We start from the raw sequence: 72,089 nt of genomic DNA on the forward strand, positions 1-72,089 counted from the left end.
TTTTCCCTCAATTTTCATCTAGCAGGCCAGGCAATGATTGTTCCTAGGGTTCATGCTTTTTTGATATCTGTGCATATATATCATCATAATGACCTTCATATTCCTTCATAGTCTATGCCCTCTCCTCCTTCTGTTTTTTCTGACATGTGGTTACTAACCCTACAAATTGGCCTTTAACAGAAAATGAAACCTATCCCCTTTGAGCAAAAACCCTTGTCTCTTCTCCACATTTTCTGAAACAGAATCTCCTTTTGTGTATATGTAAATAGCTAACTCATATAAAAATGCAGAAAATGTCATAGCTAACATTTATATACCTTTTTAAGATTCTCAAGGCATTTTACCTATATTATCTAATTTGATCCTCATATTAATCCTATGAGATATTTTAGGCAGGGTTCAAAATCAGATCATCCTTCCTCCACTACACCACCTGGGTTATAAGCAAAAGTAACTTAAAAAAATAGATCAATTTTGATATCCTTTGTCTTTATGATTATCTAGCTTTCCATCTATAATCTTCCTTGAAGCAGAATCTTTTTTTTAGGTTTTTTGCAAGGCAATGGGGTTAAGTGGCTTGCCAAGGCCACACAGCTAGGTAATTATTAAGTGTCTGAGGCTGTATTTGAACTCAGGTACTCCTGACTCCAGGACTGGTGCTCTATATACTGCAACACCTAGCTGCCCCAATAAATATTTGTTGTTAAAAGCTATCAAATCCCTTTAAAAGGTCTCATATGAACTGATGAAAAGGGAAATGACTAGAACAAAACAGTATTGTCCACAGTATGAGAAATATTGTATGATAATTAGCTATGAATGGTTATGCTACTTTCAGCAATATAAATATAAAAGACAACTGTAAAGGACTTACGATGAAAAACATTATCCATCCCGAGAGGAAAAAATTGAATACACATTAAATTTCTTTGTTTTTTTTTTCTTTTATTTTTTTGCTAGGCAATGGGATTAAGTGGCTTGCCCAAGGCTACACAGCTTGGCAATTATTAAGTATCTGAAGACAGATTTAAACTCAGGCACTCCTGACTCCAGGACTTCGTTTCTGGAGGAGAGATTTCGGACTTAGTCTCTGGAGGAGGAATTTCGGACTTAGTCTCTGGAGGAGAGTTTTCGGACTTAGTCTCTGGAGGAGCCGCGTCGGAAGGGACGCCGTAACGTCCCCCCTTCCGGGGCTCCTGGCGGGTTGTGGGCGCGGGAGGGACTCGGTGCCGGGGTGGGGGACTCGCGGCCGGACCCCCGTGGCGGCCGAAGCGGTGGCTCCGTTTTTTCCCGCGGAGCTGCTGGGAGTCTGGAAGTCCTATGGGTTCAACATCGCTGAGGAGACGACGGGAGGACTTCCACGACATCGGCGCCACATTCTGATCTTACCCCGTTCTCTTGGCGCGGATTTATTTCTTGCGTCCGAGGCCCGCTGGCTCCTGCAGATTATTAGGGAACAGCGCTCTTGGCCACTGTTGGCGATGGGAAGACCAAGCCGGAGGATACCATGGGATTAGTAGGCCGCCTGGTGACCCCTGACGTCGCTGGCACTGGCAGGTATCTTTCCCGCTCTGATCCCGGTCTTTGCCCGGAGCCTTGGCCTGTTTGAAATTCGCTGCTTTCCCCGGTCGCGGTCGCGGTTTTGCGGTGTTGGCTGTCTCTCCCCGGCTGGCGTTCCGTGCTTTGGGGTTGCCTCCCGCTCCGTGGGCGCTTCCCTTTGATCGATGTGGTAATCTTGGTCCCGCGTGGGAGGGCCGTCGGGCAGTCGGTGACGACTTGTCCGGGGCTTTGTCCCCCCACCCGGGGGGGGCGAGTGGCGGTTCCTGCCCTGTTCTAACGGACCGGGTCCTGCTCAGGGACGACTCTGGCGGTGGCCCCTGCCGGGGCGGCGGAGTTTGCGTGTCGCCGTTGCTGACTCGCTCTCCCCCCCACCTGCCGCCGCCTTCCTGCCATACCTCTGTGGTGTTCGCCCCGGAAAGACACTAGGTGCCCGTTGTCGATGGGCGTTCGGCTCCCCGGCCTCCCTTGCTCCTCTCGCCGTGTGTGTGCTGTCGTTCCTTCCGAGTTCTTGCCGGGTCGCCCCGCTGCTGCGTCCGTGCGGTGTGGGTCTGTGCCGAGTCCCTGGCCCTCCTTCTCGGATCCCTTCCCCGCTGAGGTCAGCAGGCTTCTGCGTCTTGCCTGTCTGCCTCGGCCGGCGTTCCGGAGCCTTTGGGGTTGCTGCCCGGGTCCGAGCGTCCTCGGAGCCGCGTGCCTTCTCTAGCAGACTTTGGTCCCCTCCTTTTCCCCCCCCTCTGAGGCGGGAGGGGGGCGAGAAGCCGCCCAGAAGGGAAGCCAGGCGGGGCCGAGGTGGTGTCGGTGGTCGGTGGCGCTGCACTCTCCGGGGTTTCCCTAGCCCCCGCCTCGTCGCAGCGCCCGCCACCGTCCTCCTTCCCCGTCTTCCCGTGTCGACCCGATTGGGGGGTCGCGGACCTCCGCGACGTCGGTCGTTTTGAGAACCCCCACCCCCGCGGGTGGGCTTTCTCTCCCGTTGTGGGCTCGCGGTCCTGACGCCCTCCCTCTCCGTGCTGTCTCGAGTTTTGATCGGTGGGACCCGGCCTGTGAGGGGAGCCGGGCAGCGGCGTCTGTGACCTTCTCTCGGAGAAAAGAGAGAGAGCCGAGGCCGTTGAGGAGGCCCCCGGACGCGTGTCCAGGGCCCCGCGGGGGGGAAGAACCGACACCGGAAGGCGGTTTTCGGTGGGCCCCACCACCCGCTCCGTGGCGGGGGGGCGGCTTCTTCTTCCTCTCCCCCCACCCGGTGTTGTCGGCCCCAGCGCGCGCGGGCGCGACTGGTCTCGGTCTCTCTCTCCTCGTCCCGAGGCGTCTTTACCTGGTCGATCCCGCCAGTCAGTAGCGTATGCCCGTCTCGAAGATGAAGGCGTGCCCGTGGGAGGTACCGCGCGGCCGGTACAGCGAAAGTGCGAAACGGCTCATTTGAAACCTTGGATGGTGGTTCCCTTGGGCGGCTCGCTCTCTCCTACTTGGAGAACCGTGGTAATTCTAGAGCTGATACATCCCGAGGGGCGCTGACCCTGGCCTCTTTCCCGCCCCCGCGGGTGGGGGCCCCGGGGATGCGTGCATTTATCAGCCGGAAACCGAGCCGGCCAGCTTCGGGGACTCTAGATAACCACGGGCTTGTGCGCACGCCCCGCCACCCGCCACCCGTGGCGGCGATGGCCCATTAGAACGTCTGCCCTCTCAACTTTCCATGGTCCTTGCCGTGCCTACCATGGTGACCACGGGCGACGGGGAATCAGGGTTCGATTCCGGAGAAGGGAGCCTGAGAAAGGGCTCAACCACATCCAAGGAAGGGCAGCAGGCGTGCCCAATGACTGACTTCCCTACCCGGGGAGGTAAAGACGGAAGGTTAACAACCACTACAGGTTTACCGGGGGTGAACCTGCCGAAGGATCGTTACCGAGAAAAAGCACACAGCAGCACAACGCGCCCGCGGTGTGTGTGTGTGTGTGGCGGCGGCGCGCGCGCGTGCGCGCGTCGGCATCCCGATCCCGAGTTGGTTGGCCGGGAGCGGCGATCTTCTCCCGGCCAGGCTCGGGTGTCTGCGGTCCCCCCGGCGTCGGGTGTAGGCGGAGAAAGAAGGCCTCTGGGGCCGTCAGGCGCCAGGGGCCGTGTCCGTTCTCCGAGCGGTGGCCGCTCTTTCCGTCAGTGCGCGGTGCGAGCCCGCGCGGGGGAAGGTGCTCTCTGGCCTCCACCAACCCCCGGCCCCCCAGGTACCTGGCGCGTTCCGTCGCGGAGGTTTAAAGATCCGGGGGTTGGCCTTTCCCGCTCGCGTTTGGGGGTCGGCTGCGCCGTTCCGTTCCTCCCTCCGCCGTGTCTGCCGGCAAGCCTCGGCCGAGAGGCAGGCCGGGGTCGGCGGCCCCCGAGGCCGGAAGGGGGGCTGCGGTCGTCGGGGAGGGAGGCGGGCGGTCGTCCGGCCCCTGCTTCCCGAGCCGCGGGTCGGGCCTGAGGGAGAGGAGGAGACGCCTGGCTCCGACTCGTCCCGTCTTCCGGTGCGGTCGCTTGGGTCGGTTCCGAACGCGACGGGGTCGGGGCGCTGGGGGACCCCGCCCGTCCCGCGGTGGTCGAGCCTTGCCCGCGGAAGCCCGGCGGTGGCGGTTCTCGTGCTTCTCCCCGGTCTGAGGGTGGGGCGATCCCGGCCGGCGGGGCGCCGGCCTCGGGGCCGGGTCGGGCCGGCGTTGGCGGCGCTCCGGAGGAGTCCCCGCGGCCGCGGGGGAGGTCCGGCGTCGGTGGGTCGCCGCCGGGCGGGCGCGGCGGTCGGCTCCGCGTCGGGGTCGGAGAGCAACGAGTCTCGTGGGCGCGGCGAGAGGGGGAGAGTGTCTCCTTCCCCGCGCGTGGGGGTGGCGCGACGCGGATGCGCCCGGCGCCGCGCCTGGGAGTCGTCAGAGGGGGGAGATCCGGTGGAGGCCCGTGTGAGGGGAGAGGTTGCGGTGCGGGGTCCGATCCCCCGTCCCTGCCTCCCTCCGGGGGCCGGCCGAGGGGTCCGCCGCCCCTGGGCTTGCCCCGTGGCCCCCCTCCGTCGGGTCCGCCGCCCTCCTCGCGGTTCCGGCGCTGCGCCGCGTCGGTTGTCTCGGGCGCGGCCGCCTCCCCTCTCCCCGCGCGGCGGCGGGTTGGGACTCTGCCTCCTCCCCGCCGGCCGACGGGCTCGCCCTGCTCCCGTGCGCCCCTTCGTCGGCGTCCGTGCCCGCCGCGTCCTCGTCCGCGCGCGCGTCCTCCCCGAGGTCCGGGCCTCCGTCGCCCGTCAGGGGTCCCCCCGGGCGCGCGCTCGTCGGCCGTCCGGTCCCGGTCCCGGTTCGGCGGCGCGCCGGCGGGTCGCCCGACCCTCCCGGGCCGGCCGAGTTCCGCGTCGCCCCTGCCGCGGGCGCCTCTCCACCTTCGGGGTCGCGGCGGGTGTGTGGCGGTCGGGGCGCGGGCCCCCGCCTCCCCCCGCCTCCCCGCGTGTCGTTCCGCCCTTCGGGCCGTTCCGCGGAGCCCCCGGGCGCCTGTGGAGCCCGTGTCCCCCTCATCGGCGAAGGGAACGTGTGAGCTTGGGTGTGGACCGTGCCGGAGACAGGTCCGTGGGACCCTAGCGATGAGGGGGGCCTGCGGTGGCGGCCGCGATCGGTCGCCGAGCGCGAGAGGAAGCGCCGCAGGCGGCCGGGTTGGAAGAGCAGGCAGGCACTTTGGGGGTCGTATGTGCTCGGCCGAGGAAGGCCCACGGGGCCGCGAGCACGACCGACTTGACGACTTCCCTCGGGTTCGGGGGTCGTGTGGAGACGCGCGTGTGTCTCCGTCCGCGTCCGCTCGGCGGTGGGGAGGGGAGAGTCTTCCGTGAGGCAGGCTCTCCCGTCCGCCGGAGCGGGAATGTCGTCCATCCTCCGCGCGAGCAGGGGCCGGGCCGTCTCTCCGGTCGGGCCGCCGGGAGAGGGGTGCAACGGGCCCGGCGTGTGGGAGTCGCGGGCCGCGGCGGCCGGGCTCCCTCACGCGCACCCCCTTCTCCCGCCCCGCCGCCGACTTGGGCGCTCCACCGCGGGGGTGTGGGGCGAGCTTGGAAGGCGTCGGTGGTCGCGGGTTGGCCATTCCGGGTCGGCGAGTCGGGCACGCCGGAGGCCCTGGGTCTCCCCCCCGGGGTGGGTGGGCTCCGTCCCACCTGCCGCCTCCCGGCCGCTCCGAGGTAGACCAGCAAGCCCGATGGGCGCGCTTCTGGCGTGGGGCTGCGGGCGGGTCCGTCCGCTCGCGGGCCCGGCGCGTATCGGCGCCAACGCCTCTGTTCGCTCCGTCATCCGTCCATCCGTCTGTGTCTTTCCTCGCTCGTCCTTTTCGCTTTTTTCAAATTTTGTTTCGTTTCTTCGTGCCACACGCACCCCCCCCCCCATTACCTTTTGTTTCCCTTTGCTGGTGCTGGTGCTGGTGCTGGTGCTGGTGCTGGCGTTGGTCGTCTTTCGTTCCTTGCTCCCTTCTTTCCCCTCCTCCCCAGCGATGCTAAGTTTTTACCATTCGATTTTTGAAAGCCCACCTCGTCAAATCCCTTCCCGTGTCCCGATGGCACCCACCCCCAGTAAAACGCAAACGTTCTCTGTCTGTCTGTCTGTCTGTCTGTCTGTCTGTCTCGTTCGCTCGCTCGCTCTCGCTCTCCCTCCCTCCCCCCTTTTCTTTCTCTTTCTGCAGATCTCCAGTACTGTGTGGCCCAGGTGCGGTTTCTCACTGCTCTTCTTTGGCTGGGAGCATCCACATCCTGGAGGAAAGGAAGAGACAGGACTTAGAAGACGAAAGAGAAACATAGGACTGGATCCTAGCCGGGATCCAATCGTGTTGGATTCCTCTCCGACGCAAATTCTAATCGACAAAGGGCAAGGGGAGAGATCTGAACTCAGCTGAACGAAGACAAGACCTCTGGAGGACAATCATTCCGGGAGGGAGGGGGAGAGAGAAACGGAGACAGGGAATAGGAATTGGAGAGAAGAAGAGACAACTGAAATTCCTAACTTCAAAACCAAATAAAGTCCATCCATCCCGAACTGAAAACATGGCCTCTCTTTTCCAAACGTGGTAGGTCCCTCGCTTTAGGCTTTGGGCTGTGGGTGAGGAAAGGAAAAAAAGATATGTACTCATTCATTCCATTCTTCAGTCGTTCCTTAGATCAGGTCAGTGATACGTAAGGTCAGTTGGAAGTTGGAAGAGGAGGAGGCAAGCGACCGATCAACCAACCAACCCCCCCCCCCCCGCCCCCCGCATCTCATCACCCGGGGACTCCCGGACGCTGAGATGCTCCCTACCTTGTTTCGGCGTCCTTCCCCTGATATTTCGCCCAAGGTCAACCGTGCCTCCGTCCCCGTCCCCGTGCCTGTGCTTTGGCGGCCTCTCCCTAGCCATCCCACTCTTGCAAGAACGCGCGCGCACTAGTTGGCTCCTCGAAGCTCTCCGTTGCCAATTTTCCCCGGATTGGGCACTGGGTGGAACTCCTGTGTATGGGCACTTGGCCCTCGCTTTGGATTTTTTTTTTGACTTTTTGCAAGGCGATGGTGTTAAGCGGCTTGTCCGAGGCCACACGGCTAGGTGATGATTAAGTGTCTGAGGTCGGATTTGAACTCCTGACTCCAGGGCCAGTATTCTATCTGCTGAGCCACCTAGCTGCCCCTCAAAGAGAAAGGTCTTCAAGCAGCCAGAAAGAAACAATTCAAATGCTAAAGAAAAAAAATTGATTCAAGTGTTAAGAGGAGAAAGGAGGAGGGGGGACAGGAAAAGAGGAAATGATTGAAGGAAGGGAAGGGAGAAGGGGCAAAGAGAAAGGGGAAAGAAAGGGGAAGCGTATTGGATATAAGGGGGCAAACAGTGAAGAATTGATATTCAGAAGCAAAATACTGAGAAATAGGAATAAGGGGGAAAAAAGGGAGAAAAATACAGATGGAGGGAAGATAGCATGGAAGGCAAAAAAGAGTTGGTAATTATAACTTTGAATGTGAATGGGATGAACTCTTCCACAAAACATACAAAACAAAATGGATTAAAAAACAGAACCCTACAACATGTTGCTTACAAGAAACTCATTTGAAGCAGAGAGAGATACAGAGTAAAGGCAAAAAGTTGGAGCAGAATATATTATGCTTCAGCTAAAGTGAAAAAGGCAGGTGTTACAACCCTTATCTCAGACAAAACAGCTGCAAAAATAGATCTCAATAAAAGAGATAAGGAAGGAATATATGTCTTCCTAAAAGGTAACATAAACAATGAAGCAATTTCAATATTAAATATGTGTGCACCAAGTGGTGTAGCATCCAGATTCCTAGAGGAGAAGCTGAGTGAGTCTCAGGAAGACAGAAAGCAAAACTCTACTAGTGGGAGACCTCAACCTCCTTCTCTCAGAATTAGATAAATCTAAGTATAAAATAAACATGAAGGAACTTAAGGAATAGTATGAATGGTAGAAAACTTGGACATGATAGAACTTCGGAGAAAATTGAATGGGGGTAGAAAAAAACATACCTGTTTTGTCTTCAGTACATGGCATTTCCACAAAAATATGATTGTGTACTAGGGCATAAAAACCTCATAATCAAATGCAGAAATATAGAAATAGTGAATACTTCCTTTTCAGACTATAATGCAATAAAAATAATGTAAGATAAAGGGCCATGGACAGATAGAATTAAAACCAATTGGAAACTAAATAACCTCATTTTAAAGAATGAGTAAATCAAACAACAAACTATAGATAGAATTAATGATTTCACCCTAGATAATGACAGTGACAAGGCAACATACCAAAACTTATGGGATATAGCCAAGGCAGTTATTAGGGGTTTATATTATATCTCTAAATACATACATGAATAAAATAGAGAAAGAAGAAATCAATGCAGCTAAGAAAATTAGGGAAAGAACAAATTAAAAACCCTCAATTAAGTACCAAGTTGGAAATTCTAAAAATTAAAGGAGAAATTAATAAAATCAAAAGCAAGAAAACTATTGATCTAATAAATAAAACCATGATTTGGTTTTATGAAAAAAGTCAATAAAATAGATAAACTTTTGGTTAATTTGACTAAAAAAAGAAATCAAAAACAAATTACTTAGTATTAAAAATGAAATAATTCAGAACTATTTTGCCCATCTGTATGCCAATAAATTTGATCATCTAAATGAAATGGATGAATATTTATAAAAATATGTTTCCCAGGTTAAATGAAGAGGAAATTAAATACCTAAATAATCCCTACCTCAGAAAAAGAAATTCATCAAGCCATCATTGAACTCCCTAAGAAAAAATTTCCAGGGCCAGATGAATTCCCAAGTGAATTCTATCAAATATTTAAGGAGCAATTGGTTCCAATTCTATGTAAACTCTTTGGAAAAATAGATGAAGACCAACTCTGCCAAATTCCTTCTATGAAAACAATATGATGCTGAAACCTAAACCAGGAAGAGTCAAAACCGAGAAAGAAAATTATAGATCAATTTCCCAAATGAATATGGACACAAAAATCTTAAATAAAATCTTAGCAAAGTAATTATAGGAAGTTATTACTAGCATATACTATGTTCAAGCAGGATTTATTCCAGGAATGCAGGGTTGGCTCAATAATAGGAAAACTGCCAGCATTGATATATCAATATATCAATTGGTATATCAATATATTAATTGATATATCAATAACGGACCTAACAGAAATCATTTGATTCATTCAACAGCTTAACCTTACCAGATATAAAATTATATTATAAAGCATCAGTCATCAAAACTGTCTGGTCCTAGCTATGAATTAGAGTGGTAGATCAGTGGAATAGATTAGGTACAAAATAGACAGCAGGAAATGATTATAGTAACCTTCTCTTCAGTAAACACAAAGAGTTCAACTTCTGGTTTAAGAACTCACTCTTTAATTAAAAAAAACTGTTGGGGAAAACTAGAAGATAATATGACAGGAAATAGGATTAAATCAATATCTTGCACCCTATACAAAGACAAGCTCAAAATGGGTACAGATAATATTATTAGCAAACTAAGAGAACAAGGAATACTTTACCTGTCAGAGTCTATGACCACAGAAGAGTTAGAGAATATCATAAAAAACAAAGTGGATAATTTTGATTACTAGATTAAAAAGCTTGTGTAGAAACAAAACCACTATCAAAAGACATAGTAAGTTGGGAAACAATTTTTACAGCTAGTGTTTCTAATATATATAGTGAACTAAGTCAAGTTTATAAAAAAATGCCATTACCCAATTGACAAATGGTCAAAGGATATACAAAGGCAATTTGCAGACAAGCAAATCAAAGCTATGTATAATCATATGAAAAACTGCTCTAAATCATTACTTGATCAGAGAAATGCAAATTAAAGTATCTCTGAGGTACCACTTCTCAGATTGGCCACTGACAATGATCAATGTTGGAAGGGATGTGGAAAATCTGGGACACTAATGCATTAATATTGGAGCTATGAACTGATCCAACATTTCTGGAGGGCAATTTGCAATTATGCCCAAAGGGCATCAAAATTTTGCATACCCTTTGATCCAGCAATACCACTACTGGGTCTATATCTTGAAGAAATCATTATAAAGAGTAAATACATCACTTGTACAAAAATAATCATAGCAGCTCTACTTGTGTTGGCAAAGAATTGGAAATCAAGTGGATGTCCAGCAATTTGGGAATGACTAAGCAAATTGTGGTATATGTATGTGATAGAACACTATTGTTCTACTAGAAATCAGGAGGGATGGAATTTCAGAGAAGCTTGGAAAAACTTGTATAAATTGATCCTGAGTGAAATGAGCAAAACCAAAAAGAATATTGTAATATCCTAACCACAACATAGAGGTGATGATCAATCCTAATGGACTTGTTCAGCCAATCAGTGCAATAATCGGGGACAATTCTAAGGTATTTGTGATAAGTTGTCTTATGTGCTACATAGATTTGCTATCTCTAATATTTTATTTCTTCCTCAATGATTTGTATTTTTTCTTAACACATTCAATTTTGATCAATGCATATACATGGAAACATGTAAAGATTATCCAAATAGGGAAGGGGTGAGGGAGGGGCAAAATTGTAAAATTCAAAACATTTCAAAAAATGATTGATAGAAACTACTATTGTACATAATTGGAAAACAAATAAAATATTTATATAACTTTAAAAAAGAGAGCCAAGGAAAGCGAACACAGTGGTACAATGGAAAGACTGACAAACCCAAAATAATCTAAATAAATGTTACAAAATTACAAAGAACTATATAGCCCCAAGAAAAACATGAGAAGATAGAATGTCCATGGCTGTGGAACCTTATTTATATTTTCAGATCGATTGATTTTGCTGGTTGTTTTTTCTTCTCTTTTCAAAAATATTTTTTGTTATACAAGATGGTTTTCTGGAATAAGACATGGAAAATCATAAGAGGAAACTTGAGTGATATCAAAACCAAAAATATCAATAAATATTTATTTTAAAAAAGAATTCCAAATTCCAATTGATTTTATTTTATATGTTATAAAACATAATATATTACATATAATTTTAATTTTAAAGTACTAGTAATATTAATTTCTGGAATTATTATTACTATTTTATATTTGTGATTTGACCTACCACACTTGTTATCAGGTATACTGAAAGCACCTCATCCTATTAAGATTCTAGCTGTTAAATCAGTGTGGTCCCCAATTTAGAGGTTACAAATCATATGACTGCACTCTTCTATTTGCTCTTGTCTGTTCTAGCTCTCCTGAGACTCTACCACATCCTTCTTCTTCTGTATTGCCTCCCATTAGTGTTTAAGTCTACTTTCCAGTTTAAAACTTGGAACATTTTTATTTGGCTCACCACACACTTCTATGCTTTAAAGTGGGTCATAATCCAAGCATTAGGTGACTGCTACACTAGACTTGAATGTCTATAAAAACTTACTGTGTTATACCAGGTCCCATGAGGTAGAAGTTAATATGGAAAACATATTTCTGGAATTATTAACAAATTTTAGAAGATGCAAAATGAACATGTAGCTACCTTTTATTTCTAGTCTTATTTTCTCTGTCTCCTTTCCCTTCGCTGATCGTTCCCCTTTTCTAATAGTTCAAATTTAGAAGATGAGAATCTTAATAGATGCAACTTCATAAGGTTATTTTCTTCAACTTCCTCTACTTAGCAAGGTAGTATCATGTAAAGAGTACTAGGAGATGGCAGAGTAGAGACAGATGATGTGGAAAAGGGACAGTAAATCACCTCAATCCCTCCAAATCCAAATAACTTTAAAAATAAGGTCTCACATTGATTTCTGGAGCAGCAGAACTAACATACAGTTGGAATGAAACTATTTTCCTGTCCAAAATAATGTAGGAGATGGGCATGAAAGGTCTAATACAATGACTTTGTCCCAGACTGCAATGATGGCAGCAGATCTTGGAGACAATTACAACAGCTGCAGCAGCAGCTTCAAGAACTTTCAGTCAACAGGCAGTAAGAAGGGTCTGACAACTGCTCAGAAAGATATTACTTTGTTGCCACTAGATTCAGAACCCTGATCATTGTATATTTGTAATTCTGCATCACAGTTCCAGGGTGAGGAGGAGCACTAGTACTCCCTTGTCACCACAGGAGAGTGAAAACCCTGTTTACAGTTCTTGAGTAGAGAAGAATGCTTGTGGGAATAGGGACCCTGATGGCAGAAAGGAGTCCTTACCCAGGAAGGAATGGTGTTCTTCTATAGCCACAAATGGTGCTTCTGTTGTCCCTTAAACTATGAACAGATCCTCTGCTCTCCTGCAGCCAGAGCACCAACCAGGACAGTAGGGTCCTCACTTTTCATTTATGCAAAACATTGCAGATCACCAGAAGTATTCTGAAAATATTAGTGAGAGAAACCGGAGCTTGGGTCAATGTCTTTACATGCTGAGTGGGATTTATAGTAAGAATGCAGGGCTGGGTCCATATTAGCAAAGTTATTAGCATAATTGACCACATCATGACAAAAACAATAAAAATCAGATGATTATCGCAATGGATTCAGAAAAAGCTTTTGACAAATTATAATGCTTATTCCTTTTAAAAACAATAGAAATTGTAAGAAATAGATGGAAATTTTCTTAAAGTTTTGTATTGTAGCTATCTAAAAATATCAGCAAGCATTTTTTGTTATGATGATTAGCTAGAAACCTTTCCAGTAAGATCAGGTGAAGATCCTCATTAATACCACTATTATTCAATATTTACTAAAAATGATAGAAATAGCAATAAGGCAAGAAAAATAAATGGAAGGAATTAGAGGATAAGGAAGCAGTTATTGTTCTTTGTAGATGAAATGATTGTATACTTAGGGAAAATTACCAACAAAGTCCAGTAGCAACAGAAAGAAACAAGATTCATTTAAAATAACTGTAGACTATATAAATATTTTGGAGTTTAACACCCAAGGCAAACCCAGGAACCTTATGTACACAATTACAAAAGATTTTTCACACTAATAAAGCTTCATCTAAACAGAGAAATATTGATTGCTCATGGGTAGGGTGATCCAAAATAATAAAAATGATAATTCTATCAAATTATTTTGCTTATTTTAGGTCATGCTAATTGAACCACTAAAATATTTTTCTAGCTAAAAAAACCCAAAATTCATCTAGAAGAATAATAGGTCAAAAATAGCAAAGGAATCAATTTTTTAAAAGTGAAGAAAAGTGGCCTAGAAGTACTTGATTTCAAATTGTATTACAAAGAAGTAATCATCAAAAGAATTAGATTAGGTCCACGATACATGATAAACTCCAAGACTCAAGCTTTGGGGAAGGGGGGGCAAAAACTCATTATTTAACAAAAATTACTGAGAAAATTGGAAAGTAATTTGGCAAAAAAACTATATATATATATATATATATATATATATATATATATATATAGACCAACATCTCATTCCATATACCAAGATATGATCAAAATGTAAATGACCTTTAAGTGACATTATATAAAAGATGACAATATAAAGAAATGAGAGGAGCATGTAATATTTTAATCATCAGAACAATGTATAAGAGAAGAATTTAAAGACAATGAGTGAAATTTATAAGAATACAGTTGATAAATGATCAAGTCAGATGAAAAGGCAGTTTTCAGAAGAAGAAAGCATAGCTATCCATAGTCATAAAAACATTCTAAATCACTATTGATTAGAGAAATGTAAAAATCAAATAACTTTCAGGGACCAAATCATACCTATCATATTTACTAATATATTAGAAATGGTAAATGATAAATTTTGGAGGGGATATGAAAATACTGGAATACTACTGCATTTTAGCTGGAGTTGTAAACTGATATAACACCTGGAGAATAATATGGGACTAAGTCCAAAGATGTTATAAAACTATGCATACTCTTTGACACAGTGGTATCACTACTAGTTCTGTGTCCCAAAAAAATCATAGAAAAAGAAAAAGGTATTATATAACAAAAAATATTTATGGTAGTTCTTTTTGTCATGGCAAATTATTGGAAATTGAGGGAATGCCTATCAATTAGGAAATAAGTGAATAACCTATGGTATATGATAGTGAGGGAATGCCATTGTTCTCTAAGAAAAAAATTGGCAGAATTTTAAAAAATTTTATTTATTTATTTTTATTTACTACTCTCATTTTTCCCAATTATATGTAGAAACATTTTCAACATTAGTTTTTTTAATTGAGTTTCAAATTCTCTCCTTTTCACAAGCCCCTCACTTAGAAGACAAGCAATTTGATATAGATTAGATGTAGTATTCATACTATATATGTTTATATGAAGTCATACAAAACATATCCATATTAATCATGTTATAAAAGAAAGCAAAGAAAAACAAAACCAAAAAATTAAGAAAAATAAAGCAAAAAAATATACTTCAATCTGTAGTAAGACTCCATCAGTTCTTTCTCTGGGGAAGGATAGCATTTTTCATCATAAGTCCTTTAGAGTTGGTATGGATCTTTATAATCTTGAGAATAGCTTAGTCATTCTGAGTTGATCATCTTACAGTGTTGCTCTTGTTGTATACAATTTTCTTCTGTTTATGTTCATTTCCTTTTACATCAATACATTTATGCCTTTCTTGGTTTTTCTGAGAGTATGTAGCTCTTCATTTTTTATAGCACAATAGTGTTGCATCATAATCATATACCACAACTTGTTCAGTCATTGGTCAATTGATGGGCATTCCCTCTCTTTCCAAATCTTCACCACCAGAAAAGAAGAGTTAAAAATATCTTTTGTTTATAAAGGTTCTTTTCCTTTTCATTTTTTTATTTCTTTTGGAATACAGACCTAGAAGTGATAATGCTAAATCAAAAGGTATGCATTTTTTTAGCCCTTTGACATAGTTCCAAATTGTTCTACTGTATAATTGAATCAGTTTACAATTCTAACAATGGTGAGTTAATGTCTTAATTTTCCCACACACCCTCAGCATCTGTTATTTTCATTTTCTATCCTATTAGCCAATCTAATAAGTATAAATCCTCTAATCAGTAGAGATTTAGAGAAATTTCTCATATAACTATAGAGAGGTTTGATTATTGTATCTGAAAGCTGTTGATATTTTTTGATCATTTATCCTATTGGGGAAAAATGGAATCATTTCTTTATATATTTGAGAGATAAGAGCTTTATCAGAAAAACTTGCTTCTAATTATTTCATAGTTTTAGTTACTAACTGTATTCCCCTCTGTCCTATTCCCCCCATTTATTCTATTTTCTCTCTCCTTTTTCTCTGTAACTCATCAAATTATTTGACTTCTGATTATCATTTTGTCCAATCCACCCTCCCTTCTATAAGCATCCCCTTCTCTTTTCACCTTCCTGCTTACTTTCCTATAGGATAGATTCCTTTATCCAACTGAATTTGTATGTTATCTCATCTTTAAGCTAATTCCAATGAGAGTATGATTCAAGCCCCTGCCACTACCCATCTTCTCCTCCAAAGTAAAAGCATTTTTTTAGCTTTTATGTGTGTATACCTCTCCCATTATGCCCCCAGTTGACTTCTCCCATTATACCCCCCATACCTCTCCCATTCCATTTCTCCCAGTGCATTCCTCTTTCTCAAAATGTAATTTTATTTTTCTAATTGTCATACTGTCATACCATCATATTCAACTCACACCTGTATACTAATTTCCTTGATAATGTGAAAGTTTTATAAGATACAAGTATCACATACCCATGTAGGAATATAAACAATTTAATCTTATGATTTCCCTTTCCTATTTACATTTTTATGGTTCTCTTAAGTCTTGTATTTGCAAGTCAAATTTTCTATTCATCTCTGATCTTTTCATCAGGAATGTTTGAATACCCTCAATTTCAATGAATCCCCTCATTTTTCCCTCTTTTTTTCAGGGTAAGTAATTCTTTGGTTTAATTCCAACTCCTTTGCCCAATGCAATATTGCTTTCCACACACCCTTTTAATGTAGAAGTTGATAAATCTTGTGTCATCTTGACTGTGGTTCCTTGATTCTTGAATTGTTTCTTTTTTTTGCTGCTTGTAATATTTTCTCCTTGACTTGGCAGCTCTTGAATTTGACTATCATATTCCTGGGAATTTTCATTTAGGGATCTCATTCAGAATGCAATTTTTGTAAGAGTTTGAGTTTCAAATTTCATTTCTTATTCCCTTCCCTACAACATTATCTTGGAAAAGAGTATGCGATGTTAGCCTATGCCTAGTTTCTACCATATTGTTTTCCTTGTGTTTTCAAATAGGTTTTGACAAATAGTAAGTTCTTATCTCAGAATCTGTAGTCTTTGACCTTTCAAACAGTAGATCATTTACTGTTGTTTCTTTTTACCTAATCTATTTCATTGATCCACCATTCTATTCTTTAACTAGTAGTTGATGGTTACCATTTTATAATATAGATTTAGATCTGATAAAACTTAGCCTTATTGCTTTTTATTCTTTTTCAGTGATTTTCTTGATATTCTTGACCTCCTGTCCTTCCAGATGAAGTTTGTCATTTTTTATTGGTCTATAAAATATTTTTTGATATTTTGATTGAGATAACATTGAAAAAGTAGATTATTTTATATAGAATTCTCATTTTTGCTATTTCTAACTTGACTAAACCATGAGCAATTGACATTTTCCAATTGTTTAGATAAAACTTTATTTGCATTAAATAGGTTTTATAATTCTGTTGATGTAGTTTTGGGGTTTGTTTTGGCAGGTAGCATCCCAAATATTTTTTGTAGTCTACAGGTAATTTAAATGGAATTTCTTTTTCTATCTCTTTCTGTTGGTTTTTGTTGGCAATATACAGAAATGACAGTCCTAGTAAATAGATCCTGGAGACAAATTATTGGTCTACCTGAAATCCATGATCAGAAAAAGAACCTTGATAATCTTACAGCAAATTATCATGGAAAACTGCCCTAAAATCCTAGAATAAGAAGATTAAATCGACCCTGAAAGACTCCATTGATCACCCCCAGAAAGAAATTTCCAAAATAAAAACTTCAAAGAATATTGTAGTCAAATTTCAGAATTTTCAGGTAAAGGAGAAAATACTGCAAGTAGTCAACAAAAGATGTGATTTAAATATCAGGGAGCTACAGTCAGAATTTTGCAGGAATTATCAGCTTCAATATTAAAGGATTAGAGGGCTTAGAATATGATATTCCAGAGGGCAAAGGAGCTTGGATTATAGCCAAGAATCAATTAAATTAAAAAATAAAGCATATTCTTTCGGGGGGACAAAATGGATTTTCAATGAAATAGAGGACTTTCAGTTTTACTTGTTAAAAAGTTTAGAACTGAACAAAATTTTTTTTCTTCAAATAGACTCAAGAGATGCATAAAAAGGAAAACTGAAAGGTGAAGATGATACTAGTAACTCATGAGAATTGTATTTCTCTTAGGACAGTTGAAAGGAGCATAGTTAGAGGGTGTTATATAAATCAATTATAATGTGATGATACTTTAACTCATGAGGGTTGTATTTTTATTGGGATAGCTGAGGAGAGTGTAGTTGCTAAGAGGTGTGGATATAAAAAGATATAATTTTATTGATGGTTATGGTTTTTGAGAATTGTATTTCTAATGGGACAGTTTAGGGATGAGTACTTGAGCAGAGGTTGAAATAATTATGATATGATGAAGCTTATATATCAATGAGTAAGTCAGGGGAAATATCAAAATAGTCTGTAAATTGGGCTCAAATATAAAAGCTCATTGAAGAGTTTAAAAAAGAATTTAAAAACTAAAGAAGAAAGGAAGAAGAAAAATGGAAAAAAGGAAATGAAAGTCATGCAGGAAAATTGTGAAAAATGGACCAGAGAATTCAACACCTTCAAAAAGGAAACACAAAAAAGTAATTGAATAAAATAAAATCCTAAAAACTAGAATTGAACATTTAGAAACCTACAAGTCTACAAGATTCGATCAAACAAAATAAAAAGGTTGAAAAAAGTGAAGAAAATGTAAAGTATCCTTTACGTAAAATGAATGACCTGGAAAACAGATCCAGAAAAGACAATCTATGAATCACTGGACTACTAAAAGCCTGGACCAATAGAAGAACCTGGAAAACACAATGCAGGAAATTGTATGGGGAAAACTGGAAAGAATCCATAGTACCCCTTCAGAAAGAGACCCCAGGATAAAAACTCCAAGGGTTGTAATAGCCAAATTCCAGAACCCTCAAATAAAAGCATGCAAAAAGAAAACAATTGAAATACAAATGGAACACAATCAGACTAACACAGGACCTATCAGCCTTAACACTGTAGAATTAGAAGAACTGGAATAACATATTTTGGGAGAGCTATAAGGCCCTGGGATTACAACTCTGAATGTATTTCCCTTCAAAATTCAGCATATTCTGTCAGAGAAAAAGATGGATGTTCAATGAAATACAGGATTTCCAGAATTTCCTGAAACAAAGAGCAGAACTGAAAAGAGAATTCAATTGACAAATACACAACTTTAGAGTTACATTGAAAAGCTAAATGAAAAAGGGGACTGAAAAGACAAAACTGGTTTTAAACAAATATTGGCCCCTAAAGGGGAAGGTATAACAATTTTAAGTCATTAGAACTTTACTTCTGTAAGTATAATTGGGGGAGAATATAACTGAAGAGAGTGGGATATAGGTTTAGTTGGGTGTTGTCTCTCAATTGAAAAGATCACTATGTTTGAGATAAAAAGCCCTGAAAAAAAAAAAGCAAGGAGGGTCAACTTTAACTTAAGCATATCATTATACTCTGAATGGCTTTAATCATAAGGTGCTAATCACCTTGTCTAATGAGGGCATCATAAGCTCCTGAGGACCTGAGACAATGTCTCTATAACATACAAATCATTTGTAAAGTTTTCATTGAGTCCTCCAGAGCCTCCCAGGACTTAGAGAGCTTCAAGATACTTTCTGTTAATTAGATCAGGATGCTTCACTTAAGGAGGGGTTAAGTACTCTGGGTGAGGGTGAGGGGTAAAATGGGAGAGACAAATAGCCTTGGTTTGATTAACAAGGTGTTAAGTACCTTGAGTGGGAGGTGGGGAGGTAAAGTGGGAAAGAAAATCAGTGGGGGGAGGGGCACAAATAGTTTAAGAAATGATATAGCTTTGGAGGATACTTTGACTTGTGAACAAGATTGTGTGTACTTGAAAGATCCTTGAATAGGGGGTAAGGTAAAAATGATTATAATTCAGTCAATGCCACTTATCAGACAATCAAGTAAACAATCTGTGATGATATTTTGATAACAATCGGAGCTTATGAAGCCATCAAGAATTGTGATTGATGATACCTGACTAATAATATTAGAGCACCAAGGAAAGAGGCACAAAGATTTATAATTTTAGAGAGAAAGAAGGGAGAATGTGAATGTTGTATAAATTCTGTTCAATAGATTTAGCCCAGTGAGGGAATAGGATGCATTCCCACTTGGGTTTAAAAAATCTAACTCAATCTACAGGGAAGGGGGGGGGGACTGGGAAAAGAGAAAATAAGGAAAGAAGGAACTGATAAAAGGGAAGGAAAGGTATAAGTGAAAATAAACTGAAATTTAAATTTTTAAAAGATAAATAAAAAGGGAAAGGTAGTAAAATTTTGGTGAGGAAGAATGAGAAAAGGAAAGAAATAAATTTAAATGGAGAAAAATAGCAGAAAGGGAAATACAGAATTAGTCATCTTAACTGTAAATGTGAATAGGTTGAACTGTCTCATAAATTGGAAGCAGATAGCAGAATGAATTAAAAACCAGAATCCTACAATATGTTGTTTACAAGAAACACATTTGAATCAGAAAGGTGCACACAGGGTAAAGGTAAAAAGTTGGAGCAAAATATATTATGCCTTAGCTGAAGTATAAAAAAAATCTGGGGGTAGTGATTCTAATCTCAAGGTAAAAGCAAAATTCAATCATATTAAAACAGATAAGGAAGGAAACTACATCTTCTTAAAAGGTACCATTGTAAATGAAGCTATATCATTACTAAACATGTGTGCACCTAGAGGGATAGCTTCCAGATTCCTAGAGGAAAAGTTGAATGAATTACAAGGAGAAATAGACAACAAAACTTTTATGTAGTTATGTACTTTTAAGTAATTAAACTTTATGTAATCAACCCTCTTTCAGAACTAGATAAATCTAACAATAAAATAAACAAGAAGGAAATTAAGAAGGTGAATGAAATCATAGAAATTTTTCTCAGAAGTACATGGCACCTTCACCAAAAGTGACCATGTTCTAGGGCACAAAAATCTTAAAATCAAATGCTGAAAGGGAAAAATAATCAATACACTCTTCACAGATCATGATGCAATAAAAATTACAAGTAATAAAGGGTCAGGGAAAGATAAACCAAGAACTAATTGGAAATTAAATAAATTTATCTTAAATAATGGGTGGATCAAATAGAAAATAATAGAATATTTTATTTATGGAATTCATGGAATACAACCAAGGCAGTTTTGAGGGGAAACTTTATATCTCTAACTGCCTATATGAATAAAATAAAGAAAGAGGAGATGAATGAATTGGGTATGTAACTAAAAAAGCTAGAAAAAGAAGAAATTAAACATCCCCAATTAAATATCAAACTAGAAATTCTGAAAATCAAGGGAGAGATTAGTAAAACAAATCACAAAACCATTGATCTCATAAATAAAATCAAGAGTTGGTTTTATGAAAAAGTCAATAAAATAGACAAAAATCTGATTAATCTGATTTAAAAAGAGAAAGAAGATAATCAAATAACCAGTATCAAAAATGAAAAGGTGTGAACTAACCACTAATAAGGAAGAAATTAAAGAGATAACTCAGAGTTATTTTGTCAAACTGTATGCCAATAAACTGGACAACTTGAGTGAAATGGATGAATATTTACAAAAATAGAACCTGCCCAGATTAACAGAAGAAATAAATTACTTAATATGCCATTTCAGATAAAGAAATTGAAGAAACTATCAATAAACTCCCTAAGAAAAAGTCTCCAGGTTCAGATGGATTTACAAGCGAATTCTACCAAACATTTAAGGAACAATTAATTCCTATTCTACATAAAGTATTTAAAAAAAATAGGAGCGAAAGGAATTCTACCAAACTCCTTTTATGATACCAACATGGTGCTGATACCTAAACCAGGAAGAACCAAAACAAAGAAAATTATACACTAATCTCCCTAATGAATATTGATGCAAAAATCTTAAATAAAATTCTATCGATGGGACTATAGTAAGTTATTACTAGGTTAATAAACCATGATCGAGTTGGATTTATACCAGGGAGGTAGGGATGTTTCAACATTAGGAAAACACTCAACATAATTAAACATATCAACAGTATAACCAACAGAAACCATATCAGTAGATGCTGAAAAAGCCTGTGATAAAATACAACATCCATTCCTACTAAAAACACTAGAAAATATAAGAATAAATAAAATTAATTAATTAAAATAATAAATCGTATCAGTCTAAAACCATCAACAAATGTTATATTTAATGGGAATAAACTCAGAGCATTTCCAATAAATTCAGGGGTGAAACAAGGATGCACTATCACCATTATTATTATTCAATGTAGTTTTAGAAATGCTAGCAGTAGGGGCAGCTAGGTGACACAGTGGATAGAGCACCGGCCCTGCAGTCAGGAGTACCTGAGTTCAAATCTGGCCTCAGACACTTAATAATTGCCTAGCTGTGTGGGCTTGGGCAAGCCACTTAACCCCATTGCCTTGCAAAAACCTAAAAAAATGCTAGCAGTAGCAATAAGAGAAGAAAAAGAAACTGAAGGATCAGAATAGGCAATAAGAAAGCAAAACTTTTACTCTTTGCAGATGATATGGTATTGAGTGGGATAGTCCCCCTCTTAAGAGTTCATATTCCTAGTGAAGTCCTCTCATTATTAAAAATCATTAAAACAAAGCTTATTGGACTATTCTTAAAAGAAAGATAGAGAGAGAAATCTTGCATTTCAAGCCAGGCACCCTCCCAGATCTGTTGGGTGGGGAGCATAGTGGACTATTTCCAGAGAGACCTTGCATTTTTAGTCATCTATTTGATGATGAAACTATCTTAACTGTTCCAATGAGCAAACCCTTGCATTCCAACAAAGCTCAGAAGACTCCTCTTGTTTGATGATAAGTAGACTGTTACTTCAATAAGATAGTTATAATCTTGAAGGTTATTCTCACCATCTGGATGGTGAAATAATATTTTATGAAAACCTTTCATTCATTTCTTTGTTGCTGGGGCAGAGTTTCACAAGTAGAATGTAACTCTGAAGACTAACTATTGAGTAGACAGAGAGGGATGATAGGAAGGAGGAGGGGATCTCAGTTAGGCCATATAATCTTGCTTGACTGTCAATTCGACACAGCTCCTTGATCTTCACTACCTTTGTGAGACTTGGAGTGTGCCCTTTTCTTGAGAAAAGCCAAAATAAACTTTATTTTTTTGCTATATTTTTAAGTTGATTTTTATCCCACACAGTGGTATACCTAGAGAACCTGAGAAAATCACCTAAAAAACATGTTGAAAAAGATAAAAATTCAGCGAAGTAGCAGGATGTTAAAAAAACCACATAAATCATCAGCATATCTATATATAAACAACACAGCCCAAGAGATAGAAAGAGAAATTCTATTTAAAATAACTGTAGATTAGAGGTGGCTAGGTGGTTGGATATGTGGTGCAGTGGATAGAGTAATGGCCCTGGAGTCAGAAGTACCTGAGTTCAAATTCAGCTTCAGACACTTAATAATTACCTATCTGTGTGGCCTTGAGCAAGCCGCTTAACCCCATTGCCTTGCAAAAACCTAACAAAATAAAATAAAATAAAATAAAATACCTGTAGATAACATTAAATACCTGGGAATCTACCTCTCAAGACAAACCCAGAAATTGTTTGAACACAATTATAAAGTTCTCCTCATCCAAATAAAGTCAATTCTAAATAATTGGAAAAATGTCAAATGCTCATGGTTATATCAAGCTAATATAATAAAAATGACAATTCTACCCAAATTAAATTACTTATTCAGTGCCATACCAATCAAATTACCAAATAAATACTTTACTGAGCTAGAAAAAACAGTAACAAAATTCATCCAGAGTAACAAAACAGCAAGAATGACAAGGGAACTGATGAAAAAAAATGTAAAGGAGGGTGGCCTAGCTTTACCAGATCTAAAATATACTATAAAGCATCAGTTATTAAAATTTCCTGGTACTGGTTAAAAAATAGAGAGATGGATGAGTGGATTAGAATAGGATCAAAAGAAAACATAGTATACAACTACAATTTACTATTTGATAAACCCAAAGACATCAGCCTCTGGGATAAGAACTCACTATTTGCCAAAAATCTGGGAAAACTAGAAAAAAAGTATAGCAAAACTAGGCATAGATCCACATCTTACACCCTATACCAATAGGATTTAGACATAAAGAGCGATACCATAGACAAATTAATAGACTAAAAAAATTCTGTCTCTCTGATCTATGGAAAAGAGATAAATTTATGACCAAACAAGAATTAGAGCACATTATAAACTGCAAAATGAATAAATTTGACTGTATTAAATTAAAAAGTTTTTACACTAATAAAATCAATACTGCCAAAATGGGAAGAAAAGTGGAAAGCTGGGAAACAATCTTCACAACCAGGATTGTATCAAATTTATAAGGTCACAAGTCATTCTCCAATTGATAAATGGTCAAAGGATATGAACAGACAGTTTTCAAATGAAGAAATTAAAGCAATATAAAAGCATATAAAAATGCTCCAAATCACTATTGATTAGAAAAATGCAAATTAAAACAACAATGAGATATCATCTCACCCCTATTATATTCTAGGACTATATTCAGAAGAAATTGTAAAAAATGGGAAAAGTTCTACATATTCCAAAATATTCATAGCAACCCTTTTTCTAGGGGCAAAGAATTGGAAATTGAGGGGATGCCCATCATTTGGGGAATAGCTAAATAAATTAAGACACATGAATACTATGGAATAATATTGTTCTATAAGAAACAATAAATGGTCGGACTCTAGAGAAGCATGGAATGACTTATGGGATCTGATGTTGAGTGAAGGGAGTAGAGCCAACAGAACAATTTACACATCAACATTATGAGATGAACAACCTTGATGGAAGCAGCCCTTCTTGGCAGCCCAGAGAGCTAGGACAACTGTTTTTGACAGATTATGGACTAATTATCCCCAATAAGAGGATGAAAAACAAAACAACACACTGAAAGAAAAAAAATTACCCCTATCAAATCTGATGAAGACTTTATAAAAATTATCTCTTTCCCATAATCCTAATTCCTCATGCCAAAAAGTACTAATTTATAAATATGTTTAACAAAATATGCATGTAAAATGCTAACCAGACTTTCTAACTGAGGGTAGGGCTGGTGGGCTGGGAAGGGAGGGTGGAGGGAAACTTTGTAACTTGGAAATATAAATGTACAAATGGATTAAAATAAATAGAAAAATTTTTTATCCAAGACAATGACAATAATTACACATCATACCAAAACCTGTTGGATGCATCAAAATCCATTATTTGGGAAATTTTAAATCTCTAAGGCTTAAGGGTATAAAATAGAGAAAGATTAGATCAATGAATTAAATCATAGAACTAAAAAATCTAGAAAAAGAACAAATGAAAATTCTCAATTAAATATCAAATTATAAATTCTGATAATCAAAAGAGAAACTAACAACAGCAAGAAAACTATTGAAGTAATGAAAAAAATAGCTGGCTTGATGAAAAAAGCCAATAAAATAGATAAATCTTAGTTTAATATGAATTAAAAAAGAAAGAAAAGTATCAGAAATAAAAATAATGAACTCATCACCTCTGAGGAAGAAATTAAAGTAGTAATTTGAAGAACTTTACTCAATATTATGCCAACACATTTGACAATTCAAGTTAAATGGATGAATATTTACAAAAATATAAACTACCCTGATTAAGAGAATAGGAAATAAGATACTTATATGACCCCGTTGAAGAAAAAAGAAATTAAAGAAGCCATCAATAAACTCCCTAAGAAAAAGTTTCCAGGGTCAAATGAATTTAGAAGTAAATTTTGCAAAACATTTAAAGAACAATTAATTCTAATTTTATAAAATAATTTCAAAAATTAGGTGAAGAAGTTCTGCCAATTTCTTTTATGACCAACACAGTTTTAAAATCTAAAATCTAAATCAAGAAGAGCCAAAACAGACAAATAAAATTATAGTCTAACATCCTTAATGTATCTTAAGGCAAAATTTAAAAAAACATTAGCAAAGAGATTATAGCAAGTTATTACTGGGAAAACACAACATTATCAAGTAGAATTTATACAGATAGAAATAGCTCAATATTAGGAATGCAATCAGCATAATTGACCATATCAATAACAAATCTAACAGAAATCAGATTGTTATTTCCTTAGATACTGTTAAAGGCTTTAGCAAACTATAGCACCCATTCCTATAAAAAAACTAGAGAGCATAGGAAAAAATGTGGTTTTCATTAAAATGATAAACAATAACTATCTAAAGCCATCAAGCTTTAAATGTAATTGTCATAAAGTAGCCACGTTTTCAAAAATGGAATATTGACATAATTATCTGTTTTTGATAAAGGACTCATTTCAAAAATATATAAAGAACTGAATCAAATTTATGGGTGAATACATTCTCCAACTGAAAAATGATCAAAGGATATGAATATACAGTTTTCAGATAAAGAAATTAAAACTATCTTTTGCAATAAAAATTGCTCCAAATCTTTATAGATTGGAAAATGCAAATTAAAACAATTCTGAGTACCACTTCACATATATCAAATTGACTAAAGCAACAAAAAAGGTAAATAATTTATGTTGGAGAGGATATGGAAAAAATGGAACACTAATGCACTAATGATGGAGTTATAAACTGATCAATCATTCTGGAGAACAATTTGAAACCATGCCTATAGGGCAATAAAACTGTGTATACCCTTTGATCCAGCAAAACCACTACTAAGTCTATGTCCCAAAGAGATCATAAAAAGGGAAAAAGACCCACATGTACAAAAATATTTATAGCATTTCTTTTTTGTTGTGGCAAAGAATTGAAAATTGAGGGAATGCCCTTCATTTGGGGAATGGTTATGGTATAGGGGCAACTAGATGGTGTACTGGATAGAGCACTGATCCTGGAGTTAGGAGGACCTGAGTTCAAATGTGGCCTCAGACACTCAATAAATAATTACCTTGCTGTGTGACCTTGGGCAAGTCACTTAACTCCATTGCCTTAAATAAATAAAATTTGAAGAAAAAGAAGTCATAGTATATGAATGTTATTGAGGTACAATTCTGTAAGAAATCTTGAATGATTAGACTTTAGAAAAGCATGGAATAACTTGTATGAACTGATGCTGAGTGAAGTGAGCAGAACCAGGAGGACATTATACACATTAATGGTAAAATTGTGAGATGAATCAATTATGATGGCTGCAGATCCTTCCAGCAGTACAGTGATCAAAGATGATTCTGAGAGATCTGATGTAAAAAAAATGTGAACATTCAGAAAAAAACCAGCAAAATTATGGGGTCTGAAAGCACACAAAATTTATTTTATGCTTTTTCTTCTTTTTTATGATTTTCCCCCTTAGCCCTAATTCCTCTTTCACTGCATGACTAATATGTAAATATGTTAAACATGATTATATATGTACAACTTGTAATAGAATATTTGCTGCCATTGGGAGGGGGGAGTTTTTAGAAAAATATGGAACTCATAATTTTGCAAAGAGATGAATGTTGAAAACTCACTTTGAATATAATGGAAAAAAATTCTTTAAATTAGTTTCAAAGACCCTGCATTTTAAAAAGGATCATCATATAAGATAAAAATACAATGATGATCAAAAAGTCTTTAAATCTGATATACAAGGTATAATTTAAAATACAATGATTTTGAAATAATTTTCAAATTTTAGTTTCTAAATTTTTTTACTGAGGAAAAAATATAAGGACTAGAACTCTCTTTTCAATGATGAAGAAAATTACCAAGTTAAAATGTTCTTTATGAACATTCATGTTGTCCTAATCTCTTAAATTGACAGTCCTAAAAGATTACTTTGGGTTCTGAGCTATTTAGTGACTTCTGGAAGGTCATAAACCATTTATAACTAGAAGTGGGACTTGGACCCAGGTCCCCACAGTTGTAATGCCAATTCTCTACCTCTCAAATACTATCAAAAAGATGAAAAAGAAAGTTAGTTTAAGTCTGAAACCTAGGTGTCAACAAGTTTCTGTACACCTTCAAGGCCCTCTTTCATATATCCAATTTCTATGAGAAAATCATTATGGACATTAAAGAAGTAAGGTGTTTACTTAACCTACAATCCATCATTAAGGTCCTCTTTTCACTTATGTTAGTATTTTATAATATTCCTTTGAGATCTGGGCAAGATTGTAAATGGAACATTTCACACGCTGAAAAAAAGATTTCCTTTATTGAACAAAGGCATACGTAAGAGATTTCTAAAAAACTTAGTTGTCAGTTTTTAAAGTCTCAGAATAATAACATTATATTTTTTAAAAGTAACATCAATTAAGCTATGCTTTAAATAATAAAAACAACAAACTCTTTTTAGAGAGACTGTGAATTCTTAGGATAGGTTTGAAGGTTGATAAAGAAAAATAATCAATTAAAATGGAAATGGTTTCCACATGCACGTTAATTAATGAACTACCAAGTCACTAGAATGGTTGCTTCCTTTGCTCATTTATATAGTGTTTCCTTTATTGAAATAAGGTCTCAAACTACCAAGTTCCTATTTACAGAAAGAGAGAAAAACCATCACACTTTTTATTCCAAACATTTAAATAACCCTTGTGAGGGGTCAGTTGCTAGCTGACTACTCAGATATCAGTCTGTCCATGCTCCAGTTATGATGTATATAGTACTAGTTTCAAAGGTTTTTGAAGAGTTCATTATGGTATTTATATATGGTAGAGCCCATCTCCCAAGTGTCTTATACTTGTTTTTAATGAAATGAACAATTTTTTTAAAAAAAGATCATTTTTCAAGTTTAGTAACTTTTACCCATTAAATGCATGAATATTTCAACACACTGGCTATGTGTTAGTCTTAGTAGAGGTGCCAGTAAGAGCTACCAAATTACTTCTGAAGATTAGGCAGCTCTCCTAAAGTAACAACTTTAGTGAGCAGGCTCCAAGCCCTGCTAACATTTCATTATGGTCCATTAAATACTATTTCACTTCAATACATTCAACCAAGTTGTCTACAGCCTTTTTCTAGGAAAGATTTTAATGTTTACAGGAGATAATAAACTGGGTGGTATAAAAGGGTACTAAGTTTATAATCAGGAGATATGAATTCAGGACTATAAATTCCTTAAGGGTAGAGACTATGTCCAAACTATTTCTACAGCCATAGAGCCTAAAACAGCATTATGTTTCCAGTAGGACCTCAGTTAATTTCAATAAGTATCCGAGATGTGCCAGAGATGGTATAATGTAGGTATCAGGAGGTACAAAGGTAAAAACAAAGCAATTTTTGTCTTCCAGGCAAAATTACATGTTCATGGAGAATATAGTGGTGGCAGAGAACAAATATGCAATTAAATATGAAACATCTACAAGCAATATGTAGAAAAATGAGAGAGAGCTGACAAATTGGGGTAGGGTTTAGGGATAGCTCTAAACAATGGTAAGAGTCTCCATCTTCTCAAATATTTGGTCTTGCCAAGTTTCAGAATATCTTTCCTCTCTCATCAAGTTTCATTTTTCCTTCTGTGTGTCTGTTGGGTGTTGGCCCTTAGCACATGGTTCCTTGTAGTTATTTATATATATGGCTCTAGTCCTTCTAAAGTCTGAGTCTCCATGTGAAATTTTCCAAATTCATTTGTATATATGTGAATACATGTACATGTGCAAATGTGTGTGAAAGAGACACAGATTAAGGCAGAGAGAAAAAAGAGAAATTTTTATCTTAAAAAACAAACCAAAAGGTCAGTTCAAGTTTGTCAATTTGATCATTGATATCATTTCAACTCAAAGAGAGAGAGGTGGGTTAGGGGGTGTAGGTCAATATAGAAAAATTATAGGACATGAAGCCTTGGATTCAGATTCTTTCATCCATACTTAATGTCTTTGTGATAAACTGTCAAGTCATTTAATTTCTCTGGAATTCCATTTCCTTATCGAAAAAAATTGAAGGAAATAGGTGAGAAAATAAATTGAAAAAGTTGATTTAGGACTCTAGATGACCTTTGAGGTCCTCCTAACTATAATTTTGTGCCCTTTTGATCATATGTGGATCTATACCTTCTTCAAAGAACTCACATATTGACCATGGAAAAAATAAAAAGAACAAGCTCTTCTGGTAACTTAAATAGACATGACTGCTGGAGTTAAAAATGTTTATTTTTGTAGAAATCCTGAGTTTTCCTTGGGCAAATCACTGCACAGTAACCTCAAACCTGAGATGTATATCGTAACTGGGAAACTATTATTATTGTTATTTTGTCAATGTCCAAATGGAAGAAGGTCCTTAAAAAGACCCCCAAGATTATTTTTTTTGCTATTAATTTTGTGCTGAATGGATTAAGCCTCCATACTGCAGAATCTACTATGTGGTATTCATAATAATTCAGCAAAATTTGGCTTAAGTTTCCACATAGTGCAAAAAATATTTGTTATTCTGACTACAGGATATAGTTTAATATAAAATCAATTCAGCTGCTTCATCAGTTTTGTTAATTAGGTCCAGAATTAAGTATTAGAGGGATGAGTTATATTTAGGAAACTATGTACTACTTTAAAGTATTTTCTTGAAAATTTAGATCTGCTTTTTTTTAAATCAACCACATTTTTCCAGAAGATATATGGTATAGTGAAAAGAGCACCAGTTTTGGAAACAGGAAGATTTGAGTTCACATCATTCCCCTGATATTTAGGTGATTTAGGGGAATCCAATCTCAGACACTTGATTCTTGCTAGCTGTGTATGACCGTGTGCAAGTCATTTAACACTGATTTCCACCTTCAGTTGTCCTGATTCATATCTGGCCACTGGACCCAGATGATTCTGGAGGAGAAAGTAAGTCTGGTGACTTATCACAGCACCCCCTCACTCAAATCCAAGTCATGTACTTTCATGGTTTCACCTCGCTGATGTCATGGTCTTTTTCTTCGAGAATGAAGGACAAAAATCATCATCATCATCATCATCATCATCATCATCATCATCATCACAATGGTTGGTACGTAAGAAATGATGAATAAAAGTTTTTTTGACTAGTATGCCGTCAAACAAATCATTTGACTTCTATTGTGATACTAATTTGCAAAATGGGGTTTACTTCATCACAGGTTTTGGTAAGAATCAAATGAAATTTGCATTTAAAATATAAAGTCTGATATTTACAACAACTAACAGTAACAATAAGTTAACCAGGGTTGTGAACCATCCAGTGAGGAATTTAGTATGAGTGGTTTAATATAATGTTATGAATGGGCAGAGAGCAGGGCTTTTCAAGTCAAAGAGAAATAGCATATTTTTCAATGTTAGAAATAAACTTAGAGTGAACAAAATTTCTTCAAACTGATTTTAATTCTTTCCAAGGAGAAATTAGCTATTTTATTACTTTTTTATGTGCCAATTAAACAACTCCATCTTAGTTTTAATATTGGATCTTAAATTTATCATGTTGTATGGAACTCAAAATCCTAGAGTTTTTTAAAAAATGGATTACTTTTATATTACAAAACATATTGCATTAGTGTATCACACATTGATAGTTATTCATGCAGATAAAAAGCAGAGAACTTGGCTATATATTTCCACTTATGGTAAATATAATAGTTATCTAATATTGCAATCACTCACTGGATAGTAGAAAGGATCCAAAAGGCTGTGAGTATACTGCAACATAATGAAGAGCATCATGAGGGATGTGGCAAAAAACCAAATATCATTAGTTACATGAATGATTGAAGAAAGAGGTGGCTGAGATTGCAGAAATTTTTATTGGTTGCAATGTCATGAGATCTTCAGGAAGGATCCCAGCAAATCGGGGCATCTTCTGTGGAGAAATTTTGGGACAATATCAACAATGGTATCTCTGAGTTAGACCGTGTAGATGAGTCTCAAAATATCCCACCAGAAAAAGTACAGACATTGACAAAATAACAGATTTTCTGAATTACCAGAGTAAATATATAAGCAGTTTTCAAATTTCAAAGGTAAGAATAGTTATGATAAATAAACAAAGCTATCTAAAGAAGAAAATTAATTAAAAATACTCAGGATTGCTGGAACTTTCAAATTTATTAACAAATCACTTTGATAAAAGTTACATAAGAAAAAAAAAAGTTTGAGTTGCATTCTTCTCCTTCCATTGAACACTTTCTTCTTTCTGATTAAGACATTCATGTAATACAACAAATAAAATTTTATCTACTATACAAAGTGCTAGAGGAGCTGGCAAGATATAAATAAGACAAAGTCCTTACTCTCAAGGATTTTATAGTCTAGCTGGGGGAATGAGGGTGACACTAACACAGCTAAAGACATACTATTACAAAATAATATAATTAAAGCTTTGACAAAATGGAATGTGAGAATCAAGGTTACAATGACTATTTCCTCTTGGAAATCACATGGTATAACAGAAGGGGAAACACCACAATACTTGCCCCCTGAAAATAGATTGCTTATTTTATCTCAAAGTAGGTCATTTTCCCCATTTTAAAACTTGTCTCCTTAAATAATCCAAATTCTTAAAGGCTTGACCATGTAATGTGGTATGGTCTCTAGTACAAAGTCCTTAATGATGAAAATTGTTGAATGAGCTATGGAAAAACAGAAACATTAAATGACGCAAGGTTTGTAGAACTGTGAGCTTGTGTCACCATTCCAAAAAAAAGAATTTGGAATTATACCTAGAAAGTCATTAAACTGTGCATACCACTTTCTTCTAGGCCTATTCCCCAAGGATATAAGATGACTCGTGTACAAAAATATTTAGAGCAGACATTTTTTTAATTGAAATTAAAGGAGGTATTCATAATTTTGGGAATTGATGGACAAATGAAAGTCTATGAATTCAAAAAATATTATTGGACCATGAGAAATGATGAAAGAGATGGTTTCAGGGAAACCTGATAATACTTGTATGATCTAATGCAGAGTGAAGTGATCAGAAGCAATAGAGCATATAAAATTATAACACTGTAAAGAAAAATAGCTTTCAAAGAATTAAGAACAATGATCAGTCATAATACTAAAGGACTAAAAATGAAGCATGCAACTTACCTCCTCCTGGAGAGGAAATGGACTCACGAAGCAGAATTTTGGGACAAGTGGGAGATGCAGAAGGACTTTTATTTTGCCTACCTTGGCTTGCTTGTTTAATGTTTTTTTCCTTTTCTTTTCCATTTCCAACCCCCACCCCAAAAAATGAGTGAGGTGAATAGGAAAGCTAGGGACAGGGAAGTTTAAAAAAAATACAGTGGACCAATGAAACAATTTTTAAAAAATACACAGAAGGGAACAGAAAGGAAATCAGGAAGACTCCCATTCAAATGGGAATTATATGTTCAAAAAGTAAACTGAATATAGTAGAAATTTACAGTTTTATGGCTTCTATTTATTTTCACTTTAGGTTAGAGATTTCTAGGCTAACATTTAAAAAGATGATTTATTTCTTCCTATGTATTCACTAAGCCTATAACTCAAGTGGCTGCCACCAGGTGAAAAATGATGTCTTATATGTAAATCAATCACCTAGGTTTGCCATAAATATGAATGACTTTAGTCATTCAATGTACACAGTGTACTCAATTCTATTCTTTCAACCAAAATATAGCACTTTATGAAGATATCATAGACTCAAAATCTCTGATTTTGAAGAAATAACTTCTAGATAAGAAAACTCCCTCTACAAGTCAGTGCCTTTTCAGCAATTCATGATCTTAGAGACAAAAGTGTTTGAGTCTTAGATCAATGGAGGATTTAATAACTTGCACGGAGTCACATAGCCAGTATTTGTTAGAGGCAAGACTTTCTCATGTCTTTCTGGCTCCAAGACCAGCTCTTTCTTTTCACTACACCATACTAAATCTATTAGGATAGCACTAAATATTAACTCATCTTGAATAATTGACAAAGTGATTAAAATTTCAAACATTATTTTAAAGAAATGCATCCACTTGAGTATAGCAATGAGTTTATTACTGAATAATTTCCAACTTGCCATAACTACTTTTACTTATTAAATCATTAGAAGAATTACCCTTTAAATGATTTCATTTATATTTTGAATTTGGGCATAGTTTGGAGTCACTATCACTTTAACTTTAGATCAAATTTATCCTCAAAGAAGTATTAATTTTCTGTTTCCAACTTATGAAAAGAAAGGTGTTAATATTTTTATTTAATCAATTACCTCAATTATATTCCAGAGATTTTTCTTTTGTCTTCTTTATATAGAATAGTGTTCAATAGGCACACTGTAATTTGTCAGAGGAAAAAATATATCTCCATGCATATTTTTGGTAGATTGAGCACAGACCTACTTCATACCTCAACAATTGTTTTCATTTATTTTTCTTGAGCTAATGTGCTGAATTCTTTAAAGTCTATGACTAAAGAGTCTAAGAATAGTCCACTTTTCTTTCTTTTTTTAAATAACATTCTGATTATTATTATACAGTCAATTCGTGGTAGAGACTGGAATGGAACTCAGAATGGCTGACGCCCTTTCCTGGACTCAAATCATTAGCCTTTTCTCTCTTTCACGTGCCCTGTATTGAAAATTGTATATATGTGGGAAGCCAGGGATAATCCAAAAAGAAACTTCTGCACAGTGATTATTTACTTTGGGCAGAGCACTATCACCACAGCTGGAGTCATTCTATTTTCTAATTTCCATTCTGGTCTTTGCTGGTAGAAAGCACAGATACAGTAAACCAACATGTAGAAAGTGGTAGAAGATGGGGAACTAACTTCTAGTCCCTATCAAAAGCAAGGAAAACTTCCTTTATTCACTTAATTCTCACAACCCACTCCCTCCCTTTTCAGGGAGGGTCCCTACAAAAGGAATTTTATTTAACTTGGCAGAAAGAATGTCTTTGAGTCTCACTCTTTACACTCTCCTAAGTCTTCCCTTCCTAAAGTATGAACACATCATTCATTTGAACCTCAAAATAGCATTGCTCAAAAGCAAGTAAAAACAGTACTGTTGTTATTCAGTTGTCTCCATGACCCTAAATGGGATTTTCTTGGCAGAGATCTTGAAGTGATGTGCAGTTTCCATCTTCAGCACTTGTACTGATGGGGAAACTGAGGCAAACAGGGTTACGTGACTTGCCCAGGGTCACATAGCTGTATATGTCTGAGGCCACATCTGAATTCAGGTAGATGAGTCTTCTAGATTCCATGGCTGGCACACTACTGCACAGCCTAGTTGTTCCAGTGACTGACAATCAAATAGAAACACTCAAATATCAATAATTAATACAAAGCCTCCAAGTCCAGACACAGTCTCCAAATATTATTTGTCATTGTCTCACAAACAGATGTCTTTTAACTTGTCAATCCAGGAAGTGGGGGGCTCCAGACAGCATAAACTTGCATTATATGACAGCCCTGGTTAAATCTATTTCCAATGCAACGTATGTTTGTGTGGGTGAATAAGTGCTTTTTCTTGTATATATTTTTCCCAAGGGATGACAGATTTAAGACTGATGACTCTGGAGACTACATAGTTCAACCCTCTAATTTTTAGATAAAGAAAAAAGACTTAAAGAAGTTAAATGATTTTTTACAGTATAGGATGTGAAACAAATGACAAAGACTGAATTTAAATGAGGTTCTCCGATTTCAGTCAGTTCATAAACATTTATTAAGAGACTATTATGGGTCTAGAAGTGTGTTGAGAGCTAAGGATATGAAAAAGTTCTCTCTGGAAACTCACAGTCTAATGGAAGATATCATAACATGATAATACCTAATATTTATTTAGTACTTACTATGTGCTTGGTCCTATGGTAAATACTTTATAATTAATATTTCCATTAGATCTTTACTATGTTACCTCTATTATCTTCATTTTACAGATGTGTAAACTGAGGTAGGGGTTATATAACTTGTCCTGCTTCACCTGGTAGTAAATGTTTGAAACTGAATTTGAATTCAGGACTCTCTCGACTCTAGACTCAGCATTCTATACATTGCATTACCTAGTAACCTTAAAAAGCATCTTTGAACAAGTGATACAAAGGATACATTATACTTAATCAAGAGAGGAAAGATTTTGGAATTAAGAGGATTCCAAATTCATTACCCTTTCCGTTTTAGCATGTTTCCTTTCCAAAGAGTTTTAGAACTTTTTAGTAGTTTTAGCTGACTATAATAAACTGTGTTTATGTTAATTTTTTTGTTTTTGGTCTTTAATGCTGCCGTTAAAGTTTTCAACATTTTGTTTAATGATGCAGTGGATTGGCCTGGAGGTTTAGGAAACCTGAGGAGTTGTAAGAAATTCTCAGTTCAATGCACTCCACTAACTGGTCCTCAAGTAAAGTAAAAGAGTTTAGAAAACACAACACAATTCTCAAGGGATGTTTAATTTTATGTCATCCAGGAAAGCCACTCAACTGATAAATATTCAGGAACCTCAACTCTGAGTATTGGCTTCCCCTCACGTTTTGTATATATGAACTCAGACCTCTCCCCAGCTATCTATATGCTTGAGTCTAGTAATTTTCATTTTTATATTCTGGTCCCAGCAGGGATCTCAAAATGTTGCCACTCCACCAAGCTCATTATTTGAAAAAACATGGCTATATGCTAGGGCAGTCAAAATATGGAGTTTAACTCTCTCTGCTCTATTCCCTTTTGTCCTCCTGGGTCCTTCAGATATTGACCTTGAGCCTTTCAATTAAAGTTTGTGGATGCTGAAAGGTGTATCATATGGTTTGAGGGAGCACATTTCTTTTGCCACTCTGACTTGTCATTTTGGCTTATATATTCCCTCCTGAGGGCTTGGAAGCTCAACCACTCTGAAAAAGGTGAGAGTGGTTAAGAATGAAAGAGAGCCACAATTGTGGCCTTGGTCCTTAATTAGGTGTTACTAAGATGGGAAATCCTTCATAGCTGAGACTTCCTATAAATATCTTCTTCCTCTCTCTTTTCTTATTGCCCTTGCCTCTCACATTTTTTTCTCTCCTCATGTGAACCACACACATGCAGACACATACATATATATGTATTTTTAAAATCTCATTTTTCTCTTTCCAAAATAAATGATGTCTGCAGGAAAATATGCATTCCTCTCTTCCCTGACTCCATTCCTCCCATCCCTCAAATTAGGCATGAAACAGCCAGCATTCTGTTGATAGATTTCAATGATTTCAATAAACACATCCCAGTTGCTTTAAACTGTGAATTGGGTAGAAACTAATACAAATCATCTTTAAAGCAAGTAGGGGAGACTCCCAGATTTCAAAACAGTGAAAGATTTATAGTCAGTGTATCTGGATCCTGAATTGGTGATGAGCAGCACCAACAAGCTACAGAGTGACAGTGAGTCTACTCCTGAGCAAACCCTTGTTTGACTAGTGACTAATAAGAATGGTGATAAAGGGGATTAATTTTAGGTAGAAAAATTACTTGGACTTTGTATTGCATCACTGGAGTTGTGTTACATTCCAGAGAGAACTGTTCCTTCTTCCAGAAAAGATCTTACCTCTTTTGGCCAAGATTATAGAAAATGACAGAAAGTTTTAACCAAGAGAACAAAAGGAAAAAATAAGGAAGTTAAGTGATTAAAAGACAAATGTTCAATTAAGGTAAGGAGAGGCATATCCTGAACTTTTTATAGATAGTAGGATGGAACTGACAAAAATAATTAAATTTTCCAATAGCATGACTTGCAGAAGGAGTCAAAGTCAATGTGCTTCAAATCTATGGTGAATAGGGAGTTTGCATATCACTAAAAAAGGTAGGAAGATTAAATGGAGAAAAGCTGGATTTGGAATCAACAGGAATGGGTTGGAATTTAGAAAATGCCACTTAGTTCCAATGTCATCTTGTGCAATTTCCTTAGATTTTCTACATCTCAGTTTCCTCATCTATAAAAAGAGAGGGCTTGATAAGGTAATTTCTGAAGTTTTTTTGTTGTTGTTTTGAACTCTAACTCTATGATCTTTGGAAGAGATGTTTGTTTTTTTAAGCTTTCTGTTTGGTTTCCTGTGTTCTTTCATAAAACTTCTTTTCCTTTAATATTTTTTTTTACTCAGTGCTTATAAGTAAAGCTAGTGTCATTACACTGGATGATGTAGTATTTATTTCATACTCATTGGGTGGGGTCTAACAGCTGTAGAAGCCAAAAATCTAGCAAAATATGTCAGGGCCATTTTCATAATTATAGAACAAAAAACAAAATTTACACTAACATGCATATCCTTTAATGAATTTGTAAATATTTAAAAAATTATAAAACTTTATTAATGAAAAATAACTAAGGATTGTAAAGGAAGCACCGTCTTACTTTGAATTGTTTGTGTGGAAGTATTTTTCAAACTGTTAAAGTAAGGAACAATAATTACGTTTTGAAACAGTAGCCAAAGGTACTCTAAAATAAGTTTCAAACATTGGTTTTCAGTATAAACAGGAGACCAGGTTCAGTTTCAAAATTTCTGTCACTTTTAATGCCATTTTAAAAAATAGACAGTGAGCTGTTCCAGACATCTTCATAATTTTTTCCAGTACTTAAAAATTGTTCACTAGCATCTTTTAAAATGCACTGTTTAATTTACTCCATTATAGTATTAAATGTTTAGTTATTATGAATAGGTAAATGTTTTAATACTGATATCATCTTTTACAAGAACTTAATGATACTAGAAAAAGTTTCTACCATGAAATTATATGGGAAGTTATCCCAAGTGACTTTTTTTTCCAAATGAATACCAGCTTTGGAGAAAATAGGATTTTAAAATATGGCTCATGGGTTCTTAAAGAAAGTAAAAAATAAATAATGATCCATTTGATTCATGTCTTGTGATTCATCTGATTACTGATATCAGAGTTAGAACTAGGAGCAATAGGTCTGCCTTAACAATGAGAACTGTTCAAAACGAGTAGGAGAACTTTTGGTCCCAAGAGGGTAGAATGAGGAAGGAATCCTCTGAAGCCCTTCCAAGTTTCTCTACAAACTAGAAAACTCTCTCAGAATTGATCTAGGAGCAGAGAAGCAGTTTACCTTACCAGACTTAAAAGAAAAGTCTGTCTCACTGGGGTGGGAAGAGAGTGAGGTCCAAAATCAGTAGCATCGACATTATCATCATCATCAACAACAGCAGCAGCAGCAGACATTCAGCAAGATTTTCAGAATGAGGAAATCTACCAGTGGGGCCCCATCCTCCTGAAAACCAGCAGCCCCCTAATAAAATGAGCAGACTTTGCAGCACAGCAAGATCCCACTAAAGCAGCCCCACCCTCTGCACAGGTTACCAGTACTTGGATCCCAGTACTAAAGTCTTGTCCTAGGGCTAGTCAATAAATAAGACACCCCACCCCTGGGGTCTATCAGCAGAGAGCTCTGTTTCCATAGCAAGACAGCCGCAGGGCTTCACCCCTTGGACAGACCATCAACATCTCTCCACCCAGGTCAGCCACCAGAAAGACCGTCTTACTATAATAACCCAGTAGGAAGAATCTACCTATATGGAGCAGACCACCAGCAGCTAAAAACTCAACAACTGGGGGGAAGTCAACAGAGAGGCCCTAGAGCCTGATACAAGCCAGAAAGGAAGTCTACCCTCCAGAATAAAGCATGTAGCTGAGCCCTGAAGCCCAATGAAGGCCAGGAGTAAGATCCAGAAAGCTAGCAAAAAAGCTTGAGATAGTGAAGGCCAGAGCCAAACTCTCACATAAAAGCAATACTATCAAAGTGGCTACATATGAAACCTCAAAGAAAAATGTAATTTGGTCTCATGGACAAAACGAATTCCTAGAAGATCTGAAAAATTATTTTAAAAAACAAATTGGAGAAATAAAATTAGGAAAATTACATGAGAATATTGTAAGAGAATCATGGTAAAGAGTAAAGCAAGGGAAAAGATATATAAAAATTTGCTGAGGCAAATCACTACCTAAAAAATTGAACTGATCAAATGGAAAAATAAATACAAAATCTCACTGAAGAAAATAAAACTTTAAAAATTAAAATTGAACAAGTGGATACCAAAAACTCTATGCGATATCAAGACACAATAAAAAAATTTTTTTAAAGTAAAAAAGTAGAAGAACATGTGAATTTGCTCATTGGAAAAGCCAATGGTCCAGGAGAGATAATATCAGAATTACTGTATTATCTGAAAACCAGGTCAAGAAGAGATAATATCAGAATTATTGTAAGAAATTATCAAAGAAAACTGCCTTTTCCTTTAGAGCCAGAAGGTATAGTAGAAATTGAAAGAACCCATCAATCACTGTCTCAAAGAAATCAGAATATCATGATGTTGCAGGAACCAAATTCCAGAGGTCACAGATTAAAGAAAAAGTATTGCAAGCAATCAAAAGAAAATCAATTCAAATATCATAGAGCTATAGTCAGGATTACACAGAAATCTTAGAATATTATATACTGGACAGCAAAGGAATTAGGATTATAATAAAGAATCACCTACCCCGTAAAAGTAAATGTAATTTTTTAGGGGAGAAAATAGATATTTAAGAAAATAGAGTCCCCCTCCTCCCCCGCCCCCGCCGCAGCGCGTCGCTCCGGGGTTTTGCCGCTCGGAGCCGGCGCGCCCAGGCCTGGGCCGGCGCGGGGCGGGGTTACATGCCTGCGGCGGCGGCGGCGGCGCGGGGAGGCCGCAGCAGCCCGTAGTCCCTGGGAGCGCCGCTGCCTCTCCGCGGTGGGGGTCGGGGTGCGGCCTTCCGCCCGCTCACCTGGCCCCGCCGGACGCCGCCCCCTCCTCCGCCCTACGCCGCCGCCCCGGGCCGCCAAGACGGCCGCCGTGTTCCTCGGCTGCACCTGCATTGCCTTCGGGCCGGCCCTAGCTCTCTATATCTTCACCATAACGTCCGACCCGCTACGCATCATCTTCCTCATCGCCGGAGCTTTCTTCTGGTTGGTGTCTCTGCTGCTCTCCTCCCTCATTTGGTTCGTTGCAGTAACCCTTAGTAGAACCAAAGATGAATCAGTGCAGAGAGGTTTGCTTATCTTTGGAGTATTATGCTCAGTCATAATCCAAGAGTTCTTCCGGTTTGCATATTATAAACTTTTAAAAAAAAGCTAATAAGGGTTTGCTGACCATAAGCCAAGAGGAGACATCACCAATTTCTATAAGACAGCTGTCCTATGTATCTGGCTTAGGTTTTGGAATTATGAGTGGAGTATTTTCCTTTGTCAATATCCCGTATGATTCCTTGGGACCAGGAATAGTGGGTATATATGGAGATCCTCCTCACTTCTTCCTTGCATCAGCTTTCATGACTCTAGTTATGGTTTTGCTGCATGTCTTCTGGGGAGTTGTGTTTTTCGATGCATGTGAGACTAAAAACTGGTGGGCACTAATCGTGGTCATCATGAATCATCTGCTGGTGTCAGGTCTGACCTTCCTGAATCCCTATTATAAGGCGAGTTTAGCAGCATCATATGTTATCATGCTGCTCATGGGTATCTGGGCATTCTTCACTGCTGGTGGCTCTTGTCGAAATTTGAAACGATGCCTGTTGTGCCGAGACAAGGACTTCCTTCTTTCCAACCAGCGTGCCAGATAACATCTGAGAATTGGGACCTCCCTGCACAGCTTTCTGTGTTTTTAGAGGAAGCACAACTGTGCCTTTTTCTAAAATTCTTTTTCTGGTTGATTTTAGAAGGAAAAAAATGCTAACTAGATACGTGATTCTCATTTAATAAGGCTTCTGTCCAGCAGCAGTCTGAAATGTATACATAAATGATAACTCCCTGGGGCAAGTCCAAGAATATATGAAAGGAATGTGTAGCTGTGTCTTTATACATTCAATATGGTTAAATTAATACATGAAGAATATGCTGCTTGCTGAACCTACATCTTTTTTAGTTATGGATCCACAAAAAGTTAAAGGACTATTCATTTCTGTGGTCCTTTTTGTGTGTGTCATTAAAGCACATCCCTTTTAGGGTTAGTTTAATTAGTGGCTTATAAGACAGAATAGACACTGATTCTAAATGCTTTTTAGTCAAAATAAAATGTTTATTAATAGTTATGTTTTTGAAGTTTTTTCCCATCCAGAATTAATGTTAGAGATTTAAAAATTATCTTTGAAATGTTGGAAAGTAATTGTAATTGAAATTAGGATAACTATCCTTTTTTTTTAGGTTTTTTTTGCAGGGCAGGTGGGATTGAGTGGCTTGCCCAGGGCCACACAGCTAGGTAGTTGTTGGGTGTCTGAGACCGGATTTGAACCCAGGTGCTCCTGACTCCAGGGCCGGTGCTTTATCCACTGTGCCACCTAGCCGCCCCAAAAGATCTTTTTTAAAAAAAAAAATTTCTAATATATTTTGTCCCAATCTGATGTAAAAATAATTTTTAGCATTTATTTTTAAATTCTCTCCCTTTCTTCCTCCCCTTCCCCCAGTTGAGAAGGCAAGCAATTTGATATAGGATATACATGCACAGTCATGCAAAACATTTCCATATTAGTTATGTTATAAAAGAAAATACAGACCACAAGAGAAATAAAGTTACCAAAAAAAGTATGCTTTGTATTCTGGCTTCATTAGTTCTTTCTCTGGAGATGGATAATATTTTTTTATCATGGGTCTTAAAGAGTTGTCTTAGATCATTGTGCTGCTGAGAATAATTGTAATTCACAGTTGATCATCATACAGTATTAGTGTTACTGTGTGCAATGTAGAACAACTATCCTTAAGGATATTAACAATTTTACCGTGGATTTGCTGTATAAAGCATACTCAGCATAGCCCAGATATGTTTAGAAATTAACAGAGATGACATTTTGTTTAACCAGCGTTTGTTCTAAGGGTTGTAGGCCTATGAAGGTATTGAAAATTGGGGAATTTTTTGCTTTCATCATTTTTCAAACTTTTTTTTATTTTGAGGTTCTTCCTGGGTTCTTCTTGTGACTTTCAGGTTAAATTGTTCAACTTTCTGCTCAGTTTATATGGCAGTCCTGTATTTTGTATCTGAATGTCCTTGTTAAGAAATTAGATATTAAGTTCTTGAATAAAACTCCACAAAGTAGATAAAAGTTAAAAGAGAACATAAGAAAAGCAAACCAGTAAAGTATTGACTGTTTTACTTTGTTCATATGCTATTAAATGGTGAATGGTATTTTCTTCCCCCAAATAGTATATAATACCTTTAGCCACAGAGTTATGTAAAATTGAACTATATCTGAAATTAACAACTTTGTACTTTGTGTGATATGTATACTTTCAAAAATTGTGATATTTTTGTTGTTTTGAATAGCAGATGCAGTATTCCCTGTTAATTCATCTTTTAAATCTCCTTTTACTTTCATTTTTTCAGGAAAAACTACAATAAATCATGCTGGGTATTAAAAAAAAGGAAATAGAGGATTTTCAAGCATTTCTAATTAAAAGACCAAAACTGAATTAAAAAAAGATAAATATAGAAAACATAAGGAATTAATAAAGTTAAACTGATTATATTTTTGTATGGCAAAATAACATTTGTAACTTTTAATAACTTTTAAGAGCAATTAGAAGGAGTATATAGACAGGGAGTGGATAAAGTGATTTTGGAGCACCTAGATAGCTCAGTGGATAGATAACCAGACTGGAGTCAGGAGAACCTGAGTTCAAATGTGACACTTGATAGTTACTGTGTGACCTATGGAGTAGGGCAGTAGCTAAATATCCAACACTTGGTGAAGGCCAATAGAGAGGCTTTAGACCTCATTGTAAGCCAGAAGGGAAGTCTACCCTCCAGAAAAAGCATACAGCTAAGGCCTGCAACCCAGTGAAAGTCTCCTTCATCTGTAAGCTCTGAAATTTGGTTATGATGTTCTTGGAACACCATAATATTCTGATTTCTTTGAGACAATGATAGGTGGGTTCTTTCAATTTCTACTATACCTTCTGGTTCTAACAGAAAGGGCAGTTTTCTCTGATTATTTCCTGAAAATTGTTGTTAAGACTTTTTTTTGGTGGCTTTTCTTTTGTGATGGCTTTCAGGCAATACCACTATTCCTATATTAACTCTCCTGGAGTCATTTAACCCCATTGCCTTGCTAACCCTGTCCCCTGAAAAAAATAAGTAAAAATAAAGTGACTTTGATGGAATGATAACCCCCCCAATCAAAATAAAGGGATGAGAAATAAAAAAAGAAGGAAGGAGGAACTGAATGAGGCAAATAATCCCACATAAAAGAGCAAGAAAAAGATATTATGATGGAATGGAAAATGATGATAAGCAAAGCTTAAACCTTACCCTCATTAATATTGACCCTAAGGGGGAATGATATGTATACACACACAGTTAAATATAGAAATCTACCTTACTCTAAAAAGAAATAAAAAGGGACAGGGATAATAGAAGAGTAACTGATAAAAAGGAGGATATACTGGAGAAGATAGTAATCAGAAATAAAACACTTGTGAGGAGGCAAGGAGTGGTGGAAGGGTAAGAGAGAGAGGAATATGCAAGTGAAAATAATATGGAGGGAAATACACAGTTATCATTACAATAAATGTGAATGAGATGAACTCATTTATAAAGTGGAAGTGAATAGCAAGATGGATCAATAGCCAGAATCTTATAATATGTTGAACAAAAAACAACTCTGAAATAGAGAGTTACAAAGCAGGTAAATTTAAGGGACTGCAAGAGCATCTAATATGCTTCAAATGAAGCAAAGAAAGTAGGAGTAGCAATCATGATCTCAGAAAAAAAAGCAAAAGGAAATAGAAAAAAAAAGAAAAGAAGGTAAGTCTTATTGTAAATTATCATACATAATGAAATCATATCAAAATGGAATATATATGCACCACAGATTATAATATACATTTTTAAAGGAGGAGTTGGATGAGTTACAGGAGAAATTAGTTAATAAAATTATAATAGTAGATCACAATGTTCCTGTCTCAGAACTAGATAAATCTAATTAAAAGAAAGAAGTTAAGGAGGTAAGTAAATTTCTCAAAAAGTAAGATATGATAAATTCTTGGAGGAAACTGAAGAGTAGAGAGTAATACAACATTTTTTTCCCAATAGTTCATTGTACCCATACAACTGACCATGTATGAAGACATGAAAACCTCATAACCAAATGCAGAAAAGGAGAAATGATACACATATTCTTTTTCAGATCATAATGCAACAAAAATTACATCTAATAATGAACAATGGAGATATTAAAAATTAATTGGAAATTGACAAGTAGATCAAAGGAAAAATTGACAATTTCATTTAAGAAAATGACAGTGAGATAACACATAAAAATTTCTGAGATATATCCAAAGTGGTACTTAGGGGAAAATGTATATCTCTAATTGCTTACATCAATAAAATAGAGAAAAATCAGGTCAATCAGTTGATTCTGAACTTAAAAAAGACTAAAAACTATCAAATTGAAAATACTCAATTAGCAGCAAATTGAAAATTCTGAAAGTCAAAGAAAACAATAAAACTGAAAGAAATATATTGAATTAATAAATAAAACTATGACATGGTTTAATGGGAAAAACAATAAAATTGATAATCTATTGACTAATTTGGTAAAAATAAAAGAAGAAAACCAAATTACTAGTATCAAAAATGAAGGAGTAAATTTAACACCAATGCCAAGAAAACTAAGACAGTTGTTAGGTTATATTTTGCCCTATTTTATGCCAATAAATTTGACAATCTAAGCAAAATTGATTTCCCAAAGAAGTATAAACTACCCAGGTTAACAGAAGAAATAAAATACTTACAAAATCCAGTCTTAGAAAAAGAAATTGAACAAAACATTATTGAATTTCTAAAGAAAAAAAATTCCAGGATCAAAGGAATTCACAAGTGAATTCTAACAAACATTAAAGAACCATTATACTATATAAACTCTTTGGAAAATAGATGAAGAAGGAATCCTACTAAATTTCTTTTATGACAAAAATATCCTAAACCAGGAAGGACCAAAACTGAGAAATAAAATGATAGACCAAATTCCCTAATGAATATTAATGCCAAATTTTTAAATAAAATTCTAGCAAAATAATTACAGTGCTATATCCCAAGGATTATTCACTACGATCAGGTGGGATTTATACCAGGAATGCTGCTTTGGTTTGCTATCAGGAAAATTTTCAGCATAGACCATATCATAGACTGTATCAACTTAAAAAAGTAGACCATATCAACTTTAAAAAATACAACAGAAATCATACAATATTCTCAATAGATGCAGAAAAAGCCTTTGACAAAATATAGCACCTATTCCTATCAAAACACTTGAAAGCATAGTAATAAAAGAAACTTACCTTAAAACAATAAATAATATTTAACATAAACCATTAGCAAGTGTTTTCTGTAATGGAGATAGGCTAGAAACCTAGCTAATATATTCAGTGCTGAAGCACCTTCATCATTTAATATTGTGCTGGAAACATTAGCTATAGCAATGAGAAGAAGAAAATTCAAAGGAATTAAAATAGGCAATGAGGAAACAAAACTCACTCTTTGCAGATGATAAGGATGTTATTCTTAGAAAATCCTACAGAACCAACTAAAAACTACATGAAATTATTAATTACTTAAACAGTTTCAGGATATAAAATAAACCCAAGTAAATCATTAGCATTTCTGTATATTACCAACAAAATCCAGCATCAAGAGTGAAAAGAGAAATTCCATTTAAAAATAGACAATATAAAATAATTGCAAGTCTGTTTGCCAAGGCTAACACAGAAACCACATGAATGCAACTATTAAACATTTTTCACAGAAATAAAGTAAGATCTAAACAAGTGGAAAAATAGCAATTGCTTCTGGGTAGACTGAGTCAATATAGTAAAAAATTGCAATTCTACTTAAATTGATTTATTCAATGACAAAATAATCTAGCTATCAAACATTATTTGATACTACTAGGAAGAAACAGCAAAATTCATTGGAAGAAGAAAAATTTGAGGATATCCAAGGAACTAATTAAAAAATATGGAGGAAAAAAGATGGTCTTGTTATGCTATATATGAAGCTTCATTATAAAGTGGTAATTACTCAAATAATCCAATACTGACTGAAATAGAGTGCTGGGTATGTGAAATAAATTAAACATAACTTACATTATAGCAAAGGACCATAGAAATCTAATATATGATAAACCCAATGATCCAAGCTTTTGGAACAAAAACTCATTATTTGACAAAAAACTGTTGGGAAACCTGGAAAACAATGTCTGAAAAAATATATAAACCAAGATTTCCCACCATATACCAAGATAAGGTCAAAATGGGAACATGATTTATTCATAAAGTCTGATACCTCAAACAAATTAAGAGAGCATGGGATAGTTTATCTGTCAGATTTATGGATAAGGGAAGAAATTAAATCAAAGAGATATATAGAAAGCATTACATAAATATAAAATAGATAACTGTGATTATATAAAATTTGTTTTACTCAAAAAACCCAATTGAACAAAAATTAGAAGAAACATAGAAAACGGGAAAATTTTGTACCAAGAATATGATAAAGGCCTAATTCCTCAAATATATAGAGAATTGATTTCCAATTTATAAACCTACAAATAAACAAAAACTATACAAACAAACAATATACATACAATATAAATAAATGCATAAACATATGAACATAAGCATATAAACAAAATTTATAAACAGATCAATTGATAAATTGTCAAAGGATATAAACAGGCAGCTTCCAAACAAAGAAATCAAAGTTAATTACAGTCCTATAAAAATTTACTATAGATAAAAATTCAAATTAAAACAACCCTGATGTTCCACCTCACTTCTATCAGAGTGATTAATATGATAAATAAAGAAAATGTTGAATATTGGAGAGGATGTGGGAAAACTGGGACACTAATGCATTACTGATTGAGTTGTAAACTGATTCCACCATTCTGAAAAGCAATTTGGGACCATGTCTAAAGACCTTTAAATGGTGCATACATACCCCGTGATCTAGATCTATATCCCAAAAGCATCCCCTGAAAAAGAAGAAAGTATCTATTTCTATAAAAATAGTTATAGTAGCTCTTTTAATCAAAGGGATATCCATCAATTGGGGATTGGTTACAAAAGTTATTGTGCTTTAAGAAATGTCAAACAGACTGATTTCAGAAAAAACCTGTAAAGATTTACCTAAACTGATGTACAATGAAGTGACTAGAACCAGGAGAATGTTTTGCACAATAACATCAATCTGTTCAATGATCCAAGCAGTACAATGATCCAAAATAATCCCAAATGATGAAGCATATTATACACTTTTTTTTTGCAAGGCAAATGGGGTTAAGTGGCTTGTCCAAGGCCACACAGCTAGGTAATTATTAAGTGTCTGAGACCAGATTTGAACCCAGGTACTCCTGACTCCAAGGTCAGTGCTTTATCCACTACGCCACCTAGCTGCCCCTATTATACATTTTTAAGGAAAGAATTGATATTGATTGTATGCAGACTGAAGCATGCTATTTTTAAATTATCTTTCTTTTTTTATTCACATTGCCTTGTACAAACTGACTAATATGGAAATGTTTTACATAATTGCAAAAAGAAAAACCCCAAACCAGAGAGAATGGGCTGCTATTTTTCACTATGCTTCTTTAAGAAAAGATCACAACTGGGGGGGCGGAGCCAAGATGGCCACAAGAAGGGATCCAGTCTTAGGAGCTCTCTGATAAAATACATCAGCTAAGGACTCTAACTAAACTTTCGAGAGACAGAACCCACAAAGGGACCCAGTGAGGCAGTTCTCCCACTCAAGGTAACCTGGAAAAGAGCAGAAAGGCTCTGCTCCCCGAGATTGGAGAGGCGGCCTGCCAGAGGGGTGGCCCACCAGAGCCAAATAACCTCAGCCTCCTGGAGGCAGCCCCAGGGCTCTGGGGGTCTCAGCTCACAGCAGCAGGGGAGTCTCCTGAGCTGCACCCCGAGGAGCACCGGGCACAAAGTGGGGGAACAGCAGGGGACCTCTGCCAGAGCTAGCACGTGGAGCCCAGCCCTCAGGGCACACAGCATGCGGCATTGTCTTTCCCCAGCCCTGATCCAGGAAACAGAAGCAGGTGGAGCCGGTAAGCAGGAGCCCCCAGGGCATGAGCCCATTGAGCTGAGGGAGGGGAGTGAAGAGAGACTGCCTAGCTCTGTCCTCTGCCCCTGAAACAGGACTCTGGTGCTCTGACCACATTCAGATCCTGACCACACATAGTCTAGACCCCCCCATAGAACAGCAGCCCCCCCCCCCACATCAGCCCTTTGGCAGAGGGGGGCGCTTGTGGTCATTCACAGACCAGGAGGGAGGACAGAGCCTCACACACTGAGACCCTTGTGGGAGTGTCCCAAAAGCTCAAGAAACACCCCAAACCAGGCCCAGGCTGGGAAAATGAGCAAGCAGAGAAACAAAAAGAAGACTATTGAGAAATATTTTGCAAATGAGCCCAAGAAGGACCAAAATACTCAGTCTGAAGATGAGGAAGCACAAGCTCCTGCATCTAAAGACTCCAAGAAAAAAAAACAGAAATTGGGCTCAGGCTATGATAGAGCTCAAAAAAGACTTTGAAAATCAAATGAGGGAGTTGGAAGAAAAACTGGGAAAAGAAAGGAGAGAGATGCAAGAAAAACATGAAAATGAAGTCAGCAGCTTAGTCAAGGAAATCCAAAAAAATGCTGAAGAAAATAGCATGCTAAAAACCAGCTTAGGTCAAATGGATAGAACAGTTCAAAAAGTTGTTGAGGAGAAGAATGCTTTAAAAAGCAAAATTGGCCAGATGGAAAAAGAGATAAGAAAACTCTGAGGAGAACAAATTCTTCAGACAAAGAATACAATTCAGGGAGATTGATGAATTAAACAGAAATCAGGAATCAATACTTCAAAACCAAAAAAATGAAAAATTAGAAGAAAATGTGAAATATCTCATTGAAAAAACAACTGATATGGAAAACAGACTTAGGAAAGATAATTTAAAAATTATTGGAATACCTGAAAGTCATCATCAGGAAAAGAGCCTTGACATCACTTTCAAAGAATTACTACAGGAAAATTGCCCTGATATTCTGGAAGCAGAGGGCAAAATAGAAATGGAGAGAATCCACCGATCCCCCAGAGAAAGAGATCCCAAAAAACCAACCCCTAGGAATATTATAGCCAAGTTCCAGAACTCCCAAGTCAAAGAGAAAATATTACAAGCAGCCAGAAGGACACAGTTCAAATATCGTGGAGCTGCAGTCAGGATCACACAGGACTTAGCAGCAGCTACATTGGAAGCTCGTAGGGCTTGGAATACAATATACCGGAAGGCAAGAGAGCTTAGAATGAAGCCAAGAATGAAAACCCCAGCAAGGCTGAATGTCCTCTTCCAGGGAAAAAGATGGACTTTTAATGAACCAGGGGAATTCCAAATGTTCCTTTTGAAATAGCCAGAGCTGAACAAGAGGTTTGATCTTCAGATACAGGACTCAGGTGAAGCATGGAGATTGGAGGAGAGGGGGGAAATATGAGGGACTTAGTGAGGATGAACTGCATGTATTCCTGTATAGAAAAATGACACTGATAATACTCATATGAACCTTCTCAGTTAATAGAGCATGTAGAGAGAGCTTTTATAGTTGAAGCACAGGAGAAAGCTGAATTCGAAGATAAAATATGGTGTAAAAATGGAGTCAATAGAAAAAAAGGGAAATGGAATGGGAGAAAGAAAAAGGAGAGGGGGAATAGTCCAAGATATTTCACATAAGTTTTTTTTTATTACATTGAGCTATTGCAATGATATGGAAGGGGGGAGGCAAGGGGGAATGAGGGAAACTGCTCTCATCAGAGATGGCTAGGAGAGCAAACAGCAAATATACTCAATGGGGTATAGACATCTGGAGTAAGAAGGAGGGGGGAGCAGGGAGAAGGGGTGGGGATGTGAATAAAGGAGGAGAGGATGGACCATGGGGGGAGAGTGGCCAGATATAACACATTTTCTTTCTTACTTCTTGCAAGGGGCTGGGAATGGAAGGCCTGCCCAGGACCACAGGGCCAGGTGGATGCTGGGCCTGAGGGGTGGTATGGGGGCTCAGGGCTTCTTGGCCCCGGGACCAGGGATCTGTCTGCTGCACCACTCAGCTACCCTACAGCAGAGTCATAGTGAAAGGAGAGACAAAATAGAGTACATGGTAGTGGAGAAATAAGAAAGGAGGGAATTTCGATCAGCAATGGCAACGGTGGAAAAATATGGAAATAACTTTTGTGATGGACTTATCATAAAGAATGAGATCCACCCATGACAGAGTTGTTGGTGTTGGAACAAACACTCAAGCACATTTTTTGTTATGCTTATTTGGGGGAGGGTGCAGGGCAAGTGGGGCTGGATGGCCTGCCTGGGACCTCATAGCAGGGTGATCTTTGGGTGTCTGGGGCCGGATTTGGACCCAGGTGCTCCTGGCTCAAGGGCCAATGCTCTGTCTGTCACCCAGCCACCCCTACTATTATTACTATTTTATTTTATTTTGGGTCTTTTTTTTCTTTCTTTTCTTTTTTTTTTTGGTTTTTGCAGGGCAATGGGGATCGGGTGGCTTGCATGTCACACTGCTGGGTGATTGTTGGGTTTACAAGGCTGGATGTGGACATGGGTGCTTGTGGCTCCAGGGCTGTTGCTTCGTCCATTGAGCCACCTGGCCATACCTACAATTATTACTATTATTATTTTTTTATTTTAATTTTTTCCTCTCCCCTTTACTTTTTGCCCCCAAACAAGTCTATCTATATTCATGGGGGAGGAGGAGGGGTATTTTGTTTACTTGTAAAGAAGAATATTTTATTAATGTAAAAAAAAATTTGTACAAAATGAATAAAAAAATAAATTTAAAAAAAGAAAAAAAGAAAAGATCACATCATAGATCTATAAATGGAGGTAGCAATGTGATGGTAAATGTTTAAAAATAGGTTTTCTTGTGGGGGGTGAGGGGGAGGAAAGGAAGGGAGCAAATTGTGCTCCTGAAACACATTTAAGTTTAATGTTATTACTGACATTTTCTTCTTCATTTTCTTAACTCTAAATAATCAACAGAATGTTAAATCAAGTCCACATTTATAGTTTTTCTCAATTTCCAATGCTAAAGACATTGAAAAATTTTAAATTAGCTCTTAGGAAAAAGTTCAAGCTGACTCTAACACACTCCTGGATGCAGTGGACACCAGAAGAGAAAGGAAAGGAAAGAAATAAACATTTAAATAGTGTTTACCAAGTCCTGTGCTAAGCACTTTACCAATGCTATCTCATTTGATCTTCACAAAAACCTTGTGAGGTAGGTGTTATTATTTTTTTTTTATATTTTTCAAGCAATGGGGTTAAATGGCTTGTCCAAGGCCACATGGCTAGTTAATTATTGTCTTAGGTCGGATTTGAACCAAGGTACTCCTGACTCCAAGGCCGGTGCTCTATTCACTGTGCCACCTAGCCACCCAGTAGGTGTTGTTATTACTTCTATTGTACAATTCAGAAAATTGAGCCAAACAGATGCTGAGTGACTTTCCAAGAAACATACAACTAAGTGTCTGAAGCTGAGTTTGAAGGAAGATCTTTCTAACTCCAGGCATAACACTTTGATTACTGCGTCATTCAACTTCTCCAAGAATCAATCTTTCTTTTTTGAGGCAATGGGCTTAAGTGACTTGCCCAAGGTCTCACAGCTGGTATCAAGCATCTGAGGCCAAATTTGAATCCATGTTTCCTGACTCATGGATCAGTGCTCCATCAATTGCTTCAGTGGTAGGTTTCCTCACTTAGGGGAGCTAGGCAGTGACATCTGTGTCCCTCTCCTAGAGAGACTGAAGAGAGAACCCAAAGGACAAGGCATGGAAAAAAAAACAGTACTGGTAGGCAATTTCCAGTTGACCCATGTGCTTCTTCTTCCTCATCCTTCTTCATTTCTCCTTTCTAGTGATTATCTCCAAAGTATGTATGTAGGTAGTATTTGTCAGAGAAATCAGGACGAATATATGAGGAGACAATATTCCATTCATAGTGGGAAAGCAATTAAAAATTGTGGAGGGTTGAGATGACTTATTTAAAGAATAGCAAGGAAACTAGGATATTGAATTAAAGAGTATGTAGGGGAAATAAGATGCAAGAAGATGGGAAAGTTGAGAAGGGGTCAGGTTTGAAGGTCTTTGAATATCAGCAAGCTTCAATATTTGATCTTAGAAGTGATTTGGAGTCATTGGATTTAAATTAGTAGGATTTTGTGAATCACTTGGTAATTAATATTCACAGAATCCTCAAATGAAGGAAACAGTATAGTACAGTGGAAAGAAATGTAAGTCTATTGTCAGAGTCTTGATTCAACAGTTATTTCTAACGTCTGTCAAGGAAACTTGCATAATCTAAACAGATGCATGAGACATATCTTCTTTGAGACTATACTTTTTTTTCTAGTCAATAGACAATAAGCATCGTGAAATCTTTTTTCCCCCTCCGTTATCAGTCAATTATATAATTGTAAAATGGGTTCCTCTGTAGAATATTAAACTCTGGGAACAGGCTTGAATAGAAAGGTAGTGTGTTTGGAATTTAGGTGAGGAATCTCATCTCAGATATTTGTTTGATATCTTATACTAGAGAAGTAGCTACACTTCTATGATATAAAAAGGAGATTGGATTGATCTTGAAGGATTTTTTGTTAGATTCAAATGAGATAATAGAGTTAATGTGATAAGACAACTGTAAAGCACTATGTTAATTTGATTTTGTATTAATGAATGGTACACTATTAGAAGCATTTCTTAAGTTATTTGTTTTTTTCTTATTCCTATACTACTACAGAAAGTATATTTTGCATATTTTTTGATCCTGAACCAACATTCAGCACTGTTGTTAATAATATGACTTTTCTAAGCCATCATAAGGAATCAAACATCATAAGGAATAATGAAAGAAACAGTTCCTGAATAAGCTGGAAAATTTTATATGAATTTCTAAAGAATAAAGATAGCAGATCAGAAAAGCAATTTATAAAATAATAACAAATTATAAAGAAAAATGACTTGAATGAATTAAAGATTCTGATTAGTATCATGAACAACCAGAATTGCAGAGGAATCTAATTTTGACCTTATTTTGGTATGGGGTGTGAGATGTGGGTCTATGCCTAGTTTTTGCCATTCTATTTTCCCAACCTGGAAAAATTCTCAACAATTTTTGTCAAATAATGAGTTCTTATCTCAGAAGCTGATATCTTTGGGTTTGTCAAGCAGTAAATGACTGTGGTTTCTTTTGAACCTATTCTAGTCACTGATCCATTACTCTTATTTCTTGACCCATTCCATGAAGTTTTGTTGACTGTTGTTTTATAGTATAATTTTAGATTTGTTAGATTTGAGCCACTTTTCTTTACATTTTTAAAAACCAGTTCCCCTACTATTTTTTTTAGGTTTTTGCAAGGCAGTAGGGTTAAGTGGCTTGCCCAAAGCCACACAGCTAGGTAATTATTGAGTGTCTGAGGCTGGAATTGAACTCAGGTACTCCTGACTCCAGGGCCGGTGTTCTATCCACTGCACCACCTAGCCTCCCCTTCCCTACTATTCTTGAACTTTCGTTGCTCCAGATGAATTTTGTTACTATTTTTATAGCTCAATAAAACAGTTATTTGGACGTTTGATCAGTATGGCACTGAATAAGCACTTTAATTTGGGTAGAATTGTCATTTTATTATATTAACTCAACCTAACCATGAGCAATTGGCATTTGTCCAATTATTTAGATCTTACTTTATTTGGGTTAGAAGTGCTTTATAATTGTATCCATACAGTTTCTGGGTTGATCTTGGAAGGTGGATTCCTAAGTATTTAATGTTTCCTATAGTTACTTTAAATGGAATTTATCTTTCTATCTTTTGCTCTTAGGTTTTTGTGGTTTATATATAGAAATGCTGATGATTTATGTTGGTTTATTTTATATCTTGCTACTTTGTTGAATTTGTTGATTGCTTCAAGGGGTTTTTAATATGATTTTTTGGTTCTCTAGATATACCATCATATCATCTGCAAAGAGTGAAAGCTTTGCTTCCCCGTTGCCAATTCTGATTCCTTCAATTTCTTTTTCTTCCCTAATTGCTACAACTAACATTTTAAATACTATATTGAATAATAATTGTGATAATGGGCATCCTTGTTTCACCCTTGATTTTATTGGAAATGCTCTGAGTTTATCCCCATTACATATAATGTTTGTTGATGGTTTTAGATAGATAATATTTATTTTTTTAAGGAAAACTCCATTTATTCCTAAATTTTCTAGTATTTTAATAGAAATGGATGTTGTATTTTATCAAAGACTTTCAGCATCGTATGATTTCTGTTGTTTTTGCTATTGATATGTTCAATTATGTTGAGTGTTTTCCTAATATTGAATCATCTCTGCCTACCTAATATAAATCCAAATTGATTTTTAACCTAGTAATAACTTGCTGTAGTCTCACTGGTAAAATTTTATTTAAGATTTTTGCATCAATATTCATTGGGGAGTTCGGTCTATAATTTTTTTGCCTGTTTTGGTTCTTCCTGGTTTAGATATCTGTATCATGTTGATGTCATAAAAGGAATTTGACAGAACTCCTTGTCTTATTTTTTAAAATAGTTTATGTGGAATAGAAATTAATTGTTCCTTAAATATTTAGTAGAATTCACTTATAATTCCATCTGGACCTGGAGACTTTTTCTTAGGGAGTTTAATGATGGTTTCTTCAATTTCTTTTTCTGAAATGGGGCTATTTAAAATGTTTTATATCCTCTAATCTCAATCTGGGAAGTTTGTATTTTTGTAAATATTCATCCATTTCACTCAGGTTATCAAATTCATTGGCATACAGTTTGGCAAAGTAGCTCCAAATTATCTCTTTAATGAACTCCTCATTGGTGGTAAGTTTATTTTGTTTTGATACTGGTAATTTGGTTATTTTATTTCTTTCTTTTAAAACCAGATTAATCAAAAATTTGTCCATTTTATTGGCTTTTCCATTAAAGCAACTCTTAGCTTTATTTATGAAGTTAATGGTCTTCTTGCTTTCAATTTTATTAATCTCTCCCTTTTCAGAATTTCTAATTTTGTATTTAATTGGAGATTGTTAATTCATTCTTTTTATAGCTTTTTTAGTTGCATGTACAATTCACTGATCTCCTCTTTCTCTATTTTATTCATATAGGCATTTAGAGATATAAAGTTTCCCCTCAAAATTGCCTTGGCTATAACCCATAAATTTTGGTATGATGTCTCATTAGTATTATTTTCTTGGATATAATTATTGATTATATCTATTATTTGCTGTTTGATCCACCCATTATTTAAGATTAAGTTATTTTGTTTCCAATTAGTTTTTGGTTTATCTTTCTCTGACCCTTTATTACATTTAATTTTTATTGCATTGTGGTCTGAGAAGTATGGATTTATTATTTCTGCCTTTCTGCATTTGATTATAAGATTGTACTTGGTCATTTTTGGTATAAGTGCCATGTATTGCCAAGAAAAAGTTATATTCTTTTCTATATCCATTAAGTTTTCTCCAGATATCTAGCATATCTAACTTTTCTGAGATTCCATTTACATTCTAAACTTCCTTCTTCTTTATTTTGTGATTAGATTTATCTTGTTCTGAGAGAGGGAGGTTATTAAAGTTTTGCTATCTATGTCTCCTAATTCACTCAGCTTTTCCTCTAGGAATTTGGATACTTTACCACTGGGTGCATACATATTAAATAAAACTTCATTACCAATAGTGCCTTTTAAGAAGATGTAGTTTCCTTCCTTATCCCTTTAATAAGATTGATTTTGCTTTTACTTTATCTGAGATCAGTACTGCTACTCCTGATTTTTTTTACTTTAACTGAGGCATAATATATTTTGCTCCATCCTTTTACCTTTACCCTATATATCTCTCTGCTTCAAATGTGTTTCTTGTAAACAATATATTGTACAGTTCTGGTTTTTAATCCATTCAGGTATCTGCTTCCATTTTATGTGTCAGATCATCCCATTCACATTTACAACTATGTTTTATGGGACAGTTCATTACATTCACATTTTTTTTACTGGGGGGGGGGTGAGGTTTGCAAGGCAAATGGGGTTAAGTGGCTTGCCCAAGGCCACACAGCTAGGTAATTATTAAGTGTCTGAGACTGGATTTGAACCCAGGTACTCCTGACTCCAGGGCTAGTGCTTTATCCATTGCGCCACCTAGCCACCCTCCATACCATTCACATTTGCAGTTAAGATTACTGATTCTGTATTTCCTTCCATTCTATCTTTCTCCATTTTTATTTTTCTCTTTCCTTTCCTCTTATTCCTCCTCACCAAAATTGTACTCCATTTCCCCTTTAACTTTTCTTTTAAAATTTAACTTTCAGTTTATTTTCACTTATAACTTCACCTTCCCTTTTTTCAGTTTCTTCTTCTGTTATCTTTCCCTTTCCCCATCTCTCTGTTCCCTGTAGATCAGGATAGATTTTTAAACTCAAGTGGGAATCTATTGAATAGAATTTACTCAGTATTCATACTCTCCCTTCTTTCCCTCTAAAATTATAAATCTTTGTGCCTCTTCACATGGTGTTAGTTATCTCTCATGTATTATTAATCAGGTATCATCAATCATAATTCGATTTTTTGATTGCTTGATAAGCTCATATTGTTATCAAAGGATCATCACAGATTGACTGCTTGATAAGCAACATTGCCTCAAATTACATCAAATTATAATTATAATCACTTTTTTAACCTTACCCAGTTCAAGTACCCTCCTATGACACACAATCCTCCTCATGAGTCAAAGTATCATCCAATCCCAAATCATTTCTTGAACTAATTGTATCCCTCCCTTGAGGACTATGTTCTCTCACACTTTACCCTCCCCTCCCCAGTCAGGGTAATTAACCTTTTGTTATGTGAAGTAAGGATTAACTCAAACCCTGAAGTAACTACAAGAACCATAAAGGGCTTTAAGTAATGGTAGGCTCTGGAGTTCTCACTTGAGGACTTCACAAATGATTTTAAGTTATGGGAGACACTGAGTTTTGCTATCTATGTCTGTTAATTCACTCAGCTTTTCCTCTAAGAATTTGGTTGATTTACCACTGGGTACATACATGTTAAATAAAGCTTCATTACCAATGTGCCTTTTAAGAAGATGCAGTTTCCCAAGTCTATGATGCTCTCATAAAAGTTAGTGCTAAGCTTTGTCAGCACAGCAGAGTTAAAGCTTGTTAAAAGATAATGAGTTACTTAAGTTTAAAGTTCACATCCCTGCTTTTCATTAGGGCTTTTGGTCTCAAACATAGTAATGTCATCTTGGATTTCTTCAAGGAGAGACAAGACTGAACTATACCCATATCCTTTAAGTCCAATCTCTTTAATTCTGTTGGACTTTTTTATTATCCTAAGAGAAGTGAAGTTCCCAAGAATTAGAAGTATTATATCTTCCCTTTTAGGGTTGTATACAATTTGATGGTCTTGAACAACACTTGTTTTGTTTCATTTTTTCTTTCCCCTTTTCATTTACATTTTTATGCAGCTCTAGAGTTGTATATTTGTAGATTGAATTCTCTGTTCATTTCTGATATTTGTGTAAGGAAATTCTGGAAGTCCTCTGTCTTATTGAATATCCATCTTTTTCAGTGACAGTATATGCTGAATATTGCAGGGTAGTAAATTCTGGGTTGTAAGGTCCCTTGCACTCCAATATATGGTATTCCAGGTCTTCCAGTCCTTCAAAGTTGAGCCTGATAGGTCCTGTGTTAATCTGATTGTGTTTCCTTTGTATTTGAATTGCTTTCTTTTTGCTGCTTGCAATATTCTCTCCTTTATTTGAGAGTTCTGGAATTTGGCTAGAATAGCCCTTTGAGTTTTTATCCTAGGATCTCTTTCTGGAGGGGTTCTGTGTATTCTTTCAAAGGTTATATTGTCTTCCTGTTCTAGCAGATTTGAACAGTTTTCCCTTAATAATTTTCTGCATGATGTTTTCCAGGTTCTTTTTTTTGATCTAGGCTTTCTGATAGTCTGATGATTCATAGATTTCCACTCCTGATTCTATTTTCCAGGTGATTTGTTTTCCCTAAAATGTGCTTTATATTTTCTTCAATTTTTTCAACCTTTTTTATTTTGTTTGTCATCTCATAGATTCATTGGTTTCTATTTGTTCAATTCTACTTTTTAGAGTTTTATTTTCTTCCTTTACCTTTTGAGTTTCCTTTTCAAAGGTATTGAATTCTCTGGTCAATTTTTCATAATTTTCCTATATGACTCTCATTTCTTTTTTTCATTTTCTATTTTCCTTTCTTCTTTGGTTTTTACATTTTTCAGTGAGTTTTTGTGTTTGAGTTCTATTCATAGACTGTTTTGAGACTTCCTCATGAGTGATTTTTCACTGATTTTTTTCTTCAGATATGGCATTGTTAACATCTTTGTCTATAAAGTAGTTTTCTATAGTGAGTGCTCTTTAAGCTTTTTTGACCATCTTGTTTTAGCTCTGCTCCTGGGCTATAGGGAATATAGATCCAAGCATTTTTGTTTTTTTGCTGGGACTGGGGTCTCATCCCTGATTTGTCATTGGCCAAGATGTTACCCATGCAGTTCAGTTCTTGTCTTTACAGAGGTTTGTTTCCTCCTTTATGTCCAGGTCTGATGCTATTCCCAGGGTTCAGACTTTGTCTGGGGTTGGGATCCTCCCTGCTGGCTTGCTATCTAGCTGCTGGGATCTCTGCTATTGTCAAGCTGTCAGGACCTGGATTGCACTGTGACTAAAAGCCTGCAACTGGCATTCCAGCTCCACTGCTTTGTGGGCTTTATTTTCCCTTTCCCCCCAAAGAGACAGATCTTCACTGAAGATCCTCCTTGTTGTCTACCAATAAAAAATTCTTTGAAACTTCACTTTATCTTGGTGGGATCTGAAGCCTGAATGTCAGAGTAGAGGCTTCATTTATATTTGGTAGGGAAAAGCTCCAGAAGCATGTTAGCTTTAAGACACCATCTTGGCTCTGCCCCGGAGGTACTCTCAAATAGAATTTTGGAAACTAGATGAACTTTGTGATTTGGTGGGGGGTGGGGGTGGGGTGAAGAAAAGACAGTAAATTCTAGCATAAATTGCTTCAGGTGATTGTGGTTCATTTAGTTGGAAAATATATCTAAATATTTTGGTCACCTTTCTATAATTCCAGCTTGAATGTGAAATATTTAATGATCAAAGGAGAAGAAAATATCACTAATTTTGAGAGAAACCAAAGAAAATAATATGATTCACTAAAACTATGATAAATGTTGGCTCCATGTCAAAGTTCAGTCAAGGTGCATACCACTTTGAGAGCCTGAGGAAATTGAAGTTCTCTTAGAGTATTTAAAAGACATGATGGGACATTGAGAAATATAAGACAATAAATTAAATTCTGAACTCACTATATATAAAGTATTATGATCATGTGCTAGATGAGTTTTTATGTGATTGAGGAAAAAAAAGGATGGAGAGGTCTAGAGGAAACCCAGAAGAGTACCTGGTAGAGTGTTATTTTTTTTTTCTGATTGTGGTCTTGCCTGTCTTACCAATTGACTGGATATCTAATTCTGACCTGAGGCAATTCATCAGGAGAAAGAAGGGCAGAGATAATGACTTCCATATCTAAGTAGATGAGGAGCCAGTAAAATGTTGCCTTAGCAGTTAATAAAGTTTGAGGTATTGTGAATTAGACACAGACATTCTAATTCTGATTTTTACCCTTAGAATTGAGCTTTTTTTAAAAAAAAAAAGCTTGACTCTCTGATTTAACTTTTTTTCATCTTTGACATATAAATTAGTACCATAATTATCCATTAATTAAATAACATCCTCATATTCTTAACCCTTATTCAATTAAGTGTTGCAAGGAAGCAAATGCCTAGTTATTCATAAAGGAAACTATATAGGTAACTGTTTTCTTCTAGAGAAAATAATAAAATCTATAGCACAAGGATAGAAGGTGCAGGGGAATGAATCAGATAAGACATCAGGGGACAGAATTGAGTCCATATGGTATATAAGAAAAATTTAATGTTTTCTACCACTTTATTTTTATTTTTTAAAACTTCTAATTTATTTAAGGCAACGAGGTTAAGTGACTTGCCCAAGGTCACACAGCTAGGCAATTATTAAGTGTCTGAGGCCGGATTTGAATTCAGGTCCTCCTGATTCCAGGGCCAGTGCCCTATCCATGGGCCACCTAGCTGCCCCCATCACTTTATTTTTAAATGATACTACCTCTGAGTACCTCTCTCCTAAGAAAACCTAATTCTCCCATAGTCAATTCCAGTAGCAGTACAATACTGCCAACCTATTTTTTTAATCTATTAAAATAGAGATTTGATAAGGAAAAATTTGACACAACAATTATTACTATGGTGTATATTTTTTGAGGAAAAAAATATTTTGATGAAGATCTGTGATTTTTTTCTGATATAGAGATCTCCAACCAAGAAAACTCCCTCTGCTACTGTAAATCAGAAATTGTCTATCAATTTAAAGTCACGAATAATTGTCATACACAACCAGCATGCTCCAGAGCAAGATATGAATCCACATCATCCTGACTCTGATACAAAACTGGTACCCATTTATCAACGCAGCCTCTTTGGACATAGAGAATCTCATTCTTTGTATTGATACTTCCAGTTCCTAGAACATTGTTTGATATAAATTTAAATGATTAATAAATAGCTGATTGCTGTTATTATTTGATGACAATGTGGCCATTTCTTGAGTATATTTTTAAAAGCAGAGGACAGTGTTAAAAGCCAAAGTAATAGTATTTCAGCAGGATATGTTCATATTACTAATAATAATCCACGTAGGAGCTATTAGAAATAGAGGTAAAGGATTCCTAGAAATCTTTAGAATCACTAAATCACCTCAGTCAAGAAAGATTAGAATGGTTTTTGAATCAGAAGTATGGCACACTTTTCCCCCACTCTAGCAAATATGATTCTAAAGAGCCATAGTTTATTTAGTGACATGAAATTATAATTCATGCTGTTGAAAAGGATTGGAAAGGGATTCTTTTCTCTATAAATTTTTTTTACTCCCAATTCATCTTTCAGGATTATCTTGGAAGATTTCTGAGAGATATCAGAACCACTTTGTCTGTTTCCTGCTTGTGGGATGTTTTGGTCTAGTAATTTGAGATACCCTGTAATTTTGAGGTGAGGAAACAGTGCCCTGATTTTCCCCCTTTACCGTCTCCATAAGGGAACAGAGTGGGAGTGAGGCACTGTAAAGACTCATAGGAAGAGAGCTAATGTAGCCCTCCATTATCTCTGGGCACCATTGGGCTGAGACAAATCAAGGAATTGTTTCTACATTCCCAAAAACAGAATCCCTAAAGCCTCAACCAACCCATATAGTCATCTAGGAACTTGTAATAGGCCCACTTTTTCACATGCAACCTTGTGTACTCTTCTATGTCTATGTGTAATCTTGTTGACATTTTTCAGTTGTGATAGACTCTTCATGATCCCTTTCGGAGTTTTCTTTTATTTAAATTTTTTTCCATCCATATGCACATGTATATTTTTAAGTTACAAAATTTCCTTCCACCTTCCCTTCCCACCCCCATTTTGGAGTTTTCTTGGCAAAGACACTGGAATGGTTTGATATTTCCATCTCTAGCTCATTTTACAAAATAGAATTTGTCCAGTAGTCTTCCTAACTCTAGACCTAGTTCTCTATCCACTGTACAACCTAGCTGCCCAATACATATATACATATATATATATATATATAAAATTCATATATATATATTTAAATATAGATAGAGATAATAGATTGATAGACAGAGATAGGAAGACATTTAAATCTAGATTGCTCTACCTATGTCTGGTATGAGTTTTGCTCTTTATGGCACTTTTACCCTTGTATTAAATAAAAGTATAAATTGTCCATCATTAGTTGTCCATCTTTCTAAAAAGATCACTTTAAAAAAATGAAACTTGGTTTAAAATCTAACAGACTAAACTATGATATTGTACAGAGAGGAAATATTGGTTAAGCTTTAGTAGTTCTCTTCCATATGACTGTATAATGATGAAACAATCCATAAAAACTGTTTTACTAACTCCTATATCAATTTGCCTTGTCCTTTGAAGATGTATGGCACATTAAACCTGATATCTTTCCACTAAAATAGTTAACAGCATTCAACTACAAATGCTGCTTTAGTTGGTTGATTGTGTTTTCAGTGCCTGGTTGTTCGGAGCCCAAAGGTTTGTGTGCATGGATGCATAAAAATTAAACTCTTGTTCTCCTGTTATAATGCATATTTTATTTATATTATGCTTTTTAACTGTTCTTTCATTCTGCTGTCTGAAATGTTTTGTTTTTAAAAAACTGCATTCAAACATATAAGTACCATACAACACAAAAGTTATGGCTATTGAGATAGCATTTTAAATTACAATGACTTTTCCTGGGGTAAAAGAATGGAATACTTCTCAGAACTTTTTTGCTTAAGATTTGGTTAGAAGATGCTTTGCCCCAATCTTGCCTTTCTCTCTCTCTCTCTCTCTCTCTCTCTCTCTCTCTCTCTCTCTCTCTCTCTCTCTCTCTCTCTCTCTCTTCTAAATACCTGCATTTCTTATTTTTGTTGATAAGTCACAAAACATGAAGTACACTAATTTTCAAAGTATATAAATAAATGTCTCTTTACAGATAAAGATAGCAATGCATGTGCATAAATGAATGAAAATAAATTTCAAAGATAAATGGTCCATAAAAAAGAAACTTAAAAAGGAAAATATAATTATTGAATTTATCATTTTAAAAATCTATGAATTTCAAGAATTCTTGATTCATTTAAGACACTCATTTAATTGCTGAAATATAAGATTGCTATGCAATAGACCTTCACTAAGAAACAGAAAGTGAAGATTTAAAATTCGTTTATAGTAAAGCATTTACCTGGTAAGTATTTTTCAAATTCAGAATATTTTAGGACTATTGTGGTGTTGTTGATGTTGCTGTGTTTGCACTAGATATCATGGTACAGTGAAGAAAGTAATGGCTGTAGAGTTAAAGAAGCTGCATTTAGATCCTATCTTGACACTGCAGTTGTCACTGCTTAACCTCCATGTATCCCAATTTTCTTATTTGTAAAGTGAGAAAATTGAATTAGTCTACAATCTTAAGAATTTATGGAATAACTGTGTATTTATTGGAAATTGGCTGCTAAAATCTCAAAAGGGAGAATTTTAATGTACCAGAAAAATTATACCTCTGTCTAGATCTATGAAACAAAGGTGTGTATTCTAACAATAATAATCTAAACTTGCAATTACATTGGTTTAGAGAACTTAAGTCATAGAATTTCCCTTTTGTTTTATGTATTTTGGAAAGTTACCTGCAATTTCTATAGTTCTATATTTTCTGGAAGCACAGAGAGAAATAAATAATCTAGGCATCATCACCAGTTACCTTCCGAGATAGTACTTGAACTCAAGTCCACCTGAATCCAAGGTCTACTGTCTAGCCTGCTGTCTTTTGTCTTCATCATTAGGGAATACAAATAATCCCTGAAGGAGAGGTTTAGGGAAAATGTTAACAGCTGCTTTCAATCACTGGACTTGCTAGTGTCCATATGAAACATGACATGTCACAACATGGTTCACCTCTTTTTAGAATTCATTGACCAAAAGAGACAATGTTCTGGGAAAATTTTCTGCATGACTCAGTAGCTGTAAGAGTGAATTTTTATGATTTTGACAATTCAGTCTTTTGTGCACTATTAAAGAAGAAAATACACCAAGTCTCAGTTATCTGAGAGTAGAGATACCCTATGGTACTTTGGAAAGTTTAGTATTGGACATCTGTGATCTCATTATATTCTATTTACCCCACTTCTCCCATTGTAGTTTCATTTACTCTTCTAAGTTGAAAAGATTAGGCAATCCTAGATGCTTTCTGAAAGATGTCTTCATTAATATGGAATCTCAGATAATTAAGGCCAGATTGAACTAGGATGTATTGAATACTTTTAAACAATTTTTTCTTTGTCTATTGTCTTATATTATAATTCATCTAAGGTTTGACAGACTTCTAATGTTAAAATAATTAGCAAGAAGGTATATTTATTAGGGTCTACCATAGTCCTTTCAGAATAGTTGCTAGCAAAAATTTGTTCAACTAAATTGAATTGAATTGAATTGTCAGTCTTTTTTCTAAACCAAGTTATCATATATAAGTAGATCAATAAATATACTCTATCTCTTAAACATATTTCTCCATAAGATCCTTTTTCCAACTACTATCAATCTTTTCCAGAACACATTTCCAATCATCTTCAAATTGAATCCCAAGTATTATTTAAGGAGTCATATACAATTGGGTATGCCCTAGTAACTTTCCTTACTAATTTGGCCATTTACACATCATCGCAAGCTGAAAGGATCTTTGAACAGGTTGTCTTATTTACCCTGAGTGTGCCACAATGTTAGTTCAGGTGCTTTCCTCATGGACCTACTTGTTTAGTAAAGAATTATTTCCCCCAACAAGATGAATTACAGTTGGGCAGTGTAGAACATCTCTGTGGAGCTTTGATAACAGGAAAAATAAGATTCTTTGACTGCCTGTCTGAAATAATCTCATTCACTTGTAGGAGGCTTAAGGTATTAATATTGGTTGATATATTTTGGCATGGTATAAGGAATAGTCTTGTTTATAATGGTAGCAATCCAAAAGTGGAATGGGCTGTTATGATACATAGCAATTTTTTCTTCCCTGTAGAATTTCAAATGGAAGATATTGGGAATGCTGTGGAGAGAATTCAGGTTGGGCTAGGTAACTTCAAGAGCTCCATCAAATTTTAGAAGTTATGATCCTGTGACTCTTTTCAGGGGATAGAGCTGATGATGCTGTTTTTGCTCCAAACATTCTACATACTCAGATTTCACAAATTCCATGAGAAACCAAAAATTAAAAAACAAACAACTGAACCCTCTAAAGCCTGTAAGAGTGGAAACCTATTAAGACTAGAGTTCTGCATTGCCTTCTACTTCCTCCCGTGTTTTGAGATAGAGAAAGAGTAGGCAAGATAGATTTTTTAATCTCATTTGTTATGAACTGTGCTTTGCTTTTTAGAAAACTCTTGATGCCTATTGAACAAAGTGAAATCTCATGCTGTTTGCAGATCTGAGGAGCCTGCCAATTTTCTGGTTTAAAAAAAACTGCCTGTCACTAAAAGAGCATAACATTTTTTTTTCATTAGGTTAAAAGAGCTTGTCACTGATTCATCAGCTCAGAAGCAAAACAGGAGTGGCTTTGCCCAGCAGGAGAGCTGAGGAGATCAAAAGGGGACCAGTTAGCAGAGAAACTGCTTTGTGTGATACAGATTTTTCCTGAAGTGACTAAGGATAACAAGATACACACTGTCCAGAGTTGTGAGTTACCTTGGACATATGGGCTTCTGCATTCCCATACCTACCTGCAAGGCTTCTAAAAATGTGCAGCAGTCACTCTTTGTCACAAACAATACATGCACTGGTAGAAAACTTTGACCTAAATTTATGGATAGACATCAATGTTTTAGTTTTTTCTGATTTATTTCTATTGAATAAATTTTAGAATGATTTTTACTTTTTCCTTATAATTAATTAAATGCTTTATGTTTAAGAATTAATAAAATCATGATGTTTGATTTTGTTTCAAAGAGAAGCATAATAGTAGGTGCTTATGGCTGAATAACCTATTCCAAATGAGCTCTTACTAGGGCAAAATACAAGGAGACTTCTGATTGCCTTGCTCTGTTCACTCTCTTCTCTTACTGTAGCCTCAGATCACATTATCATTATAATTACTGGATGCCATATTTAATGAAGACCAATATTGATCTAAATTCACTAAAAGCTTTAGATGCTTTTTCAGAAAAATTTTTGTCTCATTATACATTCCCTATAATGTACTTAAGAAATTGAATTTTTGGACTCTATTATAAATCTTAAATTTTATCTTTATTAAATTTTATCTTACTCAAGTCATCCCAGTGTTATAGCTTAGTGAGATCTTTTTGGATACTGATTCTACAATTCAATATGCAAACTATAACTCCTAAATTTGTGTCATCTGAAAATTTAATAAGTATTCCATCTATGTATTACTAAAATATTGTACAATATAAGACCAAGTATGAATCTTTCAGGAATTATATAAAACCATGACCTTCCAACTTGATATTGAAACATTAATGACGCTTTTCTCATGCCTAGCCATAAACCAGATCCAAATATAGCTAAATGAATTCTTGTTTAACATATATATTTCTTTATCTTATCTTATATATCTCTATCTTATTTTATACAAGGGTAGTATAAGAAGTTTTCATATGCTTTACTAAACTGAAGGTAAATTTATCCAAAGCTTTTTTATCTATTAGTTTTGTTATAAAAAAAATCAGCCAAGGTGATTTTTTTTCTGATTGAAGTCATGCTTGCTCTTTGTAATGCCTACTTTCTTTCTAAGATGTTCACTAATAATCTCTTTAATATAGTCCAGAAATATCTGAGTATCTTAATCAACCAACTGGACTATGGTTTTTAGATTCTGCTCTCTTTACTCTGAAAAAAATAGCACTTTTGCTCATCAATTAGTAGAAAGCATCTCTTCCACTCCCCACAATCTTTAAAAAATCAAGTACTATGGATCAGCAATCACATCTGTTGGTTCTTTTAGGACACTGGGATATAACACCTGTATTTCATAATTTGAACTCATTTAGGGTAATTAAGTGCTATGCTTCTTTTCCTGAGTTTCAACTCTATGCTAGTTATATTTGTTCTCTTCCTTCCAATCCATGAGTTATTCTCCATGACTGAAAAATAAAACAACAAAATAAGAATTGCATTTCATTTCCTTCTTTCTATTATCTTCTTTTTAAAATCAAATTGTATTATTTAATTAGGCAACTAGGTGGCACAGAGGATAAAGTGCTGACCCTGGAGTCAAGAGGATCTGAGCTCAAACTTGCCATCCAACACTTACTACATGTATGATGCTACATAAAATAATTTAAACCTTTTTGTTTCACTTCCTCATATATAAAATGAGCTGGAGAAAGATATGGCAAACCAATCTAATATTTTTGCCAAGAAAATTGCAGATGAGCTCCCAAAAATTTGAACATGACTGAAAACGATTGAACAACAAAAAATTATTTAATTCTATTAAATTATATTTAAAATAATTTTAAAATTATTTTGTTTGTTTAAAATAAATTATATTTAAGATAAAATTATTATGATGAACAGTTTTACATAATCTGAATTTCCCATTTTATGTGACCCATAGACCTAAAGAATCATTTCTTAAAGATTGAATAAAAAGTAAATTTTAAATGAAGAAGAGGGAAAAAAATGTTCAACAAAACTAATCAGTGTATCAAAAATTCCACTTATGTATATATGCCATGTTCCAAAACTATGGACTTCCATCACTTCAAAGAATAAAAAGATATAGATATTTTCTTTTATTTGTTTTTTCTTTTTTTCTCATATCTTTTTTTGAGGGCTGAACATGATCATTATAATTCCACAACATGCAGATTCTATTGCCTTATTGTTACTGTTCTTTCCATTTATGTTGTAGTCACTGAGCGCAGTGTCTTCCTGACTCAGTTTACTTCACTTTGCAGTTATCTATATTAAATAGTCATTTTAACTGTATTCATAATTTTCAACTCTTATAGCGAAGTAATATCCAAGACCCACAATTTGCTTATCCATTTCTCCACCAAATGTAGATCTATTTTATTTCTAGTTCATTGCTATATGGAAAATTCATTCATTTCTACATCAAAATAACCAGACATTTTGCCTACTCTATTTACATAATTTTAAATTAAATTGTAGTCATGAAACAAGGTGGAGAGGATGACCAGATATGGATTGCATTCTAAAGAGGTTAGGCCTCCATCAGTTTCAGAATATGAATGGAATGAAAGAAGAATACATTAAACAAAACATGAAGCTAGAGAGCATTAGAATATAGATATTAGAGAGGGCATAATGGAAGAGGACTGCAAATTTCAATAGGAAATTGTGAGCGGTTGCATTGAGGGAGATGGTCATAAAAGAATATGACTGATGGTGGGGAAAGGTGTGAGTTTTTTCTTAAGTAGTCGTTGACTGATTCTGTGTAAGAAGGAGAGAAGAGGAATGGATGTCCCTAGTGGTTCTCATCCTTAAGATATTATGATTATGATGGTACTGACATAATGCCTTCTTTTCTGGTGTAAACTTATATCAATTACCTTTGGATTTTCAGAAAACAAATAAAGAATTGTGATTTGTGAAATACTCTCCGTTTGATTAAATATAGTCTCCTTGAAAATAAAGTTTCATTTTTTATCTTTGTTTCTTCAGTGTCTTACACACTGTACTCAGCAAGTACATGTTTATTAATCAAATAATTGATTCTGATTTTTAAAGCTACCTGAGTTCAAGCAGCAAAAATATCAGTTCACTTGATTGGTAGTCTAAATCATGTAATTGTTCAAGCACCTGATCTGGTTCCACATTTTTTCTATATTCCTTGTGTCTGCCATAGTCTCATTCCTGACATGAAGAAAAAAAGGTACATATAAGGGACTCTATACTTTTCTGTTCATAAAACCTATTCAGATGAACTTAAACATTTTTAGCATATTAACTTCTATATGTAAAACACCTTCAAGGTTAGTAATTAGCTTCCCTTAGAAATAAGCAGATCTCTTTCTCTATCTCTCTATCTATCTATCTATCTATCTATCTATCTATCTATTTATCTATCTATCCATCCATCCATCTATCTTTCTATCTATCTATCTATCTAAAACAGCTCAGCAAAACAATCATAATGCATTAGGTTATTAAAATTTTCTGGGTTTAAAAAAATATGGTGAGAGAAATGTATAACAATAATGCCACAATTGACTAAAATGGTTATATCTACCAGGGTCCAGAATTTCTCTCAGAAGTCACTGAGCTTAAATGACTTATAAGACTGTGCTGAGTATATCTATATCTATCTATCTATCTATCTATATAAATGTGTATATATATAAGTGTATATATAAAAGTGTATATATATATAAATGTGTATATATATAAAAGTATATATATATAAAAGTGTATATATATATATAAGTGTTTATATATATAAAAGTGTATATATATACTGGGCTGAGGGTAGGGCCGGGAGGGAAATGTACTGCCAGCAGGAGTGATTCTTCCTAAATCTCTCTTCATCTCCTAGGACATGATCATCACCAGCCTTCCTTCTGTAAAGTTATTTCTATTATTAGCCTCCAAATCAATTCAATGAAACTTTATTAAATACCAATTACTGAGTTAATCCCTGGTGATAAGAATAGGAAAAAGAAAGCTCCTACCCTCAAGAGCTTTGATAGTGTGTGGGGGGGGGGGATACTGAGGATATCTGTGTTGGGGGCATGATACTCTGTAAATTCCAAATCAAGCAGAGTTGATGATGGAATGTGAAGTAACCTGAAAAGTTCATGTGCCTATCCTCTAAAAAGGAAGACTTTGGGAGGAAATTAATACTCTATCCTCCAACACTCTTTCACTTCTTAAGCAAGTTTTTACCTAAAACTCCATATCATGTCATAGTTCTTTAATATTTGCCTCCGTTTCCCCCTTAGAAATATTTTTCTTTTACCTCTCTCTTCCTATGATTCAAGAATGATGGGCTGGATTATTCAAATTAACTGACACTATTTTTCAAAACATCTATAAAAGTAAAGACTAGAAGCTCTTCAGACTTAGGTGCCCCAAAGTGGACAGACAGACCTACTTTTATAGTATTTGATAATATACTATTTGAAAATATTTGACAAGATTCATCAAATTTTATCATTCATAGTTGAAAATTCTTTGTTTCCTCTACAAATATTTCCAGGGACTATTTCTGCTCTAAGCATGTGATTCTATCATCATCTCTCCACTCTAAGAATTCATGATATTAATCTCCCTTCCTCTTACCCCGACTTTGTCAGACTTACCCCATTTTCCAGAGCAGCTATAGAATAGTGAATAGGGGCCTAGCCTGGAGTCAAGAAGACTCATGTTCTAGAGTTCAAATCTAGCCTCAGACACTTATTAGTAGTGTTATCATATGCACATCACTTAATCCTGTTTGCCTCAGTTTCCTCATGCATAAAATGAACTGAAGAAGGAAATGGGAAACAACTATATTATCCAAGAAAACCACAGATGATATTATGAATAGTGGGACATGACTGAAATGACTGAACTAGTGTTCACTCCCTTTTTAAATTACCTTGTATTGTCCTTATCTGCATGGATCTCTCCATGTTTTCTAAGCTCCTTGAAGGCAGAGGTTATTTAATTGCCTAAGACTAGATTATGTTCTTGATAATGTTCTTATCTTTAAATATATGTACTTATCTTTATGACCTTTTATGAATTCTTTTAGAGCATGATGACTGTAATCATATGATTTTTTTTTTGGTAGAGGGGAGACAAGGTCTGAACTTGTGATTACATTACTGTGGGAAACTTTCAGGGTGGAAACTCCCTCAAATAACACAAATCATCAAATATATATATATTTTATTTATTAGAATATTATATAGGTCATGGAAAAGTAAAGGGATTTGCCTCAGACTGTTATGAAACAAAGATAGGACTGAACTGTTATTATTGTTGTCTTTGTTATTTTTTAATTTTAAAGTCAGTATTCTACTCCATAAATCATATAGCCTCTTTCTTCTATGATAGTATAATATCATATAATAAAATATTTTAATTAATAGTTTTAATACCTTTATAAATAGGGAGAAAGTCAGACATAGATAGAAACAGCGAGACAGAAAGCAGAGACAGAGATAGAGACAGAGACAGAATCACAGAAAGACAGATATAGAGACAGAGATAGAGACAAAGAGACACAGAGACAGAAACAGAGACGAGACACAGAGAGAAATGTACGTGCCCTTCTCATAGACATTCTATCCAAAGATAGAATTGAGCAGTAATAAAAATAATTTTTCCTAATTTCCCATTACTTTAGAAAAGGAAAAGAAAAACCTTAAAAAGATTTTTTTTAGGTTTTTGCAAGGCAAACAGGGTTAAGTGGCTTGCTCAAGGCCACACAGCTAAGTAATTATTAAGTGTCCGAGACCAGATTTGAACCCAAGTACTCCTGACTCCAAGGCTGGTGCTTTATCCACTACGCCACCTAGCTGCCCCCTTAAAAAGAATTTTTAAAAATCTTTCTAGAGAACCTAAAGTAGAATTAGTTTGAAGTACTAATTGACAGTTTACGTTCCCAGATAATTCAGAAATTGATATTTTTGTTAAAATGTTTGGGAAGACATTTTTAAAGTTCAGGTATACAGTAATGATGGTCAGAAGTTCACATTCTCACTTCTCAAGTTTTCCAAACAAATATCTAGTTGCAAACATTTTTTATTGTTTTATGAATTTTACAATTTTCCCCCAATCTAACTTCCTTCCCCCTACCCCCCATAGAAGTCAGTCTGATAGTTTTTTACATTGTTTCCATGGTATACATTGATCAAAATTGAATGTGTTGAGAGAGAAATCATATCCTTAAAGAAAACATAAAATAAAAGAGAAAAATTACATAATAAGATAACTTTTTTTAATTAAAGGTAATAGTCTTTGGTCTTTGTTTAAATTCCACAATTCTTTCTTTGGGTACGGATGGTATTCTTCATTGCAGATAACCTAAAATTTTCCCTGTTTGATGAAATGAGCAAAAGCATTAAGATTGATTATCAACTCCATGTTGCTTTTATAGTAGACAATTTTCTTCTGGTTCTGCTCATCTCACTCAGCAGCAGTT

The 72,089-nt window shown here is 36.5% G+C and overlaps 1 protein-coding gene and 1 pseudogene across 1 annotated transcript; both read left to right on the top strand.

Annotated features, from left to right (window-relative positions):
- The first annotated feature begins 3,265 nt into the window (after positions 1-3,265).
- On the top strand, positions 3,266-6,414 carry LOC141495041 (uncharacterized). The gene is made up of 3 exons (XM_074196096.1): positions 3,266-3,493; positions 3,624-5,107; positions 6,202-6,414. The coding sequence occupies exons 1-3, from the start codon at positions 3,266-3,268 to the stop codon at positions 6,314-6,316; spliced, it is 1,827 nt and encodes a 608-aa protein (XP_074052197.1). The 3' UTR covers positions 6,317-6,414.
- Positions 6,415-11,903: 5,489 nt separating this feature from the next.
- On the top strand, positions 11,904-41,302 carry LOC141495042 (gamma-secretase subunit APH-1B pseudogene; annotated as a pseudogene).
- The last annotated feature ends 30,787 nt before the right edge of the window (positions 41,303-72,089 follow it).

This window comes from Macrotis lagotis, chromosome 8, assembly GCF_037893015.1.
Source record: "Macrotis lagotis isolate mMagLag1 chromosome 8, bilby.v1.9.chrom.fasta, whole genome shotgun sequence".
Taxonomy (NCBI): domain Eukaryota; kingdom Metazoa; phylum Chordata; class Mammalia; order Peramelemorphia; family Peramelidae; genus Macrotis; species Macrotis lagotis.

Bases quoted from the DNA above. Each gene is read 5' to 3' on its own strand.
- LOC141495041 (XM_074196096.1), top strand. From the start codon at position 3,266: ATGGTGACCACGGGCGACGGGGAATCAGGGTTCGATTCCGGAGAAGGG. The intron at 3,494-3,623 runs GTGTGTGTGTGT...CGTCGGGTGTAG, and splicing joins GCACAACGCGCCCGCGGTGT to GCGGAGAAAGAAGGCCTCTG. The intron at 5,108-6,201 runs GTCCGTGGGACC...CTCTTTCTGCAG, and splicing joins GTGGACCGTGCCGGAGACAG to ATCTCCAGTACTGTGTGGCC.